Source organism: Benincasa hispida, chromosome 4 (genome assembly GCF_027475165.1).
Source record: "Benincasa hispida cultivar pf3 chromosome 4, pf3_genome.v1.1, whole genome shotgun sequence".
NCBI classification, from domain to species: domain Eukaryota; kingdom Viridiplantae; phylum Streptophyta; class Magnoliopsida; order Cucurbitales; family Cucurbitaceae; genus Benincasa; species Benincasa hispida.
The window spans coordinates 19612447-19684535 of record NC_143481.1 but is presented as its reverse complement, the minus strand read 5'-3'; the positions used below and the strand labels follow the sequence as shown (position 1 = coordinate 19684535).

The 72089-nt window shown below is 34.8% G+C and overlaps 3 protein-coding genes across 3 annotated transcripts; all 3 read right to left on the bottom strand.

Moving 5' to 3' along the window:
- Positions 1-5776: 5776 nt before the first annotated feature.
- Positions 5777-6313, bottom strand: LOC150036564 (secreted RxLR effector protein 161-like). The gene is made up of 2 exons (XM_090313165.1): positions 6198-6313; positions 5777-6062 (listed from the first exon to the last, which is right to left on the bottom strand). The coding sequence occupies exons 1-2, from the start codon at positions 6311-6313 to the stop codon at positions 5777-5779; spliced, it is 402 nt and encodes a 133-aa protein (XP_090169291.1).
- Positions 6314-28467: 22154 nt separating this feature from the next.
- Positions 28468-30064, bottom strand: LOC120074972 (putative clathrin assembly protein At4g40080). The gene has a single exon (XM_039028094.2). It carries the CDS (start codon positions 29776-29778, stop codon positions 28714-28716), a length of 1065 nt encoding a protein of 354 aa, XP_038884022.1. The 5' UTR covers positions 29779-30064; the 3' UTR covers positions 28468-28713.
- A 3890-nt stretch (positions 30065-33954) lies between these two features.
- LOC120075160 (RING-H2 finger protein ATL34-like) lies at positions 33955-35893 on the bottom strand. The gene has a single exon (XM_039028342.2). It carries the CDS (start codon positions 35473-35475, stop codon positions 34363-34365), a length of 1113 nt encoding a protein of 370 aa, XP_038884270.1. The 5' UTR covers positions 35476-35893; the 3' UTR covers positions 33955-34362.
- Between the last annotated feature and the right edge of the window lie 36196 nt (positions 35894-72089).

The window sequence follows — 72089 nt, the reverse complement described above, 5'->3', positions numbered from 1 at the left end:
TTAGAACGCATAATCAAGAGATAGGAGCTTAGGAATAAGCACTATTTGTTATCAACGCATCGCATGCATCCTAGAGATAGGATATGATTGTATACGGTCACTGTGCCTTTATGTATTTTGCATCATCGTATAGGAAAAGAGTAGAGACTTAGGGATAAGCTCTATAGACACTTTTGCATTCAACACATGTGTTCTAGACTTAGAAGCATCACATTTGCATTGGAAAATGATTTGCTGTGCATGGTTCTAGCATGATCGCATAGTTTGACGCATTCCCAAGTAACGCTAGCTAAAGATCTTCTCAACCCGTTCATTCGCATACTCAGTGCATCTATCACATAACTAACTTTTCTTAAATCTACCACATTTGTTTATTTTTCATTAACGCAATCAACAACACACCCATTAATTGAGTTATCGGTTACCGCAAGGTTTTCATAAAAATTACCATCGCAATCTATTTTCACAAGTCCCTGAGTTCGACCCTGGACTTACCAGGAAACTCAGTGGAATTTACACTTGGATTTCTCTGAGGAAACTTGAGTGCACAACGCAATATCACCATCGCATATCATCCATAATTCACTTCATAAAATCGAGCATCAAGTTTTTGGCGCCGTTACTGGGGACTTGGGCAAAATAGTATGCTAACGGACATTTTTTATTTCTTTGCAGACTCTCAATCTCTGGCGAATTTCGACCTGGAGATTGAGAGGACATTCAGATGCAAACTAAGAGACAACCGCCAACAACAAGAGAGAACACCAAGAATGGCGGAGTAACCGAAAGCAAGGGCTGCTAACACAAATAATATTATGGCCAACCCCATCCTTCCGGCGAATGACCGCAATAGACCCATCCGGGACTATGCATCGCCTAACCTCTATGATTTCTCCCTAGGAATCATGAGGCTGACGTTAGATGGATCGAGGTTTAAAATGAAGCCGGTAATGTTGCAGATGATCCAGGCTACTAGGCAGTTTGGAGGAAGGCGTGGCGAAGACACGCACGCCAACCTCCGGAGCTTCATAGAAATCTGCAACACTTTTTTGTTCCCGAATATCTCTACCGAGGAAGTTCGACTCACTCTGTTCCCATTTTTCTTATGCGATTAAGCAAGAAAATGGGCATACTCTCTCGAACCGGGGGAGATAACTTCGTGGGAATAGGTGGTGGAAAAGTTTATGAAGTAGTATTTCCCACCAACCGAGAATGCTAGGAAACGAAAATTAATAAAAAATTTTGAACAAGAAGATGACGAATCGCTCAGTGATGCTTGGGCAAGGTTCAAGCGGCTGGTAAGAGACTGTCCACACAATGGCTTACCAGACTTTCTGCAAATGGAGATTTTCTACCAAGGATTGAATCCCTCTTTTTAGACCACTGCCAATGCGGCAACCGCTGGTGGTCTACCAAAGAGTATACTTGATCACATTTCCAAAAAATCACGAGGATTGGCGGGAAAGCGATCAGAGATTAAGAATAAAAGATAATGACGCAAACAACGGGGCCATCGCATCCCTACAAAATCAAATGACTGCGATGATGAGTTTGATACAAGGCATCACAATTAATAATACGGGAGCAAAGAAAGGGTAGGTCAGCGCAATTACTCAAACGACCGCAAGTTGTGTCATTTGCGGAGATGCTCACCCGATGGAAGAATGCCCAAAAAACCCGCAGTTGGTATGCTTCATGAGAAATAATCCCTATTCCGATACATATAACCCCGGGTGGCGAAACCACCTAAATTTTGCGTGGAAAAATCAACAACAAAGCTTTCAACCCGTGGCACAAAAAGGAGGGCCACCTGAATTTTTCCCGCAAAACAACAGTCCAGCGCATAGCCAAGCTAGCAGTTCGCAACCACTACAATCCTCATCCTTAGAGAGCTTGTTGAAGCAGTACATTGAGAAAAACGAATCAATGCTTTAGAATTAAGCTACATCCATTAGAAATCTCGAAATTCAAATGGGACAAATTGCGGGCGAGCTGAAAAATAGACTGCAAGAAGCGTTGCCGAGCTCAACTGAGCTCCCTCGCAATGCTGTGAGTAACGGGAAGGAACAATGCTTAGCAGTCTCCTTGCTAATCAACAATATGACTGTGGAAGTAAGGGAGAAGCCCATTGCAACCAACTTAAATGCGGTGATAACCAAAGACACGTTGACCTATAGTTTGGAGAAGCCCAAGAAAATAGATCCTGAAGTTGCGTCCACCCTTAAGCCTCTAGATCTTGAGACAAAAGAAGTTCAACCACCAGTAACTCCCCAAAGATTGAAAGAGGAACAAAATGAGGACGAAAAGATCGCGATATTGGCTGTAGCGCAAAATGCTATGATCCCACCTAAAATGGGCGACCCAGGAATCTTCATGATACCATGCTCCATCGGAGGGACCTACAGTGGCCAAGCACTATGCGATCTTGGGGCAAGTATAAACATAATGTTGCTATCAATATTCAAACAATTGAATGTCGGCACACTTACGCCCACAAAGGAAACTCTCCTGTTCGCGAACAGATCCTGAATACACCCTGAAGAAGAGTTGAAAAATGCTGCAATTTCAATCGATAAATTCAGCCTACCGGCAGACTTCCTCATTTTGGATTATAAAGCGGACGACGATGTGCCCATCATAATGGGACGACCATTCCTTTCAACCGATCGTGCTCAAATTGATGTGCGCAAGGGGAAAATTGTAATGAGCATTTATGGGGAAAAACTCCAGATTAAGGCAGTAAAGATCCTAGAGGACAAAGAAAAGAGAGAAAAGTCACCATAGACGTGAACAAACTAGCCTGGAATAAATGGTCCCTGAGTATTATATGATTCAACCTCATCAGGGATGCAGTCCTTTTGAATATCCTTTTCCTGCATCAATTACTTCATGAACTTTTATCATCTCGTTATTTATTATCGCAATTACCTTTTTGTTACCAGCATCGTTCTTACATTTGACCCTCACTCTATTTGTTTACAACGATTAAGGCACAAGATTATGGAGATGTTACATGAAGCAGCAAATTATCTCACTCCGCACGCACTACTTGATGAAATGGGGAGGGAAGTGGGTCAAATGGATGCGTCAATACACAATGCGGGCGACAGCGCAAATTTGGGAGTGTATTCTTCCTTATCTTTATTTCAAATTTTGCACTATCGCATCGTATGTTAGTTTTAAAAGTCTTATCAATGCATCCTCTTTGATTACCGCAATCATTTGACATAGATAAATTTAGTAAGTTACCGCATGTTGTTTCTTTGCCAAGTATGATTTCAATTATGAAAAATATGCTTTTATGTCTTTCATATATACTAGAGTCAACTTAACTTTAATATAGTCACCTCATAAAATATTTCTAGAAGTTAGGAGTTTACTAACTTTCTTTCAAACTCTCTTTACGAAGCTTTCTAAGAACATCGCATGAATTATATCAATCTTTTGGCAATGAGGACATTGCCGCATTTTAAATTTAGGGGTGAGGTATTTATTTTCGACCTTGCTATTTTAAATATATATATATATAGGAATAATAACTCCACTGTCAATGCAATGAGAAACCCATGTTGATAAGAATTAAGTTGTGAAAGGTGCTTACCCGTAATTGGATGTCCGCATGACACGCGTGGGGGCAAGCCAAAACGAAAGTAAGTCACCAGGATTAACGCATAAATAAATAATCGCAATTCCACTGCCAAGTAAGCATGAGTTTTGTCTGAGAAAAAGTGCATTGCTCGTAGTTGGATGTCCGTATGACACACGTGGGGGCAAGGCAAAATGAAGGCAAGGCACTTGGATCAGCGCAAGGTCAGAAAAAAATAACAATGTTAAGAAATATGCAAAGATAAAATCATTTGACACCCCAGTGGAAACTTTTCTTTTTGAAATAAATCATGCGATGTTCCAGAAATTAGTAAAGTTCTTTTGAAGGTTAAGCTTGCAGTCCCTAGGTCTTAGAAATATTTTAAGAAGAGACTTGAATAAGGCTTAAGGAAACTTTGGTATATAGGATTTGAACGAAGTATCCTTGAGAAATCTAGGAAAAGGACATTGCGGTTGACTTGCTAAAAGAAGTCTTTAGCTTATGCTTGAGGACAAGCATTGTTTAAATTTGGAGGTGTGATAACGGGCAGAAATGCACGTTATCATAGTGCTAAGGTCTTAAACAATGCCGACTTGTGTTGATAAAACATATAAAATTGCGTCCATTAAGCATCAATTTCATTATATTGTGGTCGCATACGTTCGTCGCATTAGAATAGTTGATTTTTGTATTTTTTGTGCAGAATATGCGATAACGCAAGGCGAAAATTGTGATAATAGGAAATCATTGGTTGAGTGCAACATCACCGCAAGGCTTTGCGGTGATCGTGTTCGCAAATATTCGCCCGAGAAGGATTGCCGCAACTTGGTCAGTGCAACATGGTGGGCGCATCTGGGTGAAAGGCTAATCAATCGTGATGGGACAGAAAGTTGATGACAGTCGAATCCGAATTAAGTTGACAGTTAATAATGATCATAAGTACATTCAGCTTTTCGGTGACAAATATTCGACACATCAGTCAGGAAATAAAGCAGTCTCATATGTACAATCATGAGAGAGAAGCCGACTTTCACCTTGGATGTTCTATAAATACCAAGGGCATCCTTCAGAAAAGGGGTTGATCAATTAATCAGTTCACACATCCTTATTTATAGTTTTCTTTCATTTTAAGGCGAACGCGAGAGAGGAGGTTGTGCCGACAGATCGTTCCGGTAAGCTTGAGAGAGCACCGGAAGCTTCAAGGATAGAGAGAGGGCCGACGCCTGCGGAAGCGGGAACATCTTTGGTACCGAATAGAGATTTACAGTGTAAAAGCCTCAGTCAGCAAGGAATTCCTACTAGGCTCTCTACCTTTAACTTCCATTGTTATTTTGTACTCCGCTCATTTATAAAAATGGAATTTCCTTCTCTATATCTGTTCACTCTCCGTTATTTACGCATGAGTAGCTAAATATGTTGAATAGGTTGAGAAGCATTTAGCTAGCACAACTAGGGAATCTTCATTCTATGCGATTATATTGTATTATGTATGCTTCATTTATCCATTAGAGATACTCGGGAGGGTAGTCTAAGGACAGGATTTAGGCTTGGGAAGGTCAGGTTAGAATCTAGGCTCGAAAGAGTTAGATTAGAACGCATAATCAAGAGATAGGAGCTTAGGAATAAGCACTATTTGTTATCAACGCATCACATGCATCCTAGAGATAGGATATGATTGTATGCGGTCACCGTGCCTTTATGCATTTTGCATCATCACATAGGAAAAGAGTAGAGACTTAGGGATAAGCTCTATGGACACTTTTGCATTCAACACATGCGTCTTAGACTTAGGAGCATCGCATTTGCATTGGAAAATGATTTGTTGTGCATGGTTGTAGCATGATCACATAGTTTGACGCATTCCCAAGTAACGCTAGCTAAAGATCTTCTCAACCCGTTCATCCGCATACTCAGCGCATCTATCACACAACTGACTTTTCTCAAATCCGCCGCATTTGTTTATTTTTCATTATCACAATCAACAACACACCCATTAATTGAGTTACCGGTTACCGCAAGGTTTTCATAAAAATTACCATCGCAATCTATTTTCACAAATCCCTGAGTTCGACCCTGGACTTACCAGGAAACTCAGTGGAATTTACACTTGGATTCTGCTGAGGAAACTTAAGTGCACAATGAAATTTCACCATCACATATCATCCATAATTCACTTCATAAAATCAAGCATCAATTATCCAGAAACACCTTCACACACTTTTCCTGCTTCAGATGCAAGTCATGCATCAGTTTCTTCAACCAAACAGCTTGGTTGACTGTTGCAATTGCTACAATGAACTCAGCTTCTATAGTTGACTGAGCCACTATATCTTGCTTTTTTGAACGCCATGAGAAACACCCTGAGTGAAAAGTGAAACAATAGCCAGAGGTGCTCTTCATATCATCTAATGACCCAACCCAATCACTATCTGAGTAGCCTTGCAACTCAAAAATTTCAACTTTACTAAATTTGATCCTAAAAGACAGTGTGCCTTTCAGATATCTCATAACCCTTTTTCCAGAAACCATATGATTCTTGCTTGGACAGTGAAGAAATCAAGATAAGATACTTATAGTGTACATAATGTCAAGCCTAGTGGATGTGAGATACATGAGGCATCCAACTAGACTTCTGTACACATTCTCATCGACAGGTTCCTCTCCATCATCCTTTTGCAACTTCTCCTTTTGAATCATTGAAGTGTTCACACTCTTACACTCCTCCATATTTAACCTCTTCAATATCTCTCTTACATACTTCTTCTGACAGAGGAGCATTTCATTCTACCTTGCTGAATCTCCATACCTGGGAAGTAATGCATCAGACCTAGATCAGTCATCTCAAACACTTTCATCATTTCTTGCTTGAATATCTCTATCTGAACATCATCACTTCCTGTCACTAGCAAGTCATCTACATCGAGAGATACAATCACAATAGCAGTACTTGATTATACAATCACAATAGCAGTACTTGATTATACAATCACAATAGCAGTACTTGATTTCTTCACATAAAGTGTGGATTCACTTAAACTCTTCACAAAATTGAGGTTCAGCAAGTGATCATCCATCTTGCTGTACCGTGCCCTAAGAGCTTGCTTTAACCCATAGAGAGCCTTCTTCAACAAATTAACCTTCTGCTTTTGTCCTGGTATGATGAATTCGTCTAGTTGCTCAACATAGATCTCTTCTTCTAACACTTCATTTAGGAATGTTGACTTCACATCTAGCTGATACACCTTCTATCCTTGTTAGGCTAACACAGCCAGTAGCAACCTGATTGTGTCCATTCTTGCAACTGGTTCAAAAGTCTCAAAAAAATCAATTTTCTAGACTTGTGCATACCTTTTTACCACTAACCTGGCCTTGAGCTTGTTCACAGAGCCATCTGACTTCAATTTGGTTTTGAAAACCCATTTGACTTCAATCACTTTCCTGTCAACAGGCTTCTCAACCAGCTCCCATGTATTGTTTTTCTCTATCATACTCAACTCTTCCTTCATTACCTCCATCCACTTCATATCCTGTAGGCTCTAATGCAGCTACACTACTTCTTTCATACAACTCCCTCAATAGTCTAGCCCCTTTAACTGGTGCATCATCAACTAATTCATCAGGATCAAGAGAGACTTCTTGTTGCTTCACCTTTGCTTCTTCTGTTCAGTCTCACTCCTCATCCTCCAAAAACTGAACATCTCTGCTAATTACCAACTTCTCTGTGTGAGGTTGATAGATCTTGTAGGCTTTGAACACCATGCTATAGCCTACAAAGATTCCTGGTTCGGCCTTCTCACTCAATTTGTCTCTTTTCACCTGTGGAACATAAGAAAAACATAAGCAGCAACACCTTCAAATTTTTCAATTTTGGTTTAGTATCAAACCAAGCTTTATAAGGTGTCTTCTTCTCCAATACCCTCATAGGTAGTCTATTCAATAGAAAAACTATTGTGTTTGTTGTTTCAGCCCAAAAGTACTTTGGCAAGTTTTTCTCATGCAATAAGCATCTTGTCATTTCCATAATACTCCTGTTCTTCCTCTCACTGACTCCATTTTGCTGTAGAGAATATGGAGCAGTGAGCTAATGCTCTATCCCAGCTTCTTCACAGAAGGAATTGAACCTTTGCGATGTATATTCAGTCTCATTATCAGTTCTCACCACCTGAATCTTACAGCCACTTTGATTTCCAATCTATCTCTTAATCTTCAAAAACACTTCAACTACTTCAGACTTATGCTTCATGAAATATATCCAACAAATTCTGGTATAATCATCAATAAAGATAATGAAATACCTGCTACCATTTAGTTAGAGAGTTGGTTGAGGTCCACACAAGTCAGTTTGGGTGAGCTGCAACTTCTCAGTTACTTTCCCTTGTGACTTCTTGAAAGGCAGCCTTGTTTGCTTCCCTGTTAAACAAGCTCTGCAGTTTATTTTCAGCTCCTCCAGAACTAGCACTCCTACTACCATCTCATTCTTCTGCAGATACTGCAACCCTTTCTGATGAAAATTCCCCAACCTCTTGTGCCATAACTCAATGTCATTCACTTGACACTTGAAAGCCATCTACTTCTTCTCGAGTGGATCCAACGAGAAGTTCTTGTGCTGTATCTTTATTTTGAACAACTCATTCCCATTGGAATCAGAAATGAGGAATTTTCCTTCTTCAAACAACACTTTGAATGCCTTCTTTACTAATTGACCAACGCTTAACAAGTTTTGATCAATTTCAAGGACAAACAACACTTCAGTAATCAACTTGGTTCCTGCACAGCTCTCTATTGACACTGTGCCCTTCCCCTTTACTTCTAGATACTCACTATTTCCTATCTTCACACTTAACTTGAATGACTTGTCAAGGTCCTTGAACAACTCTTTGTCACTTATCATGTGATTAGTACACCCACTATCAACCAACCAACCATCACATTGAGTGACTGATGAGAAACAAGTAGCCACAAAGAGTTGATCTTCTTCTTGTTGTACTACAACATGTGCTCCTCCTTGTTGTTAAGTTTTTGCTTCCTTACAGAATCGTTCAATGTGCCCCAATAAATGACATCTTCTACACTTCACATCTGGCCTTCTCCAGCATCTGAAATATGGATGATTCTTCTTCCCACAGTGCTTGCATGTACTACCAGCATCCTTTGCAACAGACTCTGAGCTACTGTTGCCACTTCCTTTCTTCCTTTTCCCATTCTTCTCTCTTCCCCTCAATGCTTCCTTCTTGTCTCATCAACCTCCTCTGCTCTTGTGCTTGCAAAGCACTAACTACTTCTATCGCCTTACATTTTAAGAGGTCTTTAGTATTTTCTAAGGAAGCAATGGTTGCTTCATATCTCTCAGATACTGAAACTAGAATCTTCTGAACCAATCTATTGTTAGATAAATTTGTTCCTAATGCTCTTGCCTTGTTAGAAATCCCAATTAACTTATCTGAGTACTCTTTAATGGACTAAGAATCCTTCATTTGCATTCTCTCGAATTCTCGAACCAAGTTCAACATTTTCATGCCTTTAATTCTCTCATCACCTTCATACTCACTTTTGAGGAACTTCCAGATCTCCTTTGCCAACTTCAAGTCCATAATTCTGTTGAATATGGTGGGAGACACAACTGCATATAGGCAAGCTCGAGCTTTTGCCTTCTCGGTGACCCTCTCCTTGTGAGTCTTGATCTGATGTATTGTTGGGTTATCAGGAAGTGGAGCAATCTCATAGTCTTGCTCAATTGCTTCCCAATAATCACAACCCTCTCTGTAGGTTTGCATTCTGATAACCCATGCCTGGTAGTTTTCACCATCAAACACAGGTGGAGCCAATGAAGAAAGACTATTTGATTCTAATTCCATCTCTAACAACTCTCACAGATGTATCACTCAGTTTCTCTCAAATATATTTCACTGATTCTCACTCACAGATTCCTTAAGAATTGAGGGCTCTGATACCACTATTGTTCTAACTAATGAGAGGGAAATGAAAAAAATGGGAAGTGTGTAAATTTCATTCTAGAAAACTCCATATAAATACATATCTTAAATCTAAAAATAGATTCCACAATGTTAGCAACTAATCTCACTAACTTCACAAGAATAGATACTTAGACTTGACTACAACTAAAAATAACTTCAACTATTTCCTAGAAACTAGGAATTGACTAGACCAAACTCAAAAACTAATTTACAGTTCTGAGTTTCTAACAAAATTCATTTGGGCATCTTATGTTTGGCCCTTTTTGCAATTCTTCCCTATATCTCATTGATAACAGAGTGGATTGTGAGGGGAGTTTGTTGTGTTTTCGTTCAGTTTTGCTTTCTTCATTGTGTTGTTCAGTTTTTCTTCGATATTTTGAGTTTTGACCTATTAATTTAGGGCTTTCATTCTTCAATTTTTTCTTTGATTATTTTGAGGTTTACGTTCTTGACTCTTCTTTTTTTATATTCTTCTTTTAAATTGTATAATATTTCTAGAAACATATCTATTTTGATGTTTGATATTTTTAGGTTTGATATTACGACTTCCTTGTCTTTTTGTTTGTCATTTATGATTTTTTGCAAATTTTCACTGTATTAACTTGGGGTTTAAAAGCTACTGTCGTCAATTGGAAGATATCAGTTGGCTATCATTGATAGAATATATGTGACTGTTATAATTTTTTATGTGTTTATGGTTTCTTATTGATATTCCTTGAAAGACATGCCTAGTTATAGACTGGTATGAGTGATAGTGATAGGTTTATATTTGCTTTTGCTAGATATTACAACCTATTGACATTGTTATTCAAGAGCTTTTGTTTTACTTTCACAGGAATTTTAAAACATGATTATTCCAATAGTTGTTTTTCATAGTGGAATATGGAATGAAAAACATTGTTATGTGAATTACAAATCTGTTAGAATTTTAGCAAATGATATAATAGTTTTTGAAGATTTTGTGGGTTTAATAGTGAAGGAGATTTGTTTGAATGCATCTACTTCTCCTATAAAACTTTCAACTTTATTTAGATTTTCCTGTGAATGAGGTTCAAAATGTAGTTCAAATTTATGAAGATAAGGATGGAGCTTGGTTTTTTGCTTTAGTTAGAGAACACAATACAAGACATTCTTTGGTTGCTCATGTCACTAGTTCATGTTTGGAAATGTCTTCTAATATTTTTTCTAGTAGAGCTAAGAATTATTTGTCAATTGTTCCTTCTTCTATGCCTATGATTGATGATGACAATTTCTAAGTTATTCTGGATGATGTGTTTGCTAGTAAAGAGATTTTTATCAAATTCGCAGTAGTCAAGAAGAATTTTGAATTTAAGACTATAACATCAAATTCAGGAGCTACTGTATTCCAAGGTGTTCAAGATGGTTGTCAATGGTATGTGAAGGCATCCCGTTACAAGTGCAATATTTTATGGATACTTAGGAAGTTTATTGATATTCATGATTGTTCTATAAAAAGTATTCAAACTTCTTATAGGCAAGCTTCCTCGTCCTTAATAGTTGAATGTTTGAAAAATGATTTTAGATTTAGTTCTTCTCATACCTCAACTCCTAGTGATATTGTAAATAAAGTCCATGAGGAATTTGGAGTAAATATTAGCTACTATAAAGCACGGAGGGCAAAAGAGCAAATAATGAAGCTTTTTAAGGTGATGCACGTGAATCCTATACTTTGATTCCAAAGTTTTTGATGAAGATAGAAGAAAATAATCTAGGTTTATTTTCTTGTTTCAAACTTATTAACAGGTTGTATGATGTATCGGTGATATCTTCTATCACTGATAGCTTCCATTAGGGGTGGCCATTCAAACCCAAAAATTGAACCGTTTCTAAAAATCAAACCGAACTAAATAAAAAATTCAGTGAAATCGAAAAATTCGGTTCTGTCTGATTTGAAGAAATTTTGAAACCGAATTAATTCGGTTCGGTTTTGTTTCAATTTTGAAAATTGAATTTGAAACTAAACCGAACCGTTTTTAACTTATATATATATATATATATATATATATATATATTTGTTTATATATTTTAAAAAAATAGTAAAACTGAATTTAAAACCAAACCATTTTTAATTTAAAGAACAAACCAAATTTAAAACTAAACCAAACTGAACCGTTTTTTAATTAAAAAATAAAACATAGATTTTTTTAAAATGCCAAAACCAAATTTTAAAATGTGGTTCGGTTCAATTTGACCACCAAATCGAACCGAACCAAACCGTTCCATTCCACTCCTAGCTTCCATCACTGATAACATGAAAATGATGGAAGCTATTGGTGATAGATTCCAACAAGTGATAGAAGCTATCGTTGATAGGCATCAATCAATTATATACGTTTTATAATCTTATTTGTTTATTTTCATGTTTATCTTATTTTAGGCACATTCATTCCTTATGAAGCTAACATAAATGGGTATTTTAAGTATTGTTATATTGCTATTGGAGCGTCAATTGAGGGTTGGAAGCATTGTAAACCTAATATATCGGTTGATGACATGTTTTTGAAATGTAAAAATGTTGGGACTCTTTTGACTCAACAATTAACGGTAACAATCAGATTTTTCCTCTTGCTTTTAGTATTGTTGACTCTGAAAATGATGCATCATGGAGATGGATTTTTTAGAATCTAAAGAAAAGTTTTGGTAAATGGGACGGATTAGTCATTATTTTCTATCAACATTTTAGCATTCCAAAAGGTGTTATGAATGTTTTTCCAAATGTTGAGTATTGTGTTTGTCTATGACACCTTTTGCAAAATATGAAGTTGACTTATAAAAATTCTTTAATTGATGACATATATTATAGTTGTGCAAAAGCTTATACAATTGATGAGTTCGAGTTTTATATGAAATAAATGGAATCGATATATCCTACTATTCGGGAATATCTCAGTAAAGTTGGTTTTGAGAAGTGGACACGTGCACATTCTAGGAGAAGAAGGTATAATATGATGACTACAAATATTTCAGAGTGCTTGAATAATATTTTGAAAGAGCCTAGGGAGTTTCATGTCGAATCATTACTTGATTCCATTAAAGAAATAATTTAAAATTGATTTTATGAAAAAGATCAATCAACATTATCCATGAAGACCGTTTTGACTAGTTGGGCGAAGTCTGAGTTGCGAGAGCAACACAGTTAGTCAAGAAGCTTCAAGGTACAAATACCTTAGTCAATAGAAGATATTAGTAATTTTAATTTATCAGTGATAGCTTCTATCATTGATAATATTTTATCAGTGATAACTTCTGTCATTGATAACATGTTATCAGTGATAGAAGCAATCACTGATAGCTTGAAATCACTGATATTTTTTGTTTTCACTGATAGTTTGAAGACATTTTATCAGGCAAGAATAGTATCACTTACATTTTCATTTATATGTTAGTTTTTAGTGACATGTCATTAGTTCACCCAGTTGATTACATTTTGTTGATTATTTTGTTTTTAAGATTGATTCTATTAACAATAAAGAATATAAAGTAGTTGATGGAGACAATCATTTTGTGGTAAATTTGGCCTCTAAATCGTGCAGTTGTCGTGTTTGGGATTTGATGAAGATTCCATGTGCTCATGCTTGTGCTATTATTTGTGGGCTAAATTTAGATAAATATGCTTTTGTGTCGGACTATTATTTTTCCAGTACACTGTTATCAACCTATAAAGGATCAATTTATCCTATTGGAAAACATTCTGACTGGAGACCTGTTGATGTTGGTGTGAATGTATTACCTCCAATAGTTAAATATTCAACTGAACGACCACGAAAACAAAGAATATTGTCAATTGATGAAAAGAAAAGCAGCTCAAAGTGCATTCGATGCCATCATCGTGGCCATAGTTGTAGGACATGCAAATTGTCACCAGTTGTTTAATGAAGAAGCTTGTTTTATTACTGATGCTTGTCATCAATTTATCCATTAGATAGTAGTTGATGTTTTTCATCAATTTATTCATTAGATAGTGAGACAGCTTATTATTGATGTTTGTCATCAATTTATCCATTAGATAGTGAGACAACTTGTTAATGATATTTGTCATCAATTTATCCATAGCTTGTCATTGATGTTTGTCAATTTATCTATTAGATGATGAGACAGCTTATTTATTACTAATGAATAGACTTTGTTGTTGATATATCTATATTCTTTAGGCAATATGATGCTTTTGTTTATGATGCTTTCGTTTTGCTTTAGCCACAGGAAAGAAAGAAACTTGTGATATCATTGATAGCTTCTATCACTGATATCAAGCTATCGGTGATAGCTTCTATCAATAATATCATGTTGTGAGTGATACCTTCTATCACTAATCTCGAGTGTTTAATTTTTGAAGTAGAGAATTTATTTCATCCACTTTAACTATCTGAATATCTAAATAAAATGTATTCTCTTGCAAAGAAATTATTTCAAAAAAAGTAACTATACTAAAAGATAAGCATTTTGACATTAATAATAAAGAAAAGCTATTAGTGATAGCTTCTATTACTGATAGCATGTCTATTACTGATACCATACTATCAGTGATATGAGTTGTGGTTGTGTTTAAAGTTTGAACAATCAAACAACCTGTTGAAGAACATTGAACAACCTGTTGAAAAATACTGAAATAAATTGAAAGTTGTAACTATATCAATCTCGTTTATGAAAGATTCATATGCATTTTGAAACAAAGATATCTTGTGGAATAACACTTTAATTTCCAAGAAAATCATAAGCATAACAATCACTATCAAACAAAAGTCTATCTATTGTCAAAATAACAACCATCATTCTCAAACAAAAGTCTATTTATTGTAACAAAAAAAAAAAAACAAGTCTATCTATTGTCAAAGAAACAAGAATTAGAGTTGTGATATTTTGAGATCAAAGCTTGGGCGTCATCCTTCCACCGTGAAGAATGCCTTGTAGCTTTGTTTGGAGACACCTTGGAAGAAACATTTGGAGAGACCTTATTTTTGTCCTTTTTCTTTTTTTTTTGTTAGATTTTTTGCATTCTTCAAAATTTTCTTGGTTGGTTTTGCTTGTCTCTTCGGTCTCTTCTCCATAACAAGCTCGTCCATATTTTCAACTGCAATCTTTGATCTATATTTTCTTAGACTCTTTTTAAGAGTATTTTCAACAACCTGAAATCATGGAATAAAAAATAACATGACATTTGTCAATATGCTATCAGTAAAGTAAATCATTGATAGATGCTATCATCGATAGTATGTTATCAATGATAATATATTATCAGTGATGTTAGATATCACTGATAGCAGGCTAATTCTACACTTAAAAACATCAATTGATCAATACTTACCTTCTTTTTGGTCATATGTTCTTTATCTACATTCTCTTCCTCTTTTTTATGTTTATCCTTTTTTTCTTCTTGATCTTTCTCTTTACCTTCAAGATCTTTCTCTTCATCTTGCAATTGTTTCTACTGGCTGTTCTCTTCAGCCTCATTTTCCTTAATTTCTTGAGCACCCTTTTCTAAAGCCTCCTTCTCCTTAGCAATTTTAGCTTCAGTTTGCACGCGTATATCATTTATGTTATTGTACTTCTTTATACAAAAAAAAAAAACATATATATCTCTTTGCCTCCAACATCTATAAGTTCCAAACTTGCATCTAAAAGTTCTAAACTAGATGATGACGCTTTGTTCTTCTCAAGAGATTCTTGAGATTGTTTTTCACCACCTTCCTCTTTTTGTGGAAGTTTATTACTGATAGCTTTTTTTTATGTGGCCAATATATCAAGGATCTCCTTGTGTTTTTCATGCATGTCCTTCTTAATGTCTTCTTGTCCTTTTTAGTTCTTCAATTTCTTCTTGTAGTGATGCTATTTTTCTTCCAATTGATATTTGTTTCCTTCTTTTTCCTTTTCCTTTCCAATCTCCATCTCCTTTCTTGCCAGCTCCACAAAATACCCATAGTAGTTTGATTGTAATTCTTATTCAATTGGAACCAATGAAGCAATAGTAAACTAAAATTCTAATAAAGTGTTAGTGATACTATCACTATCTGACAACATATTTATAGAAACAATCACTTGTTGGCTTTTAGGCCCTTAATCTTAAATTAATTAATTAATGTTTTGATGATAATAAATTTGATTTTATTTACTAACAATTTTATTATTTTGAATAATTCATAGCGTAGAGCTCAGAACAACAATTCTAATGCCAAGATCACCCAAATCGGAGTTTGGATGAAAAAGATATGGCCAAAAGAAATGTAATGGAAAAATACCTGAGACGGTGACGTGGCATATTAATCATCAAATTGGACCAATTAGAGAGTGTCACTTTGAACTATATGGTGAGTGACACATGGGGCTTAAAATTGGAATTGGTGGATTTTAATTTTATTAAAAGAACAGAGATTTGAAAGAAATTGTTTTGGTTAAAAATTTTTAAAAAAATTAAATATATATATATATAAAATGACCAACGTCACTTTAAGAAAAAAAATAAATTAAAAAAAAAAGAAAATATAAAAAGTGACCATTGGTCACTTTAAGTGCTTTAAAATATATATATATTTATTTTATATTTTTAATTTTTCACTTTCAATCTCCACCTTCCATTTTACTTTTTGATCAATCTAATGGTCCAAATCAAAATCTGACTTTTACACCATTTTCCTCTCTTTTTATACTTCATCTTCACCAAAATTATTTCAACTTTTCACATTTTACAATCCTCAAAATTAGCCAAGAAAAAAAAAGCCACCATTGTTACTCTCTCAATGAACTTCCAATTTTCTTTCTTTTCATCTTATTCTTGAGAGAAATTTTTATTATATTGTAAGGATTAGAGTGTTGAGCTCAAACTTGTATACTCACACTTTATAAAGAGTTTTATTGTGTGATTTAAGGCTTCAAAACATTGTAACGGTAGAATCCTAGCCCGTGGAAAGGATCGGGTTTGCTCTTGTACCCGTAAAAAGAGCAAGGTAGCGGTTCAACTCTCATCCATGGAAAGAGTCAAAGAAGATTTTTTTAATCAAAGTCTCAAAATGAACCAATGAGTGATTTCATGGGCCGTGAATGATACTATTCTTAAAAAACTCTACAGTCAATTCAAAGGATACCCTACACCATGGATAAGATCTAAACTTTTCTTCATCATCCAACATTTTTAAATGCTTTCAACTTACTTTGTTATGTCCTTATGTAGGAATTAGGAAACTTTTTTTATAAAAAAAATACAAGTGTGCAAGTTTAACCTTTACATCAATGAGTGTATTAGCATCAGAACCTAACAAAATAAAAGTTGGTTGGCGCTCTCTCCTTATAATTTTCATATTTGTCTTGGAAAAAAAAGTTCCTAATTGTGTTGTCCATTGATTCTTTTTCACTATAGATAGCATCTATAGGGTAATCATCACAATTTAAACTTGTTACTAAACAAAAATCCTTGAGACCAAATTTTGAAATATGTCTTTCTAGATTAAAGGCCAAGATATTTTGTTTTATAGTCGTGCATTGCCTTCTAATTAGGTATGATATGAGTTAGATGAGTACCCTTTTCAATTTTCATTTTTATATCTAAGAAGTGCACAAAATGACCTTCCCTAAATTGTTCGAGTGATAGCTCATCTAATATTCCTGTGTTGGATAGTACTTCTAAGGTTATGAATGAGCTAATTTTCATGGTTTATCCATTCACTTTCTAGAACAATTAATACATTTTCTTGTTTATATAACAACAATATAAATATAAGAAAAAGGCAACCACAAATGTATATAAATTTATATAATATCATTAGATTGTGGACGTTAAGCTTCTTGTGCTTTTTTATAGATGATGTTGATCCTTCTAATAATTTTCTCTTTCCTTTCTCCATTTATACTAAAAACAAACAACAACAATATCACTTTATGGAAATATTACATTCATGTCATTGATAGTAGCCTATTAAAGATATCACTTAAAGATGTTATCAATGATATCCTTCTAATGTTATATACTCTTGGAGATACTATTAGTGAAAGATACTATTAGTGATAGTAATAAAAGAGTATCACCAATATGTTGGGAATGTCCTAAAACTCATAGCTCGTAATCATGGAAACATATTTTATTTATCAATAAAAGTATTATTGAAGGATTTATTCAATAAAGATATTATTGAAATTGAAATTGTATTATGTTATAAAATCCAATAAACGAATCCACAACTATAATATGAATACTGTGACTTTATGTAGAGACAAAAGAGGATCAAGTTATAGTATATAGCCAAAATGGTTTATAAGCATATGGATGAGATTGGGTACCTCATCCTAGGAACACTATGGATGCGGCCTACTTTGTATACTGATATGAATGACATGATCCCGAAATCGTTCATGTGGAGACATGCGAGTGGGGGCATCCTATGCAAAAGAGTTTTGCATAAGACTGGACCATGTAATAGTCACTTTTCTTCATAATGACCGTTTACTATTAAAATTGACTATTTCAATTCGATGACCTATGGTAACTCAATCTTAATCTTGAGCTAAGTATGAACTCCTGTTTATTTGGGATTATCCTTTGATCTAGATAGGTGAGAGTAGTTCAACAGCACTGTTCAACAAGCCTTCCATTTTGGGGATAAAGACTGGATAGATAGTTGGGGACATAGTCGTGCAAGATGAAACTCACTCCTACCCGTTTTAGGGTTAGCAGATAGGTTGTTCCCTTAAGTATTAATTCTTGGTCTTGAACAAAGGGGTCCCACCCTCTCATGGCCGAGAGGGACATGGTTTATTAGTTGGACTACAAATCAAATGTTCGATAGAGGATCAATGGGAGCTTAAGAAGCAAGAAGTATTTACGAGGGTAAAACAATAATTTTGACCTAGCTGTAAATATGAATGACCTGAGAAGGATCGACTTATTGATCATGGTTAAATCAAGTGGATAGAAATATATCTACAGTAAGGAGAGTGCAACCATTGAACTATAGTGGTATGTCTCGATGGTTAACGAATATTGATTAACACGGGTTAAAGAGTTTAGCCGATTAATCTCAAATCGTTGGAGCTCATGATTTGTACGTCCATAAAGTCCCTTTACTAGCTCGTAAAACATTACACCTTGGATTAGTAACTTGAGCGAATTTAAAGTGTTCAAAATCGAAATTAGGGTTTTGAATTTGAAATGTTCAAATTCAATTTAGGGTTTGGATAATTATATTTGATATAATTAACGTTTAAATTTATCGAAATTAAATATACCTAGAGAGTTTAAAATATTTAAATATTAATTACATGAATAGGAATTCATGTTTGGATTATGTGTTTTATTAATTTAATATTTTATATTAAATTATTAATTAATTAATTAATTAATTATATTAATTATTTAAATTTGTTTAATTAATTATTTAAATTTATTTAATTAACTATTTAAATTAATTCATTTCAATTTTCAGAATATTAATTTTTGGTTTAATTTACTTTAAGTTAAAAATTGAATTAAATTAAAATTTTGAAATTTGATTGAAAGTTGAATTATACAAGATTTGATCTTCTTAGTAGGTTTTTCCCTAATTCAACACCTAGACTACTAAGTTAATGCTTCTTGAATTCTTGAAGTGTCAATTTGCTTATTAAATATCATAACTATTGTCTTTTCTCACTTATATGATCTTCAAACCATTCTACAAACTTCTTATCATGTTCATTAGAAAAATTTATTTAAAAAAAAATTTATCAATAAGAGAACTTTTCAATGCCTAATATATAGGAGGACACCATCATAGTTCATTAAAATATAGAGATGAGCTTGTCTCTGCTCATGTATTGTTGGCCTTCTTGTTTGTTTGACTGGTCCCATAGGACGGCAAACTGCCAACTGGTTTAAGGATAGATATTCCTTCATAAGGATTATGATCATTATCTTCATTTCTTCTCTTTTGGTTGAACTTAGATTCTATGGTATGAAAATATCTTGTGTAAAACATTACACATTCATTGTTGATATAACCTTTTGCAATAGAACATTCAGAATGAATTCGATTGCATATATAAACTTTTGACTTACTTAAATCCCTTTCAAAGGGGTACATCCACCTATACTGAATTAGTCCACCAACTCTAACCTCATTTGGTAAATAGATTAATAAATGCAACATTATATCAAAAACCAATGGAAGAAACATCATTTCCATTTTACAAAGAAGTTTTGCTATGTCAACTTCAAGAAGATTTATATCGTCCACTTTAACCACTTTTGAGCATAAGATCTTTAAAAAGTTGGCTTAATTTAATCAATACATCTCGAACTTCCTTTCTCATCAACCATTGAAGTGCACATGGAAGCAAATATTCCATAATAATATGATAGTCATGACTTTTAAGACCAAATAATTTTCCCCATCGACACACTTTCCAACAATAGAACAGAATCCATCTAGAACTTTTAATTTCTTCAAATACTCACAAAATGCATTTCTCTCATCTAATGACAATGTACAACATGAAGCTGGTAAGTATAATTTGTTTTCTTCTCATATTGGATGCAATTCCTTTCTTATATCCATTTCTTCAAGATCAAAATGAGACTTCAAATTATCTTTAGTCCTCCCTTTAATATTCAACAATGTACTGATTACGTTTTCACAAGCATTTTTTTTCAATATGCATGACATCTAAATTGTGTCGCAATAATAAAGTATTCCAATAAGGTAACTCAAAGATTATGCTTTTCTTTAGCCAATCTTTAGAATATTTTCTCTTTTTCACATCCTTGCCAAATACATATTCTCCAAATTGGTTCACTTGTTCAAGTATATCACTTCCAGACAAATTCTTAGGAGGTAGGTTTTCTTCAATAAACCAATCAAACAACTCTCGTTGTAGTCTCCATTCATGTTCTAGGGTAAGAAACGAAGATGATCCATGTAACACATCTTTCCACTTTTTTTTTAAATAAAGTGATCGAATATCAAAATTACATGAAGGACAAGCTAAAGTACATCTTGTGTTCCTACCAGATAAGTTTTCATATGCTGGAAAATCATTAACTGTCCATAATAATGCAGCACGCATGTTAAAATTTTGTTTTAGTGAAGCATCATAAATTTCAACCCCTACATCCCATAAGAACTTCAAGTTCATCAACTAACGGTTGTAAAAAGATGTCAATATCATTACCAAGGCCTTTAGGTCCAGGAATGAGTAATGATAACATGAAATAAGGCTCTTTCATACACATTCATGGTGGTAAATTATATGAGATAAGAATGACAGGCCAGAAGCTATAAGACAAACTCATATTTCCAGATAGATTAAATCCATCACTAGCCAATCCAAGTCGAACATTTCGAAACTCTGAAGCAAATAAACTGTATGATTCATCAAGTGTTTTCCAAGCAATAGCGTCAGCAGGATGTCTAAGAACTTCATCATCTACTCGTCCATTCAAATGCTAAGTCATACTTGATGCAGTCTTTCTTGACATGTATAATCTTTTTAATCTTGAAGTTAGAGGAAAATAATGTCAAACAAATAAAGTAGCCCTATGTTCGAATCTGACAATACCTCGCAAAACTTTTTTTGGAATCTTCTTTTTATTTATTTCATTTGGCTTCCACCTAGATTCCCCACAAACTGAACATTCATCAGCATTCACATTTTCCTTTCAATATAGTTGGCAATTATTAGAGCATGCATGCATTTTCGAGTAATGAAGCCCTAAATCTTGAAGGATTTTCCTTGTCTCATAGTAATTATTAAGTAGATCAGTACCTTCTGGAAATGCATCTTTTAATAACTAGTAAAGCAAATGATTTATTACTTCAACTTCCAAAAGACTTTAGATGAAACAACTTCATAATGAAAGACAACCTAGTATATTTTTGACACCTAGGATAAAACTCTTTTTCTGCATCATTCAACAATCTATAAAACTTAGAAGCATTCTCATTAGGTTCTTCATCATAACCATGCTCATTTGATTCTCTTTTACCTATCCAGTTATCTGTGTTAAAAGCACTAAAATGATCCTCTAGTATTTCAAAAGAATCTCCATCATCAGTGTCATTATCATTTTCTCCTACTTCATAAGTAAAACTTTCTTCACCATGCATTGTCCATCTAGTGTAACTTGGAACTATTCCAAACATTAACAAATCTGCTTTCACATTATCTCGAGTCTTAAGTACTGTATTATTGCATCTTTTACATAGACAAGATATTTGACTAGATGTTGCTTGCATTTAAATTTCTAACTTCATTTCTTTATTCTTGCAATACTCGATTTCTAATTTGCATCCAACTTCTATCCATGTTATACACTTCTTTGTAAAAAGTAAGAGATTACCTGAACCAAATTAGTACTTTAAGCTAATTTATAATTCAAAGAATAAAAGGGAGATAATAACAATAAAAGAAAAGTAAATAATGTATTTAAAAGTAGTTTATGTACTCAACATAATATAAGTAAAGAATCATTCATTCTATTCTCTTTTTTTACACTTTGAATTTATGTTGGCAAAAGAGTGTTACTCTGAATTATACAATTTTATGCACTTCAAAATATGAAATAGCTATAGAATAAAAATGTGAAAGAAAAAAAAATCAGAAACCTACTTGTTTAAAGGTATGTGCTCAAATGGTCCACTGGTTGGTATTGTTCCACACAAGTCATTATTTGAGACATCCTTAAAACAAAAGAGACACAATCCATCGTTATAAAATGCATTAAATTGTATTTTAATTTAAATTTTGTGACAATAAATTTCAAAATGTATTACAAACTAAGGGCCATTGTGATCCTTTTTCCAGAACGGTAAGGCATGAATACTTCTACAATTTGCTTTATAACATGGACCTAACATTGATCACTAACACTGAAGAGCCAGACAAACAAAAAGCAAACAAAACAGGTTTAAAAGAAAATACATCTGTTTATTCATCAAATCTTCGCAAGCTCTGATACTTGTCTTCCATTATGAACTGCAATGAACAATAACATTTTAAGTTTTATATTGAGCAGTTGCATTTCATAAGGAAAAGATAAAAATTCCTCTTAAATGAATTGTAATATTTTAAGTGAAGAGCCATTTTCCTTGCCTTTTTATGCTACCAAAACCATAGAGATGATAAACACATTGTAGAAATAGAAACATAGTGGAGGAATTAGAAAAACTCTGTCGAAGATCAACACATTGTAGAAAGATCACCTTCTCATTCAAATCTTTATTTTTGTTTCTATATTATACCAAAACCATAGAGATGATAATCTTTATTTTTGTTTCCCTTTTTGTTCAAAAGCAAAGCTAAATATTAGACAACTTTTTGTTTCTATAGATAAATTTTTGTTTTCATAGACAACTTTTTATTTTTCTTTTCAAAACAGTTTACAAGAACGTTGTAGGATATTTAACACCAAATCAAGATATTATATCCATGGGGCTTGTTTGAAATGACAATTATTCAAGTACTTAAAAAAAAAGTTATAAGTACTAAAATGGGATTTTAGGTACTTGATAAGTCATTTCAAACAGGTTCCTAATTACTATTCTACACGTCTACAATTTCAGTCCGAAGAATAACTTAACTTGTCATAATCTTACATGTAAGTTATCTAAGAAAAAAAATTAAAAAGAAAAGAAGACTAGAAATTTTAACAAATACTCATTCAAACGTGATTATACTCGCCAACATTTCAATATCAGTATCATAATTCTATAGGTGTAATTTGTCTAATCCAACCGAAGAACAATGAAATCAATAACTAATGCAAACTTAGACTAGTCAAGTGATCTCAATGTTGCGAGAGATTAAGAGATTCTTGGAGTAGAAGTTTTATTGACAAACAAACAAGATGCAAAAAAGTGAAAGGAGATGCAAAATAGACAATTGATTAGGGAAATTCAAAGTTTTCTCACCAAATAATTTTCACAAAGGAAAAGGCTTGCCTTTAATTTTTGTTGGATGAAAATGGTATTCTTAATAATTATAAATGTTTATAATTTAAAACCCTGTTTGGAAAAATAAATATTTCCTAGGTAATTTTATTTATTTATTTATTATTTGTTTGAACAAAAAAACGTAATTTTTCATTGAAAATAAAAGGAGACTAGTGTCCAAGCTCTAAAAAGGAGCGAAACAATGTAGAAAAAATACACAATAACATATTTGGGCTAGCACTACATAAATAATTTTGTGGAAGGTTTGGGAAGAGAGAAACACAAGAATATTCCAAGACAAAGGTCTCCAAAGAAAAAAGAATATTCCAAGACAAAGCCAAGTCATCCAAAGACACCTTCGAGTTTGCTATTTTCAACACTTCCTTTTGGTGTAAAAATACACAGCCATTAAGAGCCATGGTTTCTCTTTTTCTATTATAAATTAGAAATATGTTTTGTATTCTCTTTAAAAGAGCCCCGTTTGGATATTTCACTTGATCAATGAAATCTTTTCTTATAAAAAATAAGTATGCCTTGTAAAAAAAAAAAAAAGAAAAAGCTTATAAAAAGAATACCCATAAGAAAATACGAGAGCAATAGGGACAATGCATAGTAGCCAAGAGATAATAAGACTTCAAATTTATCTGAGAATGGGACACCGCTTTAGACAATAAAATCCCATTAACAGATAAACTTCATAAATGTTGTGAAAGGAACTGCAAAGTGAGGGAGAAAAACTTCCAATGAAGGCCAAACTTGCAACTCAAAGGATTTTGAGCTTTAACTGCGAATAAAGCTTGAAACTAAACCATCCGAGATCAACTAAGTTCTAATTACTCTCTAAACTCAGACACTAGGGTGAGTAAATTTATCTTAATGAGACAATATAAAGTCGTTGGGCTTAGATAGTTTCTTATATATGAAAGTTGTGATTTTTACGATTTCATGTGCTTTTGCTTCTATAACAATATTGTCCTCTTCAATTCCAAGACGAACCACAAGTTCTTCAAGCTTTATCTCCTTGCGTTTATGTTTAAGATAGTTTTTAATTATTGTTGCTACCTGAAATGATCCACTCAAAAGCATATTTTAAGAATGTAAATCATGAAGAATTACTTGGAGTTTTTGGACCTGACTTATCACTGTTTTTTAATCCACCATTTTATAATCCAAAAACTCGTCAACAATGAATTTCTTCGAACCGAAAATTTCTATTTTATACTTTTTCTCTAGTGAATTCTACAGATTCTTTGTTGAATCAACACTATTATATACATTGTAAAGTGTGTTATCCAGTCCATTCAAAATATAATTCTTGCATAGGTATTCGGCATATTTCCATGCATCATAAACAAGTAGTTTTTGTTCGTCAAATTCTCTTTCATATAAAACAGGAGCATCCTCTTTGAGAAATTTTAACAAGTTTAGAGTGGTGAGATGGACAAACTGAATAAATTATGAAATAACTGAATTAAAAAAAGAAAAAACCAAACACGTACACAGAACAATATAAACACACACTAGATAAAGAAGAATCAACAAAGGATTAGTGTTGACATTAAATATGTAAATCAAACAGAATTGATTAGATTTGAACGACAATTGCAATCTCTCTAACAAATTTCAAGTTTTAGTCTAGGGCGCCACTGACATATGTATATTAACAAAAATTAAAGAAAAGTAAATATTATCTCAACAAACACACAAATGATGCACCAAAAAGAAACTTATGTATACCATCTTACGGCCTTATGGAGAACACTAAAACCAAAAAAAAAGAATCTTAGTGCATACATTTCAATATTTAAACCAGCAAATACACATAAAATCTTATAGCATCATTAGAAATACCGAGAAGATTCACCCACTGTATTAAAACTTAGACTATATCAATATAGTTATTGAAGCAATACAGAATCTTTAAGATAATTGGTTAAATGAAAACCAATTATAAAAAATACCAGAAATATGAGATTTATACCAATCTTAATACAAAAGTCGCAAAACGCCAGAATTGTTAAACTGTTCATATGATTCAATAAAAACCTTCATTTGTCAGCTTGTAGAATTTCAATATCAGATTATACGACTTGAAATTTAACACAAAATTTGTCTCAAGATTGTTATAGAAGCAAAAGCATAAACAATACAAATCACAACTTTTATATGCAAGAAACTACGTGAGTTGAGAGAGTAATTGTCTTCCAAAATAGAACAGATTACATTTCTTATGGATGTAGCACCCCATCCACAAGATCAACGAAGTAAACTATGTGGATATTTCAAACTTCTTTAGCAGATTTTGAAAATGGAGAGAAATTTTTAAATGAGGAAATGCTATTGGAAAACATTGAGAAAACAAAATGAAGAAATGACATATTTATGCACTAATTCGTGGTCATTCGAATAGTCATGTTTATTTATGAAGTGATGCAATCATTCATGAAGCAACACAAATTATAGAATAAAAAAGATACAATCCTACTTGAAGAATTACATACCTTTATTCCAATAAAGATTTAGGATGATTAAGAGCTTTCTGTATTTCTTTGCATTTATTATTTACTTTTCACTATATTTGTCTTTTTTATCCACAACCATTGCATATGATTGAAGGATCAAATCTCAGACATCAAGAAGCATGACAATTACTAGATTTAAATATTCTTCAATTAAAAATTGTAACAGTAATTACTAATTAGTAAATCAATTATTTACCGCTTCTCTTTCAACCTCACTTTACGACGAATGCATAAATAAAACTAAGCTAAAAATACAGTTTTTGTTCTCTTTATTTAGGGAGTAGGTATCGTTTGTTCTCTAAATTTTAAAATCTTACAATTTTGCTCTTAAATTTTTTAATTTAATTTGTATTTAGTCTCTACTGTTTAAAATGTTAAATTTTTTCTCTTATTTTTATTTGGTTCGTAAAGTTCACGATTTATCTTTTTAGTTTTGATTTCTTACAAAATACTCGTCATGTTCGGTGCTAATATCTTGCTTTGAAAGAATGAAATTAATCCTACTTAAATTAGTTTTCACTTCGGTCATGTTTGTCTCAGGTGAAATGTATTTCATCAATGGTAATTTAAAAAGTAGATCCTAGTTTATTATGTTTGTTATTGTTTATCTGCTTCGAAATCCTAATGAATTGCAAGGTCCACCTCCAAATTTGTAATCAAAACTCATAATCTGATTAAAAAATAGAAGATGTTCAATCTAATTGTAGTTGAAAATTACGTAGGACACTGCTACCTTAATCATTACAAATATGATTACTGTAACAATATGAAAATTATGAATATACATGTCACATTTACTATTACCTTTATCATTATCGTTACCATTACTATTTAGGTCAAATGGTAACGTTATCAATAAATATGAAAAATTCATAATTTTAAGTGAATGCGATCAAAACCAGTCCAATTATATTTGTGATTTATAATCGTTATGATTGATCCATCAATAGAATCTCATTCTGATTACATCTATTTTCATTATAAATCGGCAAATGTGATCTAATTTCAAAATACTACTAAAGTTAATTTTAAAAAATTCACATCTCAATATTTTTAAATTAATTATTTGAATTTAACGACAATATCAAAGTGAATATTAGTAAAACTCAAAGAAAAATTGTAAAATTTTACCTAAAGGCCAAATAAAAATTAAACTATGCACGATAGAAATTGGATATACTATAATACCAATTAAAAAGGTTCTTTTCAAAGGCAGAAAAATGGAAAGAAATGTCAAATCAAGAAATATGAATGATACTTTTATACGTAATTTAATAAATCAGAGTAAGAAACTCATTTTTTTTTTAAAAAAAAAAAATCTGAATAAAATTGGACACGCATCTTGTAGTACTAAGTTTCAAATATTTAATATAGGAAATCTCTTAACTATCCCATCAAATAAAATGAATACTTATTAAACCGTGAAACGCTATCCCCAAATTTTTACTTATCACTTTGTTACTTAAATTGTGATTATGCTTAGTCACTTGGACTAACCTCATATTCTCTAATAATTATTAGATAGATATTTCCCCAATGTTAAATTACTTTTTTATCTAACAAAAACTCTTTTTAAATAGTATAAAAAAATATTGTACCAAAATGAGAAGATTGTATTTTTAGTACGATAAAAAGAAACAACAAAATCCTAAAAGAAATATAAATTAAAAAGGAGATCAAATTCTACTCATCGGGCAGTCTTCAATCAAAATCTACAAACATAGAAACTAACTCATATGCAACAAAACTAGAAGATTCTAATTCTTTAATTTAAACACGTAATTAAATATGAAAATCAAGACTTAGAATAATTAATATTAACATAATTTGAAATTTTCTTCATTGACATTTTCCTCCGCCCTTAAATTAACCCGATAATGTCTCCAATTTTTTTTAGTACAAGATGTTGACTTCCTAACTAACTATGGAGTCTTAGCATTCTTTTATTATATTAATATTAATTTTTAGTTCAAAATTCCAAATGATTCCTTCCGAGAATCCAACTCGATTTTATTTTATCTTTTCGTTCGTATTTTAGGATCCGTTTGAATTGACTCGAGAAAAAATATTTTTAAAAAAATTCATTTTTATTTAAACACTTTTGACTTATTGTAAATTTTTTGTTTCAAAATGACTTATTTTCTAAATTAAATATTTGAAAATGAATTTCAGACACTTCCTTAATCTTATTGATTACTCAAGACATTTTCATATTTTGAAAAAGTATTCAAATATAATTTTTTAGGCAAGTCATAAGATTTTTTTCAAAGAATGTCATCAACTAAATTTATAGAAAAATCTATAGAAAATATTTCAATTGACGCTCATATGATAATAACTGTTAACTACTTCAGCCATTAACGTTTTTCTGTTTGCTTTATAGTCCACTTTTTTAAAAATAAAATATTACCCTTTTTTTTTTTGGTAATATGAAACTTAATAAAAAAAAAATGAATTTGGCCAAAGCAATTATATGATCAAAGAAGGGGAAAATACCCCTTTTCATGTCATTTATGCACAAACCTTCGTGAATAATCACAACAATCCAGTCAAATTTCTACTTTACAACGAAATTCAAAACTCAATAGAACATATTGAAAGAATAAAATTGGAAAAAGGAAAAAAAAAACAAAACTCAGGTAACTTTTTCACGTTCTTTTTAAAAAAGAAAAAACTTTTTAGCGGATTACAAGTTCAAACGTAACAGACAAAGCTCGGAACTATCCTACCGTTGAAACGGTCAGTGGAAGCAGAGCCGGGCCCATGGGTCCATCACCCGCTGGGACCCACAGCAATTGACCCGGTTCAACAAATGGATTCCACAACCGAGTCGACTCGCCCGAGTTCGCTTTCATCTCCACCATTATCATCCTCTTCTCCTCTTTCATCCTCTTCTTTTCCGCCAGTTTCCCTTTCGTAATTTTCACCAATTCCCAAAATTCCTCGTTCTTCCCTCTGTTCACAAACAACACACTCAGTTTCCTTCTGCAATTTTCCAACCGTGTCATAATACCCACCAACTCGGTCAACTCGTCCAGACTCAAGCTCTCGACTCTGTCTCCGATTTCCTTAACTCGGACCCAAATCTCCCTCTGAACCAATCTGTAATTCTCAAGAACCAATCTCACCACCTCGTAAACCAAGTCCTTCTTCTGAAGATACAGCGATTCCGGAACTTCGCAAATTCGTTCCACAAAACCCACAAGAACTTCCAATTCCTCCGGTACATCAATCTTCCTCTTCCTCTGTTCTTCGACAATTTCGCAATTTCTTGAACGGAAATACAGAATTCGGTCCAATTTCCTGTCGACAATCACGTTAGACTCCACAACCCCGGCATACCATCTCACCCAAGACGACAAGTCGTTCATCTCCGAGTCCGATACGTCGCGAAACGTGGACAAGTTGAGAAAATTTCGCCCTCCGTAACAGGGGAAATACGCTACCTGATCCCTCAGATTGAACGGACCTCGAATTACAATTATATGCAGAGTGAAAAGCGATTTCATAGCCACGGCGGCGCTGGAGGTCGTATGAAGCCGCTCCATCAGGGCTTCGATGCAGGCGAATGCAGTGGAGGAACGGAAGTCATTCCCAAGGGCTAGAACGGCGGCGACTCGGGCGTCGGAAGGTGGGTTTCGTGAACCATGGGTGGTGGCTCGGACGACGGCGACCTTGATGGAAGATGAACGGCGAGGAATCGATAAAGTAGCTTTGATTATTGAGGCCTTGTCTTTGAGAGCGTGCGTGAGATTCTTGAGCTTCTTGTTTTGGTCTATGGCCATCGCATATTTTTCATACGAAGTCACACAGACGGAGGCTAAATTGATATAAATCACAAACTTGACTAATTTTATTATAATCTGGAAGGCAAAAAAGTTAAAAGGGAATTAAAAAGAAAAAAGAATTTAATCAATCATTCACACTAATGAATGATTGCAAAAAAGAAACGCGGTAACCAATGTTGTATTTTTTTAAAAATGCTTTTCTTCGTTGGGTCATTCTTCTCTATGTTGAGAAGTTTAATAGTAATTTCCAGAATTATTGGTCAATTTGTCGGCAACACAATTACGATTACTTTTATAGCTTCTCTATTTTCTTTAATTAGATACTATAATACTAATAATTGAAATACATAAGTAGTAATTGGATTCTTTTCTCACATACATATTAATCCGAAACTATAGCCATACCCATTGGGTATTCAATAGTTTCATATTGTGGTTTTTGTATTACACAATTATTGTGTTCTTCTTTTCTATAAACTCCAAGTGGTGCAGCAACTTTAAATTTCATAAACATGGGATCTAAATTCACTTATCTCGGTTTGTTACTTTATTTAATCAAATTGGTGTCAATTTCATATTTATCACTCAAGTTTCTCTTTAAGATTGAATTAGATTAGATAACATTTTTTAGATTTCACTCAATTGTTTGGATTGTAAATTTTTTGAAAATAAGTCGTCAAATAATGAATCCAACTCGACCCAATCATGAAACATTTGAGTTCCTGGTCATTTATTTAAATTTGTATTCTAAAAATAAGAAAATATTAATATATAAAAATTTTATTTAATTGGGTTCATATATTGAATTATGACTAGCAACTTAATTTTAATTTATATCATGAAACTTTTCTTTTCTAACTGCTAAAAAATTTGTTTTTGGGAGTTTGTTGAGAACAAATTAACTTAAAAAATTCATCAAATTAAGTACAATAATTGGTAAAAATAACATACTTTTTAAAATTAATAATAAGTTCGGGTTCATTGAAATTCGTTCGAGTTATTTTAGCTGAACTAGTGAACCAACCCAATTCAAATGAATTGATAATCTAACTAAAACCATATCGATTGAGTTGAGTTGGTCTTGTTTTTTAGTCACATCCAATTTTTTAAACGCCCCAAATTATTATTTTGAAACAACATGATAGAACAATAAACTAGCACGAAAACAAAAAATGTTAGATAAAATAGCATCCAAAAGAGTTATAAAATAAGACTCTAAGGGGGCGTTTAGTGCGTAGGTTTGGAATGCTAAACATGTGGGTTAAAGCTTGAGAATGAAAGACATATTTATAAATTTTGAGTTTGTGAAATATTTTCTTGTATTTAATTAGTTGTTAGATTTTAGATTAGTTCCAACTTGTCATCTTAATTATTTTAACATAGTCAAGTTTAAAATAATCTAAAAAATTTAGAAGAATTTTTTTTTTTTGAATTTTGAAATATAGATTTGACTAAGATTATATTTATTTAATTTATTGTTTTATAATTTAATATTTTGATTTTATTAGGTTTTGAAATAAAAATGTTATACAAACATTTGTCTCTTTTACCCATTTAAATTGGGTTCTCTACCCATATAATTTAAATAAATATACTTAATTACGCAACAAATCGAGTTCAACTTACTTTTTACCCCTCCTTACTATTAAATTTTTATTAAAAATGTGTATATAATAATAAGAAGAAAAAAACATATAAGAGATGCTTCTTCTAGTGATCAATTTATAGTTAGGAGAAGTAGAAAAAAAAATAATAAAGTAAATCTCCTAAAATAAAGGAAACATATAAACAAAGGTAAGAGAGCGAATTAAAAAAGATAATCTAATAAATAATAATAATTAAAAAGAAAAAACTCCAAATGAAAAAAAAATAGAAGAATGAGAGTTTGTTTAAAAAAATTTATTATCATTAAACTAAGGTCTTGTTTGGAATTAATTAGAAAAATTTTTATTTAAAGACTATTGATTTAAAACAAAAATACATGTGTTTGACAATTCTTTCTTAGAAGTATTTTTATATAAGTTTGTTTGGTTTGTTATATACTAAAAATATTTTTATTAATGTTTTCCAAAGTTGATCGATGGTAGTCAAAGTTTGGCCAGAGTCAGTGGTCGGAAGTTTGCCGCCAGGGGTCACCAAACGTGTGGTCAAAAATGACCGATGGTGGTCAAAGTTTGGCTACAGTCGGTGGCTGGAAGTCCATCGATAGGAGCCAAAAGTCCATCAATAGGGTCGCCGAAAGTCCGCTGGTAGGGTTGCCGGAAGTGGTGATCGAAGGTGGCCGGCATTGGTCGTCGGAGGTGGTGGTCAGTGCTAGCTTATAGTAGCCGCTAAGGTGGTGTCTGGAAGTTGGCCGACAAACTTCCTAAATTAAATTAGGAAAAAAAAAGTGTAACTCGTAAGTTTAAATAATGTTTACTATTCAAACCCATGAAAAAAGAGTAGGAAGCCTTGACTTCCTAAACCACCCTTGTTTCAAATAAGGGTTGGACTTAAGATGTCTAATCGATCTCAAGTCTAATCCTTGAAAGAAACATCCTCTAATGGATTAGCAAACGCTTGTTGAGCAAGACATTTCGTTACTTTCACGATGACAAAATTGAAACTCTTAAAAGATGCTCTAAATCATGTGCAGAAGGTTGAAAAACACGATAAAGAGGTCTGCTTCTAAAACCAAGTGAAACTGGAATTTGGACATTGATTCAATTCCTATCTTTACCAAATTGATTGATTTTGTTTAATTCTCAGCGTTGGTTGGGCCAAAAATCGAAGAAACCAAATGAACTGACGGAACTGGTTGTACCTCTAATCAAGAACCAAAACATTGAATAGAGAAGAAATTAACAAGTTAATGTAAATTTTATACATATGCTAACCTCTACCCGCATATTTATCCTACTTTACATAATGTTAACTTATTTTTGTTTGACTACAATGTTACATAACTTAAACTTATGACATACCTTTTTATAAAATAATAAGCTCACGAACATAATGTTTACGTCCGTTCAAAATACCGAATTCTTAATTTTACGAAAATGTTGATGAAAATATAGATGTCAATGAATATTTTTTAAAAAAATTATAAAGATAAATATTTTTTAAAAAATTAATCATGTTAACAAATCTGTTATTTATATTATATTTATATTGATAATATTTTATTGCTTCTTTTTTATGTTTCATGAACTCTTTTAGGATAAATAAAGAAATATTAATTCTCCTCTTATGTTGATGTCGAATTCATGAAAATATGATAATATGGATAGAAATATTGACATGAAAAATAGAACATTGGTCCGGCATTCATCCTTGTCTTGTGTTGATTGCACTAAAATGCCTTCTAAAAGACGTGTCTAAAACCATACAAAACTTTTAAAATTTGTCGCTCTATTTCTTTCTATTAGTTATTGCCAAAGAAGCATTGAAGATTTGTGATTCTATCCCTAAAAGACGAAGAAGAAAAAAAAAAACCGTAAAGAAAAAAGAAAGAAAGATTCTATCCGTTATATTAGTACCTGAAATTTTACATTCCTAAAGTTGGGCCGATTTGCATGAAAAGATCCAACTCATCATTGTTTTGGAATATAGAATTTAATTTACTTTTTCCAAACAAAATTTTCTAACCTTTTATTTCCGTCACCGATTCTTTTTCTACGTAAACTTTCATTCATAGTTATCGTCTATTGCATGATGTTGAAAGAAGAAGAAAACAACTTTGTTTTTCTTATTGTTGTTATTTTCGAAGGCGAAATCTAAAAGAAGAAGATAGATAGAGCTTTAAAGAGAAAAAAAGAACGAGTAAGATGAAAATGAAATATTAAAACAAAGTTTTAAAATACATATAAAACCTTATTTTAAAAAACCAAGTCAAATAATATATTAGCTCACTTTTTAAGTTAATCTATCAAATTAACCACATATAACATCTTAGAGGAAAATGGAAAGAAATTTTAGACGTCTTCTATAGGCCACAAATTTAAAACTAGATTTTACTAAGTTTATAATAGAGTAAAATAAAAATATAAGTAGACATGAACATAATTCAACTAATTAAAATATATACCAATTTCAAAATTTAAATATCCATACACATTATACTCGAACAAAATCCAAAATAACCTAAAGTTTTAGGTAAATTAGTTTTATATCTACCATTCTGCTTACATCTAATTTTCAACTAATAACCATTCATTTGTACATTATGTAAATACTTTGTCCTAATTTATTAACAAAATATCACACTTTCCAACCCCCACCCCCAAAAAAATAACAAAAAAATAAAAATAAAAATAAAAACAAAAACAAAAACAAAAGTGAATGCTTCCTCTATACATTGTCTGCGCCATGCGCCAATCAAATGGGATCGATCATCAATCAATCAACCAACGGCTTTTGACCATTTTACCCTTTTTCCCAATAAAAAATTGACCTTCAATCATTTACGGTTTTTTTTTTTTTTTTTTTTTTTTTTTTAAATATTTCTTTACAAAATAATTTTAAAAAAAACACAGACACACACAAAAGCCCAAAACGGCCCAAGTGTTCAGAAACCCAACCCACAGCCGTGAGCCGCCTACGTTATTGTTGACTTTGACCATCCCCATCAGGCCGCAACCGTGCGAACGGCCGTCCACCGCCGTCTCCATTCACATCCTTTCTCGAACCCTCCCTTCTGAACAACGGCGTCGCCGCCGGTAACAATGTCCGCCACTCCGACCGCCCACTTCGGCTCCGATTTCCCACAAACCCAGTCTTCCCCAACTCACTTCGGTACCCCTGTCTCGAACTCTGCACCCTCGGAAACGCCACGCAGCTCCTCGCCCGATTCAAATTCGAATTCAACAGCTCACTTCTCACCTCCTCCGGCAATCTCAACGTATACCTCTCGTAATCCTCTCCCCGTTGAGTCAGCGAGTGACCCGTCGAGTGGGACCGTGGAAACAATCCGCTCAATCTCCATCCCGACGATCGCGACCGAATTGGACCGTTCCGATTCAATCCCTGATTTGGGGTTATCAAACTCACATCCTGACCTTGATTCCCCTCCGGAATTCGAACAACCACCTGACTAATTTCGGATCCAGTCACTCGATTCCCTTCATCGCGTCCAACCCCGTCGATTACCGAATCGGAATTGAGCAGAGCAGCGAAGGATATATCGCCGGGTTTGGGGACAAGGCTGGCACGGCAAACAGGGCAAGTGGAGTGAGAAACCAACCAAGCGTCGATGCAATCGGAGTGGAAGACATGGCTGCATTTCGGCAATAAACGCAGCGTATCATCATCTTCGAATTCAGATAAACAAATGGCGCACTCCAACGAGCCTTTCCCAATTTTCAGATCTTTGACGTTGGAGTACACAAAAGTGGGGAAAGTAGCTATAACAGCCGCGTCGAGACCACGCGCCGCCCTTCTGGATCGGGCGTTGGTTCCATCTTGGGTAGTAGAGAGGAGGAGACGGCCGCCGAAGCGTTGGTCGGTGCACTGGCGGGTGTAGACAGAGAGGACGGCGAGGACGATGAAAAAACAAACGAGAACAATCAAAACGACAGCCATTCGTTTGCTGATGGTCTGTTTGAAAGGGTACATATCTGGGGGTGCGCCGGATTGGGCGGCGGATAGAGAGATTTGGGAGAGGAGAATGAAATGGATGAGGACATGATTGAGGAAGGAGAAGGATGGAGAGGTCATGGGGAAAAAGCAAGAAGAAGAACAGAGGAGGAGGAAGAAAAAAACAGAGAGATGGAAGTGGAAGGTATATAATGAAATAGAGAAAAAGGGGATTAAGTTAAAAAAATGGTGAATAGGTGAAGTGAAGAATGAAGAAGAGGAAAATGTTGTTCCGTTGGTGAAAATAAAAGAGGGAAAAAGGAGGAAGAAATGAAGGTTTTGGATTTGTGTTTTATGTGTTGACTGAGAGAGATAAGATACCGAATCCCGGCCAAGTCCAAGTCAATGGCGGCATATATTTATATGTTAAGGATTAAAATTACACACAACGTGTTTATGTGTAATATATATTTAAATGTAAGTTTGGGGATTTGGTGAGGGAGGAGGACGCATCATCGCTGGAGGAAAAGGAATTTGGTCGCTAAGTTTGTTTATTTCAATGTCACATCGGACTCCTCTCAACAACAATTTCATTCCCCTAATCTTGCTTGCACAAAAAAAAAAAAAAAAAAAAAGTACATAATCGAAAACAAAAGGGGCATATCCATAATATAACGAAATTCGGGCCAAATTTAATCTAGAGAAGAGGGTGACTTGAGCCTTTATCCAACCCGATGTGAAGTGATTTAGGCATTAGAGACATTATAGCTCTAAGGAACCTATTTACTTCTTGCACGGATCACTCTTTGATTTAAGCATTAGAGATATCGGTGCATAAATCTTAGATCTTATCTTCCCTTTATCAAATAAGTTTACCTTTCCTCCGCCTCAATTTTGATATCAATAATAGTTATTATTGTTTAATGCTTACAACTCCAATATAGAGACGAGAGGAACCAAAACTCGCTTGACATAAAATATATACTTCCAATCAAAAGGAAGGTTCATATCTCTGTTTTCGAGATCAATAGTACAAGTTTTATGTTAGTTCAACTATATTTATTTTTTACACCTTCACTTATTGTTGAACATTAAAGAAATAATTGTCATTATAATAATAATAGAGATAAGAGGGAGGGACCATAAGGTCCATTGTTAATCATATCATTGAATTTTAGTTCGACACATAAATCAATATATGACTAAAGACAACATATATATTCCTATGTATGTCTATTATATATATAGACATTAAGACATGGAAAATTATTTTAAATGATATAATTGTTGAAAATATTTATAAATAATAGTAAAATATCAAAATTTATCTACGATAGACCACGATATATTACTATTTTTCTTTATCAAATAGATACAAATAGCAATCTATTGCGATCTATCACCATCTATCGCAAACAGTGAAATTTTATTATATTTATAAATATTTTGGTTCATTTTCCTTTATTTTAAAACAATCATTAAAACTTTTTTATTTTTTTTTCAAAAGAAAAGTCATGATTTTTTTATTTTTTATTTTTTTTAAATGGAGTAGGAGTCATATGTTTTAAAAAAAGTTAATAATATGTTACAAGCGTATTATATAAAATCAATTCACTATTATTATGGCTAGGGTTGTTTACAACTTGAAATTAGAACAACCAACGTTCTAGATTCGATCTTAATTATTAGGTTTCAAAATTATCAAATTTAATCCTTACCTTAATTTTATTTATTTATTTTTGAGAACACGTAATCAAAAATTTAAATCTTAATTGGGTTGGCTTGGAAATTCAAGGCATATGTTTGAAATTTTGCAGAGTAAATAGTGACCACATGAGATATCCAATCTATTTATTTATTTTCAAATACAAATTGAAAATGATTTGCACAATATTAAATTCTATTTTATGAGTTTTTTATATCAGGCCTTACTAAATTATTTTCTCAATTTTATTATAGAAACATTTTAAACTAGCATGAACATCTAACTTTTTCATCAAAATTAAAATGTCTATTAATTAATTAAATTATATTTTGGCTGATATCAAGATCTAAGATAGTTGTTGGAAATAGAATTGTAATAGATGTTACCGAAGAATTATAATAGATATTAAAATGTGCATCTATCTTATTTAAATAACCTTCTAAAAAAAAATATTTAAATAACATAAAACTTTTTTTTATGATAAATTATACATTTGGTCTCTATATGATTTAATAAAAGTAAGAATTTAGTAAATATAGATTATAATTAAAATTTAGTTTTTATGGTTTGATAAAACTTTCAAAAGTAGTCCCCACCGAAGGGATAATTTATGATGATTTTATCAAACTAGATTATTTATAATGTTTTATCAAACTAAAATGATTAAATTTCAATTTTCTATCTTGACCACAGAGACCAATTTCTAATCTAACATTTTTTTTTCTTTGGGAGATGAAAAATCAAATGTCTGACCTCAAGTCAATAGTATGAACTTTATACTAGTTGAATGATTGTTTTGGCAAATTCTTGTTTAATGTTGTTTGGATTCTTAAAATTTTCCATAATACTAAATATATTTTATAAATTTGTGAGAATATTAATTTTTAAAATTTTAATTACAAAATTTTTAACCTTTCAAGGCCATTCAGAAAATATTTGTGTGGGTTTATTAGTAATTTTTTTTTTGGTTATTTTCGTTTTCTTAATGTATATTTATATATTTATATTGGTATATTCATGTCCATTTGAATGTATACTTAATGGACAAACACCGATTATTGTCAATAGGTAAATTTTCTACGTTAAAGTGATATTAGGATTTTCTTAAAAAAAAATTATGAATTTATTCAATAGTTGATTTGTGTATTGAGTTTATTTTTATTTAAAGATTTGTATACTATTTCATGCTAAATTAGTGAACGCATATATTGAACCAAATTTATTTAAGAATAAGGTATAGGAAAAACAATAGGAAGATTTATGAAGATCTATTCATTCCATTTATTTTCCTTATTTGATTGTTTTGTTTATAATTAGTTTTTTGATTATGGTTAGGCTTGGTTAGGCATCCTTATTCTTTTGTTATGTTTAGGATAGTAGTTTATTCTGTTCCTTAGGTTTCCTATTGTTATTTTATAAGGAACCATCCTTTTAACTTATAATAATCTATTATGAAAATATGCTTTGATTGAAACCCTAACCCAATGTTCTTCTTGGTATAGAGCGATATGCTCTAAAATCAGTTCTTTCTGAACACTCTTTAACCAATCATGATTGATACTGCAAAAATGGAAGAAATACACTAAACACAAACCAAACATAAACCAACATATCCATTGTCAACAATGTGTTCAATGGAAATAATTTCATCCATTTTCAACAATGTGTTCAATGGAAATAACTTCTTAATATGGAAGAGAGCAATGAAAATTGCTTTAGAAGCTAGCAATAAACTCGATTTTATTAATGGTAAAAAGTAAAAACCTGATGAAGATGATGTAGATTTTGATTCATGGCAAAAGAAGATTGCATGGTCATGGCCTGGATCTTTAGATCCATTTCAAAGGACATATCAGACAGCTTTCTTTAATACCCACAGCTCAAAGGAACTATGGAAAGAGTTTGAGGAGAGATATGTGATGCTCAAATTTTATGAAGTGGAAATATGGATGATATGTGTTGATGAATTGCATTGTGCACTCAAGTTTTCCTAGCAGAATTCAAGTGTAAATTCCTCTAAGTTTCCTGGTAAGTCCAGGGTCGAACAAGGGACTGATGAAAATAGTTGCGTTGATAATGTTTATGAAAACTTTGTGGTAACCAAGTAAATAAATAAAGTGTGGATGTGTTTGTGCGTTGATAAAAAAAGAGTAAATAAAGGTGGCGGATTTGAGAAAGAGAGTTGCGTTGATAGATGCAATGAGTATACGATGAACGAGTTGAGAAGATTTTTAGCTAACGCTAATCGGGAATGCGTCAAACTTTGCGATCATGTTACAACCATGCACAACAAGTTATTTCCTAATGTAAATGCGATGCTCCTAAGTCTAAGACGCATGTGTTGAATGCAAAATGTCCATAGAGCTTATCCCTAAGTCTCTACTCTTGTCCTATGCGTTGATGCAAAATGCATGAAAGCAAGGTGACCGCATACAATCATATCTTATTGCTAAGATGCATACAATGCGTTAAAAACAAATAGTGCTCATTCCTAAGCGCCTATCTCTCGTTTATATGTTCTAATTTGGTTCTTCCAAACCTAGATTCTGACCTGACCTTCCCAAGTCTAGATCCTGTCCTTAGACTACCCTCCCGAGTATCTCTAATAGACGAATGAAGCATACATAAACAAGATAATCACAAAGAATTAAGATTCCCTAGTTATGCTAGCTAAATGCTTCTCAACCCATTCAATTGTTTAGCTACTCATGCGTGAATTACAAAGAGCGAACAGATATAGAGGAAGACGTTCCATTCTTATAGCTGAATTGAGTACAAAATGATAATGGAAATTAAAGGTAGAGAGCCTAGTAGCAATTCCTTGCTGACCGAGGCTTTTTACACTGAATCTCTATTCTGATCTACAAATATTCCCGCTTCTGCAGGCATCGATCCTTTCTCTATCTTGGATCTTCCGGTGCTTTCCTAAGCTTGCCGGAACGATCTATCGGCACACCTTCTTCCTCACGTCCACTTTAAAATGAAAGCGTCTTGTAAAATGATGAAATAATCGACTGCTTAACTCTTTCTCTGAAGAATGCACTTGGTATTTATAGGGCATCAAAGGTGAAAGGTGACTTCTCTCTCCTGGTTGTACAGATGGGACAGCTTTAATTCCTAACTGATACGCCAGATAATTGTTACTGATAAAGTTGGATGTACTTTATGACCATTATCGGCTGTCAACTTAATTTGGATCCGACTGCTGTCAGCTTTCTGTCCCATTGATCTTAATTGTCCTTTCGTCCGGATGCACCCACCATGTTGTGGTGATTCTTTTTGGGTGAATGTTTGCGAGTACAATCAACGCAAAGTCTTGCGATGAAGTTGTGCTCGACCAATGTATTCCTATGATCACATTCTTTGCATTGCGTTAACTTATTATTCTGCACAAAATATAAAGATCATCTGCTCTAATGCTTTGGATGCATACGACCACAATATTATAGAATTTATACTTAATGGACGCAATTTAATATATTTCATCAACGCAATCCGACATTGTTTAAGGATTCAATACTATGATAACGTGCATTTCTACCCGTTATCACACCCCCAAATTTAAACGATGCTTGTCCTCAAGCATAAGCTAAAGATTCCTTTAGCAAGTTAGCCACAAAGTTCTTTCCCTAGATTTCTCAAGGATACTTCGTTCAAATCCTATATGCTGGAATTTCCTTAAGTCTTATTCAAATCTCTTCCTAAAATACTTCTAAGACTTAGGGATTGCAAGCTTAACTTTCAAAAGGACTCTACTGAATTCCAGAACATCGCATGATTTATTTCAAAAAGAAAATTTTCCACCAGGGTGTCAAATGATATCTCCTTGCACAAAAATTTTCTTCATTGCTATTTTTTTCTGACCTTGTGCCGATCCGAGTGCCTTGCCTTCGTTTTGGCTTGCCCCCACGGGTGTCATGCGGACATCCAACTAAGAGCAATGCACTCTTTCTCAGACTAAACTCATACCAACTTGGTAGTGGAGTTGCGGTCATTTATTTATGCGTTGATCCTGGTGACTTACTTTCGTTTTGGCTTGCACCCATGTGTGTCATGTGGACATCCAACTACATGTAAGTACCTTTCACAACTCAACTCTTATCAACATGAGTTCCCCATTGCGTTGACAGTGGAGTGGTTATTTTCAAAATTTTTTTTATAGCAAAGTCGAAAATAAATACCATAAATACCTCACCCCCAAATTTAAAATATGGCAATGTCCTCATTGCCAAAATAAATTAAAATAAGTCATGCGATGGTCATAGAATGTGTTGTAAGGAGAGTTTGAAAGAAAGCTAGTAAACCCCTAACTTTTAGAAATATTTCATGAGGTGACTACCTTAAGATTTAAGTTGGCTCTAGTATAGACGAAAGAGATAAAAGCATATTTTTCATCATTGAAATCATACTTGGAGAAGAAACAACATGCGGTAAACCACTAAATTTATCTACTCAGCAAGTGATTGCGGTAATCGGGGAGGATGCGGGGATAAAACTTTAAAAAATTATATGCAATGTGATAGCGCAAAATTTGAAATAAAGATAAGGAAGAGTACACCCTCAAATTTTGCGCTGTCGCCCACATTGAGTATTGATGCATCCATCCTTGCGACGATCTTTGCTTTGTGGATTGCGGTGGTGGAATTAGAATATTTGTTTTGTCTTGTAGTATCTCCACAATCCTGTGCCTTAATCCTTGTAAATAGACAAAGAGAGGGTCAAATAATTTCAAAACAAAACAACAATTTTTTTTAAGAGGGAAAAATAACTAAAATACAACTAGTAGTAGCGTGACGAAGAGTTAAATGTTCAAGAGTTGAGTAAGGGATAGTCTGGGGTTTTCAACTTTGCGGAGGTTGTTTCTGGCTGAAAATCTCCTCCACAATATGCTTTAATCCATTGTCCATTAACTTTAAATATTCGACTGCCATCCTCGGTGATTAGTTCCACTGCACCATGTGGAAATACTTCTTTGATGATAAAGGGACCGGACCAGCATGATTTTAATTTTCCTGGGAAGAGCAGCAATCTTGAATTGAAGAGTAAGACCTTCTGCCCGATTTGGAGGTTTCTAGCGCATATGCGTTTATCATGCCAACGTTTGGTGCACTCTTTATAGATCTTCACATTCTTATATGCGTTGATCCTCCATTCTTCTAGCTCGACCAGCTGTAGTTTCCACGCTTCTCCTACTTTCTTTAAATCGAAATTCAGTTTCTTGATCGCCCACAATGCTTTATACTCCAATTCCAAAGGCAGATGACACGCCTTGCCAAATACCAATGCATAGGGAGACATACCTATTGGTGTTTTAAATGCGGTTCGTTATGCCCACAATGCATCATTAAGCTTCATTGCCCAATCCTTCCGCGAAGGTTTTACTACCTACTCAAGTATCAATTTAATTTCACGATTGGACACTTCAGCTTGGCCATTTATTTGCGGATGGTATGCGGTGGCCACCTTGTGGAGGATATTGTACTCGCGCAACAGCTTCTTTATATTATGGTTAACAAAGTGTGATCCTTCATCACTTATGATGGCATGGGGAGTGCCAAAACGCGTGAAAATATTTTTCTTCAGGAACTGGGAGACTACTTGCCGCAAACTGGGAGACTACTACCGCATCACTTGCGGCGCATGCAATTGCCTCTACCCACTTGGAGACATAGTCAACAGCTAATAGAATATAGTGCTTACCATTTGAATGAGGGAATGGTCCCATGAAATCAATCCCCCATACGTCAAATAGTTCCAGCTCCAAGATAGTATTCATTGGCATTGCGTTCTTCCATGAAATGTTGCTGGTGCGTTGACACCGATCACATTTCATTGTGTAGCTAGCAGCATCCTTAAATAATGAAGGCCAGAAGAATCCACTTTGTAAAACTTTGGTTGTAGCACGTTGTCCTCCAAAATGCCCTCCATATGGAGAATCATGGCACTGCGATAATATGTGTTGTTGAGCAGCATCTGGGATGCATAATCGAATGATTTGGTCTGCATCTCTTTTGTACAGATTTGGCTCATCCCAATAATAGTGTTTGCATTCATTCTTGAACTTCTTTTGTTGATGGTAGGTGTAATCTTCAGGAAATTGTTCACAAACCAAATAATTAACGATGTCTGCATACCAAGGTAGTTCTTCTATGCGAAATACCTGCTTGTCCGGGAACACGACACTCACTTCAGATTCATTGCGGTCAACCTCAGGATTTTCTAATATGGACAAGTGATCTGCAACTTGATTCTCTATCCCCTTTCGATCAATTATCTCGATATCAAATTCTTAAAGGAGGAGAACCCATCTGATCAGCCTCGACTTTGTGTCCTTCTTTGTCATCAAATATTTGATTACCAAGTGATTAGTGTGAATAAGTACCTTGGTTCCCAATAGATATACCCAGAACTTTTCCAACGCAAAAATCACAACCAGGAGCTCTTTTTCAGTGGTGGTATAATTAAGTTGAGTAGGGTTCAGAGTTTTACTCGCATATGCGATGGGTGCAAAATAGTTTTTTTCTTTTGTGCTAATGCGACTCCCATCGCATACTCGTTTGTATCGCACATGATCTCGAATGGCAGTGTCCAATCCGATACAATCAAGACGAGTGCGGTAATCAGCACATCTTTTAAAACTCGGAATGCATTGAGGCAATTGTTGTCAAATTCAAACTTCCTTTTTGCCTCTAACAACGCACTCAGTGGTCGTGCTATTTTAGAAAAGTCCTTGACGAATCGTCTGTAAAATCTAGCGTGCCCCAAGAAGCTCCGCACAGCCTTCACGCTGGTTGGAGGTGGAAGCTTTTTAATTCGTCGATCTTTGCTTTGTCCACCTCTAACCCTTCTCGGGAGACTTTGTGTCCCAACACTATATCCTCTTTCACGATGAAGTGACATTTTTCCCAGTTGAGCACCAGGTTCGTCTCTTCACATCTTTTCAGAATTTTCTCCAAATTGGCCAAGCAGATTTCATAAGTATTCCCATAAACGGAGAAGTCATCCATAAATATTTCTACTAAGTCCTCGAGATAATCTGAAAAGATCGCCATCATTCACCTTTGGAACGTGCTTGGCGCATTGCAGAGGCCAAACGGCATGCGACGGAAATCGAATGTCCCATATGGGCAGGTGAATATGGTCTTATCTTGGTCTTTAGAAGCTATCATGATTTGATTGTACCCGACATATCCATCCAAAAAGCAATAAAAGTCATTCCCTGCTAGTCTATCTAGCATTTAATTAATGAATGGCAGAGGAAAGTGATCTTTCTTTGTGGCTGCATTCAATTCGCGGTAGTCTATGTAGATGCGCCATCCAGTGATGGTCCTTTGCGGTATTAATTTATTGTTCTCATTAGGGACTACCGTCATTCCTCCCTTCTTCGGCACACATTGCACGGGGTTGACCTACGTACTATCTGCAATGGGATAGATAATGCCCGCATCCAGTCACTTGATAATCTTCTTTTTGACGACCTTCTTCATCGCAGGGTTAAGTCTGCGTTGATTTTCAATGGTTGCTTTGTGGTCGTCCTCAAGACGAATGTGGTGCATGCAGTACGCGGGGCTAATTCCCCTAATATCAGCGAGCGTCCAGCCGATTGCTCGCACATGATTCTTGAGAATGCTCATCAATACATTATCTTGATCTTCGTTAAGTGTGGAGGAAATTATCACTGGCAGCTTCTCATTCTGCCCCAGGAATGCGTACTTCAAATGTGTTGGTAGGGTTTTCAATTCAAGGGTTGGTGGTTCCACGAGAAAAGGTTGCGTTATTTTTCTTTCTTCTTTTGGCTCTTCTTCATGTGTTGCGATCGATCCTTCTTCTTTGTTTATTTTTGTTACGATCGCATTGCAAGCAGCTACGGATGCGTTGGCATCCTTTTCTTCACAATCTTCATCAGACTTTTCTTCTTCAATCAAATTCAGGTCATCATTAGAATCTTACAGGTCTTCCTCATCAGGAAATTTCATGGCACGAATTATATTAAACTTGAGCTTCTGTCTGTTTATGCTCAAAGTGATTTCTCCCTTGTGTACATCAATTTGAGCATGGCCCGTTGATAGGAAAGGTCGCCCCAAAATGATGGGCACATCTTTTTCGGTCTCATAGTCTAGGATGATAAAGTTAACTGGCAAAATAAATTTATTAATCGTGATCAGCACATCCTTCACTTTACCTTCTGGATGAACTCGAGATCTATCTGCCAATTGAAGAGTCACGGAGGTGGGCACAAATTGCCCCACATTTAATTGTCGAAAGATTGACAGCGACATCAAATTTATGTTGGCCCCCAAGTCACACAGGGCTTTCCCAATATAGAGTCCTCCTATGGAGCAAGGAATTGTGAAGCTCCCAGGATCGCTCATCTTCGGTGGGATAATAGATTTGGAACTTTGCGTTAGTGCCACCGTGGCAAATTTTCTAGTGCCTCTCTTCTTAGTTACCATGTTCTTCAGAAACTAGGCATAGGAAGGCATTTCCTCAACCGCTTCACTGAAAGGAATATTAACATGTAATTGTTTTAGCATAGACAGGAAGCGTTGGTACTGTACCTCTTCGGTTTTCTTCTTCTTTAGCCTCTAAGGGAAGGGTGGTAACTGAATTTTCACGGTTCTCGTTTCATTTTACTTTAAGGTTGACGCAATCTCAGGTTTTACCGCTTCATTTTCCTTTTCTTCTTTTTGCATTGGCGCAATCTCAGGCTCAACTACGATGGAAGTTGTTCTACTCTGGTCCTTTCTTCCTCCCTCCACGGTCTTTCCACTGCGCAATGTCACAACTTGACATTGCTCCTCCTGATCCCCCTGGGTTGCATGGAAGCTCGGTTGAACTTGGCAACGCCCCTTGCGGTCTACTTTTGAGCTCATTCGCAATCTGGCCCATTTGCAATTCAAGCTTGCGGATAGACGTAGCCTTGCTTTGCAGCACTGTCTCGTTTTTCTCTATGTATTGCTTCAATAAGCTTTCTAGAGAAGAAGATTGCGGTGGTTATTGTGAGCTACTTACTTGGTTGATCTGTTGACCGTTACTGTGTTGAAAGAACCCTGGTGGCCCTTCTTTTGCGCCACAGATTGAAAATTGTGTTGTTGATTCTTCTAAGCAAAATTGGGGTGGTTTTTCCACCTGGAGTTGTAAGTGTTTGAAAAAGGGTTGTTCTTTATAAAATATACAGATTGTGGATTTTGCGGGCAATCTTCCATTACATGCCCATCACCGTAAGTCGCACACCTTACGGTGTTTTAACTTATTGCGTTAATCTACCCACCTTGCAATGTTGGGCTGTTGATCGTCATTCCTTGAATCAAATTCATCATTGTAGTCATTTGGTTTTGCAATGAGACAATAACACCATTATTTGAGTCAGAATCCTTGAGTCTTAACCTCTCGTCACTCTCCCTCCAATCTTCATGATTCTTGGAGATGTGGTCCAGGATATTCTTCGCCTCATCATAAGTCTTGTCAAGCAGACCACCTACTGCTGTCGCATTGGCAGTGGTCTGCGAAGCAGGATTCAAACTATGATAGAAAATTTCCATTTGAAGGCAATCTGGTAGCCCATTATGCGGACAATCTCGGACCAACCTTTTAAACCTCGCCTAAGCATCACTGAGCGATTCGTCCATATCTTGTTCAAAATTAGTAATAATATTCCTTCATCTTGCGTTTTCAGTAGGTGGGAAATACTTCTTCATAAACTTCTCCACCACCTGCTCCCAAGAAGTGATCTCTCCTGGTTCGAGCGAATAAACCCATTTCCTAGTCTAATCACAGAGAGAAAATGGGAACAACGTTAGTCGAACTTCTTCAGCAGAGATGTTCGGGAACACAAAAGTATTGCAGATTTCAATAAACTTCGAAGATGGGCGTGCGGATCCTCGCCACGCCTTCCTCCGAATTGACCTACAGCCTGGATCATCTGCAACATCACTAGTTTCCTTTTAAATCTACTTCCGTCTAAGGCAGGCCTCATGATTCCCGGAGAGAAATCATAGAGGTTTGGTGATGCATAGTCTCTAATGGGCCTATTGCAGTCGTTTGCCAACAGAATCGGATTTGCTATGACATTGTTGTTTGGTGCTTCGTTCCTAGGCTGTTCCACCATCTCTTCTTTATCAGATTGTGGTTGTTGTTGGCGATCTCTTAGTCTCCTTCAAAATGTTCTCTCAATCTCCGGGTCGTAATTCGCCAGAGATTGAGAGTTCTGCAAAGAAATCACAAAAATTATCATTAACAAGTATTTTGCCAAAGTCCCTGGCAATAGTGCCAAAAACTTGATGCTCGAATTTTATGAAGTGGAAATATGGATGAATTGCGTTGATGAATTGCGTTGTGCACTCAAGTTTCCCCAACGAAATTCAAATGTAAATTCCTCTGAGTTTCCTGGTATGTCCAGGGTCGAACACAGGGACTTGTGAAAATAGTTGCATTGATAATGTTTACGAAAACTTTGTGGTAACCAAGTAAATAAATAAAGTGTGGGTGTGTTGTTGCGTTGATAAAAAAAAGTAAATAAAGGCGGCGGATTTGAGAAAGAGAGTTGCGTTGATAGATATAATGAGTATGCGATGAACGGGTTGAGAAGATCTTTAGCTAGCGTTATTTGGGAATGCGTCAAACTTTGCGATCATGTTACAACCATGCACAACAAGTCATTTTCTAATGTAAATGCGATGCTCCTAAGTCTAGCACGCATGTGTTGAATGCAAAATGTCTATAGAGCTTATCTCTAAGTCTCTACTCTTGTTTTATTCATTGATGCAAAATGCATGAAAGCAAGGTGACCGCATACAATCATATCTTATTGCTAAGATGCATGCGATGCGTTAATAACAAATAGTGCTCATTCCTAAGCGCCTATCTCTCGTTTATGTGTTCTAATATGGTTTTTCCAAACCTAGATTCTGACCTGACCTTCCCAAGTCTAGTTCCTGTCCTTAGACTACCCTCTCGAGTATCTCTAATAGAAGAATGAAGCATACATAAACAAGATAATCACAAAGAATGAAGATTCCCTAGTTGTGCTAGCTAAATGCTTCTCAACCTATTCAACTGTTTAGCTACTCATGCGTGAATTACAGAGAATGAATAGATATAGAGGAAGACGTTCCATTCTTATAACTGAATTGAGTACAAAATTATAATGGAAATTAAAGGTAGAGAGCCTGGTAGCACTTCCTTGCTGACCGAAGCTTTTTACACTGAATCTCTATTCTGATCTACAAATATTCCCGCTTCCACGGGCGTCGCCCCTCTCTCTGTCTTGGAGCTTCTGGTGCTTTCCCAAGCTTGTCGGAACGATCTATCGGCACATCTTCTTCCTTCCGCCTCAAAATGAAAGAAGACTATGGACAAAGATGCAAACTTGTAAAATGATGAAATAATCGACTGCTTAACCCCTTCTCTGAAGAATGCACGTGGTATTTATAGGGCATCAAAGGTGAAAGACGACTTCTCTCTCTTGGTTGTACAGATGAGACAACTTTAATTCCTGACTGATGCGCCAGATAATTGTCACCGATAAAGATGGATGTACTTTGTGACCGTTATCGACTGTCAACTTTAATTGGATCTGACTGCCGTTAGCTTTCTGTCCCATCGATCTTAATTGTCCTTTCATCCGGATGCGCCCACCATGTTGCTGTGATTCTTCTTGGGTGAATGTTTATGAGTACAATCAATGCAAAGTCTTGCGGTGAAGTTGCGCTCGACCAATGTATTCCTATGATTGCATTCTTTGCATTGCGTTAACGCATATTCTACACAAAAATACAAAAATCAATAGTTCTAATGCACTGAACCCTGCGACCACAATATTATAGAATTTATGCTTAATGGACGCAATTTAACATATTTCATCAACGTAATCCAACATTGTTTAAAAATTTAGCACTATGATAACGTGCATTTCTGCCCGTTATCACTAATCAAAGGACCACCCTCAAAGGCAAGAGTTCCCAAAACACTTAGGATTGAGGTCATGTCACCTATGGTCGTTTAGGTGAGATGTAAGTCTCCAGTATCAAAGACGTTATAAGCCTTCAGTATCAAAGGCGTTATATACAGAGATAAATCATCTCTTGGTTCGGTCTTATACAAAATCTTTGTATAGGACACCCCTCTTGCATGTCTCCACATGAATGTCAGGATCTATCATCTATAGTGGTTTACAAAACTTGCAAACCTCTACAAAGCGGGCCGTATCCGTAGTGTCACTAGGATCAGGAATCCCTCCTTAATCCTTATACTACAGACCTATTTAGGTTGTCACTTAAGGCAAGATCCACTTGTATATCTCATATACATGCTTAAGTTTACATATAAATAACCATGAAGCTTTGTTTATTGGATATGAGTAAACACCAGAATGAAATAACTCTTATTTAATTCATAAACAATGTGTATAATTACAAACAACGAGACTCCGGGAGAATTAAGACACCAATCTCAACAGCACAAAACTGAACATATAACTCATTAAATTACAAAGAACACTCAATCCAAGAACTAATCGAAAATTACCTCATTGATTCATAGACAAACCAATGGGATACAATCCAATACAGATCCATAATCCAGAAAAGTAAATCTGACCTATGATACTGAAAACATAGGGGAAAAGGAGAAATCAAGACCTCTCCTCGGCCTCTGTGAAGAGTGTCGGCGTTTTTTAGGGCCTTTCTCAATACAATTCAACATATTTTCAACATAGCAAAAGGAGATATTTATAGAAAATCTCAGGGTGGCGTTGCAATGCTAGGGTTGAGCGTTGTAATGCTCACTTGCGCGTGTACCTCTCCTCCGTCCATCAAATGTCGGAGCATTGCAACGTTACGCTACTATCTTACAGCGTTGGGCTTGAGCGTTACGCGGCTTTGTGACGCTGACATTAGGGGTATTTTGGTCATTTCACGTCCCTTGAAGCCTGGTACTCAAATCTACTCTAAATTGCTTCAAATTAGCCCCGATCAGCTTCAAATCTATGATTCTACCTCTTCAAATATGTGTTTCTACCTCTTGGTTGCTCGTTACCTACAAAATAGAGAAGTAAACACGTAAAATCCACTAACGAGTTCAAATTAAACTAGGGATAATAGCTCTTTTTTAGAGCTAACAAACACCTCCAACTTAATTCTTGCTCGTCTCAAGCAAGATAGAGACAAACAATCAAACATCATATAAAACACTCAAAGACATACTAGCTTAATTCGCAAAGTTGTTACTCCAGTTTCAATAGTCAGATTGAATGAAAATTGTAATCAAGAACAAAATTAAATTATGACCAATCAATGAAGTACAAGTTTAAGAATGTTCTTTATCTAAACATGCAGAAGTGAGCTAAGAGTTTTACTGGTTAAGCTTACACAGCCAGGAAAATTTTTAAAGGGTCCTTATCTCGTTTTCCCCCTAATCTGGTTTGGTTATCGACCTCGAACATACCACACTTACAAAAAAAAGGGCAAAACTAAGACAAGGGTGCCTAAACTCAAACACACAAAACATAAAGGGTATTTCTTTTACCTAGAGGGCTAGCTTTCACACTCCACCACCGAGAACCTATCATTCTTTTCTTGCGCGGCCTAACAGAACACGACGGAGGTAGCTCTTTTCACCTCTATCCATGCACACACACACAATTTTTTTGTAGGCACACCGATTATGCCTCATTTTTTTTCTACACACATAGGCCACTTTTTTATCCGCTTTGTCTAGTTTTTCTTTAAAACAAGGATAGTTACTCCTCAGCCAAAGGTGGACCTTTCGGTGTGACAACAAAAATAAAAACTAGATAACCCAATTCTAAGCATGCAAGGCTTTAATTTCACAAAACAATGACTTAAAGATGTAAGTGACTAGAAGATTTTTAAAAATGGGCTAAAAATCATGATCATGCAATCCTAATATTCTTTCATGCAAATTTCATCACAGAAGGAGTGCATCGTAGACTATCATGATAACAATAGAGCAAACAGGCTAGCAAGGCAATAAAACCACACAACATAGTCTGAGCACAACACTCAAGGACCCTAAGCTAATATATAGAAAAACTACCCAATGGGTACCCCACTTCCAACTTAAAAATATACATTGTCCCCAATGTATCCAAGTAAAGCTCAAGAAGAATAAAAACAAGGGAACAAAAAACCTCCCCTGATAACAATGTCGCGCACTATATGGTGGTGGTCAGGAATCTTCTCCTCGCTCAGCATAGATAAGGCTCTGGAGAGGCTTATAGAAAGGGAAGACATATGAAAAACTACAAAAAAAAACCTACAAAACAAAGAAATTAGAAAAACTAAAATGATAAAAGGAAAAAGGAAAGAACAGAAAAGAAAAAACTGAGGGTACACAAAAAGAAATAAAATAGAGTAGGAAAGAAGAAGAAACAAGCCTCAGTCAGAATCGGGAGAGATGGGGTCTCTCTGAAGGCCAATCTGGAAACTGATGCTGGCATAGTAGAGACAGTTCTCTTCAGCGATGAAGTTCATCATTCTCTCTATACGCCTAGCCCGATGAGCAGTCTCTTGACTCACTCGTAGTGACTTGGTTGCCACTCTGAGCGCTTCAGCAGATAGGGAAATAACTCCCCACTATTTGAAAAATAACTCCTTATGAGATATCTAATTAGATTCCAAAAAATTCAAATTTGATTTAATTATATTGATAAACTAATATAATTAAACCTTATATTATATCTTATATAATATATAACGTGTAGTTTATTATATCTTATATAATATAACTTATAGATTAAATTCTCTTATATAACTTATAGTTTTTTTTATATGAATCATATTAATATAAATAATATTTGAATCATATTCAAATATTTATTTCTCTCATGTAAACTTTATATTATAATGTATCACATACATTATATTAATTGTAGCAAATACAATTAATTTCCTTAAATTAATTTGAACAATTCAAAATAATCCCAAATTAATTTGATTCTCATTCATTCTTATTGAGCTAACAAGAGGACCTTATGAACCTACATATTGAAGCTCTAATAATATGAGATTAATTAATTAAACTCTTTAATTAAATTAATCTTCATTCATTAATTACCAATGAGTCCACTAAAGACTGACAACTGTACCAATGACTCCACTAAAGACTGACAACCACACTCTTTTCACTATAAATATATTTATGTGTTTATTAGATAGAACCAATCAACAGTGCGTTGACCCTTCACAGATTGCTCGTAAGTACAACTAGGTTAAAATTACTATTTTATCCTTATAGTTATATCTAACTTATTTAGTACCACTAATCCCTCTGATGAACAATCAGTCATAGTCCAACTATAATTGAACCCTTCTTGGATTAGGAGAGGGTGTGATGCCACATTTTTCAAGATCCGAAATCAGCCCTTAAGAGAGCAATTTATCTATTATCCTAACAATGAGAATGAGTGATTTCTTCTTGTGTAGTTGTGTTCTCAGCTCCCCAATTAGACGAACCTTAAAATGGTAGGCTTATTGAGGCAGAAAATCTCGCCACTCTCACCCATGCAAATCAAATGACCGCCCTTATAGGCAAGAGTTCACAACTCACTTAGGATTAAGGTCAAGCACCTATGGTCATCCAAGACACCTATGGTCATCCTGGTGAAATGTAAGTCTCTTTTAGTAACAGTGTTATAAAGAGAGACTTAACATTTCGTGATCTGGTCTTATACAAATTCTGTGTATAGGATCCCTCTGCTCATATGTCTATACATGAACGATCAGGATCAGATCATTTGTAACACTTTAAAACAATTGTCACACTTTACAATAATATGATTCACCTATATGTCACCACATATATGTTAAGCTACATCGAATAATCTTAGATCCTAGTTTATTGGTTTTGGGTTAATGCAACTCAATGTCAAATAAAAAAACACTTATTCCATTAAATAAATAATTTGTTTGTACAAATAGACCAAGGGATTTAGAGCATCAACCCAACAATCTCCCACTTGTCCTAAACCTAGTGAGGTGTACAAATACAAAGTACAAAAGTTAAGTACAGTACATAAAACAATAAACTAGGTCATACACTACGCGTTCAGTAATTCCTCCAATTTGTCCTAGACTAGATGATAGATGCCTCATAGACCCAGACTTTCCAAGTGACCCTTAATCATTTTAGTCATGAGAGCCTTTATAAATGGATAAAAAACATTGTGCTACGAAGTGATTTTCGTGACAATCACATCCCCTTGATGCACAATTTCCCGTATGAGATGATATTTGTGCTCTATATGCTTTCCTTGCATGTGGCTCCTAGGCTCCTTAGAATTAACCACAATTCCACTATTATCACAATAAAGGGTGATAGGCCTTAACATGTTTGGACCAAATTCCATATTAGTAAAAAATTTCCTCAGCCATACAACCTCCTTGGCAGTTTCACAAGCTGCTACAAACTCTGCCTCCATGGTAGAGTCAGCAATGTAACATTGGTTTGTACTTTGCCAGACTATAGCTCTTCTGTTAAGAGTGAACACTAATCCTGATGTAGATTTCCTAGAATCCCTATCAGTCTGAAAATCAGAGTTAGGATATCCTGTAAGAATCAAATCCTTAGACCCGTACACAAACGTATAGTCCCTCATTCTTCAAAGATACTTAAGGATGTTTTTAACTACTGACCATGTTAGGGTTGATGCCCTAAATCTCGTGGGTTTTGTAGTTTGTAATTGTAATGTACAGACATTTTATTCATTTAATAAAATATGAGATGTTTTATTCGAAATTTAGTAGCATTAACCCACTAACCAATAAATTAACATCCGAGGTTATCCTTTATAACTTAAACATGTATGTAGAGACATTTAGGTGGATCATGTTTAAGTGGCAACCTAAATGGTCTGTAGTAGATGTTACAATTGTTATAAAGTGCTACAAATGATCTGATCTTGATCATTCATGTAGAGACATGTGAATGAGGGTGTTCTATACAAAGGAGTTTGTATAAGACCGGACCACAAAATGACTAGTCTCATTATATAATACCGTTAATGATAGAGACTTACATTTCACCAAGATGACCATAGGTGACATGACTTGAATCCTGAGTGAGTTATGGAGCTGGGAACACAGCTACACAAGATGGAATTCACTTCTTCCCTAACGTCTTGGTACGTAGATAAATTTTTCCCTTAAGGGTTGCTTCCGGGGCTTGAACAATGTGGCGCCACACCCTCTCTTAGCCCAAGAAGAGTTTGATCATAATTGGACTATGACTTATTGTTCATTAGAGGGATCGGTGGTATTTAAGGAGTTAGATGTAACTATAGGGGCAAATCGATAATTTTGGCCTAGCTGTACTTACAAATAATGTATGAAGGTTCATCGCACTGTTGATTGGTTATATCCGATGAACACATAAATATATCTGTAGTGTAAATAGTGTAGCTTTAGGTCTTTAGTGGAGTGACTAGCAGTTAATGAATGTTGAATAATTTAATTAAAGAAGCTTAATTAATTATTCAAGTACCATTTGAGCTTCAATCTACAAGTCCATAAGGTCCCATTTGTAGCTCAATAGGGATTATTGAGAATCAACTTTGGATTAATTTGAATTGTTCAAATTAATTGAGGGAATTAATTATATGTGATATAATTAATTTAAATTAATTATATGTGAATAGTTACTATAATATATTTGATAGATTATAATATAATGTTTATTTTGAGAAGAATTAAATATTTGAATATAGTTCAAATACTAATTATATGGATGAGATTCATATAATTAAATTTAGTATAAATGAGATTTATATTAAATACCATGCATTAATGAGAGAATTAAGACTATAGGTTATATTGTATTTGATACAAATTAAACTATAGGTAATGTGTTATATATGATATAACATATAGTTATATATATATATAATAAATTAGTTATTATACATACATACATACATACATACATACATACATACATACATACATATATATAAACACACACACACACACATACATACATATATATATGTAATATTTGTTTAAATTAAAATTAAATAATTAATTCAATTTAATTTTCATTTTAATTTAAAAGGGAGAGAAAAAACTTTCCTCCCTATAATTCTCTCTTAAACTCACGTAGCGAATGAGGGACAGTTATAGGGGTAACCATCATCTTCTGCACAGAAGATTTATAGATTTTTTTTTTTTGTACGCTCTCTCTGGATTTCCATGAATTATCATAGATAACTCATCCTCTCTATTTCTTTTCTCTTTCCCTCACCCAAAACATAGAGCTTACACAGTCTTGATGGTTCTCTACCCAAAAGAGAATACAGACGTTTGGTGGTATCATCATTGAGTGTTCGTGATTCCTTTTGTTCGGGACAGATTGAGGAGGGATTTTGTGAAGAAATTGGTTTCTTCAAGGGTAAGCCTTTTTCTAATCTATTTTCCTTCTCCTTTCGCATGTTGTAAAATTGTTCATTAATGCATGATTGTGTTTGGGATGATACCCTAAAGTCTCGTGTTCTGTAGTTTGTAAATAGTTTGTACGAACGCTTATGATGTATAATATATGATATTTACTTCACTTCTTGACTTTGTACATTGGATGTTTTATTCGCTTTACCACAAACCAATAAACTAAAATTCCTGGTTGTTATTATGGTCTGTAGTTTTCTCCGTAACCATGCGGTAGTGGGACTATTTGATAGAACATGGAATCGTTTCCCAACTCTCAACTGTGTTCCTTCCAAGAGTGTTGCGAGAACACCTATGGAGTTGTGGAATGGGCATAAAACTAGTTTACATCACTTTCGAATATGGGGTTGCCCGACACATGTGCTTGAGGCAAATCCCAAGAAGTTGGAACCACAGTCGAGGTTGTGCCTCTTTGTAGGCTACCCCAAAGGTACACGAGGGGGTATTTTATGATCCATCGAAAAATAGGGTGTTTGTTTCCACGAATGTTACTTTTCTGGATCATATTAAAGAGCACCGTCCACGTAGTAAAATCGTGTTACGTGAGCTTTCCAACGAAACTACTGAACTTCAACAAAAGTTGTTGAATAACCTGCTTCACCAACAAGAGTTGTTGGTGATAGTTCATCTAGTAGGTTGGTTCCACCTCAAGAGTTGAGGGAACCTCGACACAGTGGGAGGGTTGTAAACCCACCGTTCGCTATCTGGGTTTCATGGAAATCCTAGCTATGGTAGAAGATGGCAACATTGAGGATCCATTGTCTTATCAGAAGGCAACGGAGGATATAGACTAGAATGAATGGGTCAAAGCTATGGATCTTGAGATGGAGTCAATGTACTTCAACTTAGTATGGGATCTTGTAGATTAGCCTGATGGGGTAAGACCTATAGGTTGTAAATGGATCTACAAGAGGAAATGGGGTGCTGATAGGAAGGTGCAAGCCTTCAAGGCTCAACTTGTGGCAAAGGGTTATACCTAGGTGGAGAGAGTTGACTATGAGGAGACTTTCTCGCTTGTTGCCATGTTAAAGTCGATTTGAATCCTCCTGTCCATTGCAGCTTATTATAATTATGAGATCTAGCAAATGGACGTGAAGACGGCCTTTCTGAATGACAGTTTTGAGAAGACCATTTACATGGTGCAACATGAGGGATTCATTGCCTAAGGTCAAGAGCAAAAAGTTTGCAAATTGAATCGGTCCATTTATAGGTTGAAACATGCGTCTCGATCTTGGAACATACGGTTTGATATTGCGATCAAATTGTATGGCTTTGACCAAAACATTGATGAACCTTGTGTCTACAAGAAGATCGTCAACGGCTCAATAGTTTTCCTAGTGTTGTATGTAGACGATATCTTACTCATTGGAAATGATGTATGTCTACTGACTACAGTTAAGAACTGGCTAGCGACCTAATTCCAAATGAAAGATTTGGGAGAGCCTCAGTTTGTTCTGGGTATACAGATCTTTCGGGATCGTAAGAACAAAGTGTTAACGTTGTCTCAGGCATTGTACATTTACAAGATGTTGCTTAAGTACTCGATGCAAGACTCCAAAAGGGGCCTACTACCGTTCAAGCATGGAGTCACTTTGTCTAAGGACATGTATCCTAAGGTGCCTCAAAAGGTTTAGGAGATGAGACAGGTCCCATATGTATCTGCTGTTGGTAGTTTGATGTACACGATGCTCTGTACTAGGCCAGACATCTGCTATGTTGTGGGAATACTCAGTAGGTATTAGTCTCACCTAGGCTAGGGTCACTGGATCGTAGTTAAGAATATCCTCAAGTATCTTCGGAGAATGAGGGACTACATGCTCGTGTATGGATCTAGGGATCTGATCCTTATTAGATACACAGATTATGACTTTCAAACTAATACGGACTCTCGCAAGTCCACATCGAGCTCAGTTTTTACTCTTCACGGAGGAGCTGTAGCGTGGTGAAGCACTAAGTAGGGGTGCATCGCAGACTCCACTATAGAGGTTGAGTACGTAGCGGCTTGCGAAGCTGCTAAGGAGGCTGTCTGGCTTAAGAAGTTCCTGACAGAGCTAGAAGTTATTCCAGATATGTCTAGGCCCATCACTCTCTATTGTGACAATAGTCATGCTGTGGCGAACTCCAATGAGCCCAGGAGTCACAGGCACGGTAAACACATAGAGAGGAAGTATCACCTGATCCGCGAGATAGTTCATTGAGGGGACGTGATCGTCAGAAAGATTGCTTCGGAGCACAACGTTGTTGACCCGTTTACAAAGGCTCTCACGGCTACGGTGTTTGAGGGTCACCTTCAGAGCATGGGTCTACGGGACCGCCCGCGGTTGGACTAATGCAAGTGGGAGATTTTTTTGTACTGGGCCTTTATTCCCTAGTTTATTATTTTGTATTAGTTTTTTGTACATCCCACTCAGTTTAAGACAAGTGGGAGATTGTTGAGATGATGCCCTAAAGTATCATGTCCTGTAGTTTGTAAATAATTTGTACGGACGTTTGTGATGTTCACTTCTTGACTTTGCACATTGGATGTTTTATTTGCTTTATCACAAACCAATAAACTAAAATCCTTGGTTGTCATTATGTAACTTAAGCATGTATGTGATGATATACAAGTGGATCATGTCTTAAGTGATAACCAAAATGGTCTGTAATATATGGATATAGGAGGGAAAGCTTATCCTGGTAATGCTATGGATGCAACCCACATTGTGGAATAGTTACAAGTGTTGTGACTTGCCATAGATGGTTTGATCCTAATCATTCGTTTGGGGACATGCGAGCAGGGGCATCCTATACAAAGAGTTTGTATAAGGCCTAGCCACGAAGTATTAACGTCTTGTTATATAATGTTGTTCATGACATAGACTTCATTTCACTAGGATGACCATAGGTAACATGACCTCAATCCTGAGTGAGTTGGGAACTCCTACCATTGAAGGCGGTCCTTTGATTTTCATGGGTGCGAGTGACCAGGCTGCCGACTCAAACCTACCACATTGGGGATTCATCTGATTTGGGAGATGGGAACTCAGCTACACAAGATGGAATTCATTCCTTCCCTGAAGCAGGGGTAAGTAGATAGATTGCTCCCTTAAGAACCGATCTCGAGGCTTGAACGATGTGGTGCCACATACCTTCTCATGGCCGGAGAGGTGTTCACACATAGTAGGACTATGTTGTATTGTTCATTAGAGGGATTAGTGGTACTTAAGGAGTAAGATTTAACTACAGGGGCAAACTGATAAATTGGCCCGGCTGTACTTATGAGAATCTGTGAAGGCTTATCATACTCATGATTGGTTATATCTGATGGACACAAAAATATATATGTGGTAAGAAGAGTTCAACTGTCGGTCTTTAGTGGAATGCCTGGTAGTTAACAGATGGTGGATCTCGTGACTAAAGAGTTTAGTCAACTATTCACATACCATTGGAGCTTCGAGCCATAGGTCCATAAGGTCTCTTTGGTAGCTTGGTTACAAGTTGAGAATAAGTTTTTGGGTCAGTTTAAAATGTTCAAATTGACAAGAGGGAGTTCGATTATATATGATATAATTGAACTGGTTAATTATATATGATATGATTGACTAAATGTATGAGATACATTAATTTAGAGGAAATTGGATATAAATATGATTTATATCTAGTGAAGGAGAAAACACTATGGTTGATATATGATATCAAACTATAGGTTATGAATATAATATGATTATATTTATTATTTTATTATTTGAACAGTTATGGGATAATTGCCCGGAGTTTTCTTCGTGACCATGCATTAGTGGGAAGTTCAATTCGGTTTTCGTAACTAAAGAATAAAATGAAAATTATTTTTCATTTTGCAAAGAACACACTAAATTGCTCACGGAGTGTTTTGCATTCGATCGCTTAGTAATTCAGAGCCTATACGATAGCGCTAGCTTACTAGACGACCACTTACACCCGCACACACTTATACTAAACGATCACTTAGCGCCCAAGCTTTACTAAACGATCGTATAGACGATCACCTAACTTTTCTTACACGATCGTGTACCTCGACTAAATGATTAAGCATCTTTACTATACGATAGTCGTTGCCTTCTCCCACTTGCTTCATCGTTGTATATGATCTGTTTGCCTCTTCCCCTCTACCAAATCCAAACAAAGTCCACTCTTTGGAATCTCATTTCGAGAATACTAAGGGCTCCAAGTGGTGTCGTTGTCCCCATCTTTCTGTTGTTCGTGTGAAGCTGTTCCTGGTAGATGACCAGGGTGTTGCTGAATGATAGCCTGCTATTTTAGCAAGAGCGTAAAGAGGCCGTTCGTGGAGAGAGCGAGATTTCAAATGAAGAGAGACTTCAACTGGTAAGTATACTCGTTCTCATGTTTTTTTTTTTGTTTTTTTATCTCTAAGCATGCCGATAATTTAGTAGTGTTAATGCATATCTGTATGTGTGAATGTATATGTGGAAATTTTGTCACAATGTTTTGGAAAGATCTGCTTCCGCTCAGAGGTACTCTTGTATAAGAGTTCCTTCAGATTTTATGTACTGTAATTTTTTATTTTGTGAAGATAAAATTTAGGACGATCCCTGCTTCTGGTGTGGAACATCACTGTTTCTTCAATCCAATGATCTAATCCTGGATTAGATTGATATCTATTGACTATCTCCACTGCATAGCAAATGTCAGGTCTAGTACATAACATTGCATACAATAGGCTACCAACCATCGATGCATTGGGGATCTGTCTCATTCATCAACCTCATGAAGTGTCTGAGGATATTGTTCCTTAAATAGGACAATCCATGCCTGAAAGGTAATAAACCACTCTTGGAATTCTGTATCGAATTTTTGACAAGCATCTTGTCAAAATACGATACCTGAGACAAGGCTAGCATTTTGTTCTCACAATCCTTGGAGATCTGGATCCCTAGAACAAACTACGCCCGTCCCAAACCTGTGGGATACCACCATGAGGACTTTGTTGTTATACTCAAGGAAGAGAATCGATGCGAAGTTTTGGGCTTGCTATCGATTAGTTTTTGGAAAAGGGAATAACAGATCTCGTAAGAGAATTCAGAAAACAAAAAAAATTCAGAGAACTTCTAGAGAGTAGGGCTTGCGTGAAGCCTGAGTAGGAAGTAGAGATGTCCAATTTCTCCGCGGGGAATGGGCCCCGCCCCGAATGGGACGAGAATTCTCCAATTAGGCGGGGAATGGGAGAAAAAAATTTCCCCATGAGCTAAACAAGAACGGGGATAGAGAATGCATTCCCCACCCCCACCCCCGCTCCGTTTAGCTTCTACATATTTATTAAGTATAGTTATCTAATGTTATGTTATTATTATTAATTATATAAATATTATATTTAAATTTCAAATTTGATTATTTATTGGAAAAGATAATGAATATGTTTAAATTGAGTATTTAAATTTAGATTATATATGTGAATAATTTGATTTATATTTATTTCTTTCTACTAAAAACAATTAATTAGCTTTTTTAAGCCAAAATTTGAGTAATTTATCTTTTAATTAAAATTTTCATATAAAACTAACATTATAAACAAATTTACTGATAAAATTAATTATTTAATTAAAATTTATTCACATTGGTGATTTAAATTAATTGGCTTTTTACAAAAAAAGAAAGGGTAACGGGGAAAAACTTCCCACGAATTCCCCTCCCCGATCCCCGTGAAAAATTTCATTGGGATGGAAAATGACATCCTCTGTCCCGCACCGCCCTGAGGACATCTCTAACCACATTTTTTGTGAAAACCCAAGGAACTCTCTACATGTACCGAGAGATGATGAGAGATGGGGGGGGGGGGGGGGGGGAGGGGGGGAGTTACCAAATTAACTTCCTCCCTTATTATTTAATATTTAAATTAAATAAAAATAATTATTAATAAAACCAATTTCAGTAATAAAACTATATGTTTTATCACATATAACATATAACCTATAGTTTATATTATATCACATATAATATAACCTATAGTTTATAAATCTCTCATATAACCTATAGAATTAATATGAATCAAATTCATACTAATTTTAACCTATAGTTTTTATATATTATATCACATATAAAAACTATAGGTTATGTAAGAATTAATATGAATCAAACTATATGTTATATCATATATAACATATAACCTATAGTTTATATTGTGTCACATATAGTATAACCTATAGTTTATAAATCTCTCACATAACATATAGAATTGAATCAAATTCATACTAACTTTAACGTATAGTTTTTATATGAATCATATTCATATAATTAATATTTGAGTCATATTCAAATATTTATTTCTCCCATAAAACTTTATATTATAATATATCACATACATTATATTAATTATATCTCATATAATTAATTATAATTAATTCCTTTTGATTAATTTGAGCAACTCAAATTAATTAAAAATTAATTTGATCCCCATTAATCTATTTGAGCTAACGAGGGGATCTTATGGACCTATAGATTAAAGCTCCAATGGTACTTGATTAATTAATTAAACTCTTTAATTAAATTAATCAACTTCGATTAACTGTCAATTATTCTACTAAAGACCGATAGTTGCACTCTTCACATTGCATATATATTTTTGTGTCCATTGGATATAACCAATCAATAGTGCGTTAATCCTTCATAAATTATCCATAAGTACGACTAGCTTAAAAAAACTGTTTTGCCCCTGTAGTTATCTCTAACTCCTTAAGTACCATTAATCCCTCTAATGAACAATAAGTTATAGTCTAACTACAACTGAACCCCTCTTTGATCAAGAGAAGGTGAGGTACCTCATTATTTGATCCCCAGAATAAGCCCTTAAGGGAGCAATTCTCTGCATACCCTAACAATATGGAAGGAGTGGATTTCTTCTTGTGTAACTGTGTTCCCAATTCCTCAATCAGACGAATCCTCAAAATGGTAGGCATATTGAGTTGATGAATCTGGCCACTCTGACTCATGGAAATCAAAGGGTCATCTTCATAAGCAGGAGTTCACAACTCACGTAGGATTCAGGTCAAGTAACTTATGGTTATCCTGGTGAAATGTGATTCTCTTCTAGTAACGGTGTTAGAAAGAGAGAATATTCATTTCTTGGTCTAGTCTTATACAAACCCTTTGTATAGAATCCCTCGTTCACATGTCTCCACATGAATGATTAAGGCTAGATCATTTGTAGCACTTTACAACACTTGTAAGAACTACAAACAGGGTCGTATCCATAGTGTCACTAGGATAAGGTACCCAGTCTTATCCATTTACTATAGACTGTTCAGGTTATCATTTAAACATGATCCACCTGTTTGTCTCTACATACATGTTCAAAATTCATAAAATAACATAGAATCTTAATTTATTGGATTCAATGTATGCTCATAAAATAATAATTATTTTATTTATAATAATTTGTTTACAAAGTTTACAAATTACGAGAATACAAGAGAGATTTAGGACACTAATCCCAAAAATCTCCCACTTGTGCTAAATTTAATGGATAGTAGAGTACAGTACAAAATACAATAAACTAGAGCATACACTATACCTAACAACATCTCCCACTTGGCCTAAACAACATGTCACATATCCGTAGACACCGACTTTCTAGATGACCCTTGAACCCTTTAGCCATGAGAGCCTTCGTAAACAGGATCAACAATGTTGTGCTTTGGAGTAATCTTCATGAAAATCACATCACCTCGTTGCACAATCTCTTGAATTAATTGATATTTTCGCTCATGTGTTTGCCTCTAGTATGACTCCTAGGTGCCTTAGAATTTGCCACAGCACCACTATTATCACAATAAAGTGTAATAGACAAAGAAATATTTAGAACAACTTCCAAATCAATAAGGAACTTCTTTAGTCAAACAACCTCTTTAGCTTCTTCACAAGAAACTACATATTTAGCTTCCATAGGGGAGTTCACAATTCATCCTTGCTTGATGCTTCGCCACACTATAGCTGCTCCGTTCAGAGTAAACACTGACCCTAATGTGGATTTCCTAGAATCCCTATCAGTCTGAAAGTCAGAGTCCGTGTATCCTGTAAGGATCAAATCCTTAGCTCCATACACAAGCACATAGTCCCTCATTCTCCGTAGATATTTGAGGATTGTTTTGACCATTGTCCAGTGACTAATCTTGGATTGGATTGATATCTACTAGCAATCCTTATTGCATAAAAAATGTTAGGTCTGGTACATAACATTGCATACATAAGGCTGCCAACATAAGGAATTCGTCTAATTTTATCAACCTTTTGAGAAGTCTTAGGATACTATTCCCTAGATAAAATAATTCTGTGCCTGTAGGGTAATAAATCCTTCTTGGAATTTTGCATCGAATATCTGGCAAACATTTTATCAATATACGATGCCTGAGACAAGGTTAGTGTTTTGTTCCTATGATCCCCGATGATCTGGATCCCTAGAACAAACTGCATTTCATTTGGAATTAGGTAGCTAACCATTCCTTTACATATGTCAGTAAGCCTACATCATTCCCAATGAGTAGGATATCATCCACATATAGCATGAGGAAAACTACTAAGTTGTTGATGATTTTCTTGTAAACACAATGCTCATCAATATTCTGATCAAAGCCATAAGATTTGATTTCATTATAAAATCTTATATTCCAAGATCAAGATGCTTGTTTCAATTCATAAATGGATATATTAAGCTTGCAAACATTTTGCTTTTAACCTTGCTCAATGAATCCCTCTGGTTGATTCATGTAGATGGTTTCTTCAAGATTATCATTCAAAAAGGCATTATTGATGTCCATTTTCCATATCTCATAGTTGTAATACGTGGCTATGGACAAGAGAATCTGTAGACTTTAACATGACAACAGGTGATAAAGTTTCTTCATAGTCCACTCCCTCAACCTGGGTATATCCCTTTGCCACTAGTTCTTCTTTAAAGGTCCGTACCTTTCCATTTAGGCCCCTTGTTCTCTTGTAGATCTATTTGCAACCTATAGGTTTTACCCCATTAGGTTGATGTACAAGCTCCCAGACAGAATTGAAATACATAGACTCCATTTCTTGATCCATGGCTTTAATTCATTCATCTTTGTCAACATTTTCCATTGCTTGCTTGTAAGACAATAGATCCTCAACCCCATCATTAAATATGATGTTTTGAGCTTATATTAAATCCATGTACTATACAAGTGGATTCATAACCCTCCCACTACGTCGAGGAAATCTCAATTCTTGAGATGGACATGCTTGATTAGATGAACCAACATCAACAACCCTTGTTGATATGCTAGTCTCTTCAACAACCCTTATTGAAGTCTTAGTAGTATCATTAGAAATCTCACTTAAAACTATTTTGCTTCGTGGTTTGTGGTTCCTTATGTGGTTTTCTTTAAAAAAGGTAGCATTTGATGATATAAATATTTTGTTTTCATTTGGATCAAAGAAATACCCACCTCTCATTTCTTTGGGGTAGCCTACAAATAAGGCATACTTTTGAACAAGGTTCCAACTTTTTGGGATTTTTCATGAACATATGAACTGGACATCCTCATATCCTAAAGTGACATAAACTACATTTATGAACTCTTCACAACTCAAAAGGTGTTTCAGAAATGCTCTTTAAGGAAACGTTGTTCAAGATATAAACAACAGTCTCTGCTTCAAATCCCTAAAACGAGTTAGGAAGTTGAGCGTAGCTCATCATAGATTGAACCATGTCCAATAGGGTTCTATTTCTCCTTTCTGATACAACATTCTGCTGAGGTGTACCAGGGGCCAAGAGTTGGGATTTTAATTTCATGTTCTACCAAATAGTTTTGGGATCTAAAATCCATGTACTCTCCACCGTGATCATATCTTAATGTTTTTATCCTTTTTATCTTAATAACCCCCCCCCCCCCCCCCCCCCCCCCCCCCCCCCCCCCCCCCCAAAATTGTTTTTATCCTTTTACATAACAAGTTGTCAACCTCTATCTTATACTCCTTGAACTTTTCAAGTGCTTCAGACTTGTGTTGCATTAGGTAAAGATACCTATATCTTGAATAATCATCTATGAAAGAGATGAAATATCCATATCCTTCTCTTGATTTTACATTCATCGGACTACAAAGATCTGAATGTATAAGCTCCAAGAACTCTTTAGCTCTATAATCTTTTCTAGTAAAAGGTCGTTTTGTCATCTTGCCTTCAAGGCATGACTCACATACTAGTAAAGAATTTTCTTCTAAACCATTTAGAAGTCCACTTTTAACCAATCTTTCAATCCTATTGAGATTAATGTGACCTAACCTTGGATGCCAAAGGTGGGCATTTTCTTTAGGAGAAATTCTTGGTCTCTTAGTAGTTGTCGCCATTTTGAACATTTCAATATTGAAGGCAACCTTTGTAACCGACGACCTTAGTACATATAAGTTATTTTCTATTGAAGCAAAGCCCATCTCCATTGCATTCTAAAAAAAAAATAGTTTATTTTCAGAGAGGGAGAGAACATACTTTTTCTCAAGTAAACAAGAAACAGGGATTAAGTTCCTCTTAATATTAGGAACAACATATACGTCATCTAATAACATATAGTGTTTCTTGTCCAAAAAATAACTTAAGCCAACCTATAGTAACAGCTTAAACGGCCTCACTAGTACCAACTCTAAGAGTCATCTCTCCAGCTTCCAATTGTCTCCAGGAATTAAATCCCTGATAGGAAGAAGAAATGTGATTAGTAGCCCCTGAATCAATTATCCAGGCAGAATCATCATTCTCTACTAAGAAAATCCCTCTTGAATCAATTATCTAGGCAGATTCATCATTCGCTACTCAGCAAGTCTCCAAGACAAGTAAATCAGATTTACTGTCATTAAAATTCTTCCTTTTCTGGAGAGTAGTGGGATTAGTTTGAAACCCCTTATTATAAACTCCAAGTTTTATCTTAGAGGACGAACCTCTGATAAATTTCACCAAAGTTGGCATTCAATATGGATCAGAGTTTATTTAGGGAGTTGACGTTACTGGTTTCATCGATATCAACCCTATCTTGCTTGAATATAAAGGACACTCGCTCAAACAATTCTTGCATTGATTGCTGATTTGAAGTGCAGTGATCATGCTCTCAAATATTTTGGCTAAGACATTAGGTATGCTCGCCAAGATGTGAACTTGAGCTTTATTATTGGCATTCGTCCACCTTTCGTATGCATCACAAACACTTTGTGTTGCATTGAGGGTTGGGAGAAAAGGACATTCCTCAGTCAAGGCAAAGTTAAGGTCGTTAACCATGAAAATAGTTCTAATCAAATCTTTCTAAATTGTATAATTAATTTCAGTAAAAAAGGTAGAGGCAACAAAAAAAATAAAATTTGACATTTTGTTTAAATGAAACAAATTGATCTACATTAAATTTTAGCATAACTCTAACAAATCCAATCAATTTTAGCAAAAATTTAAAGAACCCCATTTAACATCTAATTTTGCATTGATTCTTAAGTGATTTAGGACAAAGCTACCGAAGGGTGGTCAATCACCCCTTCACTAAACTGAGACACTTACAACCAATCATTATACAAGAATGGCTCTTATTCCTATAACAATTAGTCACCATTGATTTAGTTAAGAAATCATTAACTTGCTTAACAATTTCTTGTAAGTGTGGCCCTCCATTTTAGACCCTAGAGTTTCGTCCCAATGAGCTGACTGAAGGGAAAAATCAACTGGGGGAAAAAACTAAAGCGTTTCTATCCATTTCTAGAGTTCATCCTGATATTGACCTAATGCATAAACCATCCGAAGGGGACACTCCCAGGGCACCTGAGGCCGTAGAAGAAGGTCTTGCGAAGCAAACTAATGAAAAAGACTGTAGGACATGTTGATAAACATCCCTCTCTCACTTACTATATGTAAACCCCGAACTCTAGGTTTCCTAGATAAGCATGTTTAGCCAAAGGAATGTTATATTATATATTTATTAAGTAGCAATTCATGTTTATTTATAGGAATTATGATGGAAGGGAAGGAAAAACATATTAAATGAGGAGTGACGTGGCAGTTAACCTTTGAACTCTAGAGGAGGCGGGAAGTTTTTAGAAGAGGAACTTCAAAAGCATGGTTTCGACAATTAACATGAGTAAATTTAATGAAATCAGTGCCATTCAAAAATTGAGAGAATCTAGTTTGCGAGGTTGTCTTGCTGGAGGAATATTGCACTAAGAGAAGAATAAGAAGTTAAGAAAATACAGAGGAGGCAAAATCTTAGGTTAATCAGGGCTCGAGGTTAAGATTGGATGTTCCAGGCCAAACTATAAGGAATTCTTGGCTGAAATTTTAAGATAAGAAATTTAACTCAATTTTAAACAAGTTTGTAGAAGGAAGTTTCTTGAAAAGAGCTTTGGATTTTGAGTTATGAATTTTTTAAATTATAATAGGGAATCGGTGCATAAGCAGACAGCTGCTTGGGAAGAACAAACAAACAGTTCACCGTGAGAGTTATAGCGAGATATGGGGATGAGGATCTCACTTATAAAGGAAATCTCGCTGATTTCGCTCTAGAAGGAAATCTCGCTAGGAATTGGGCTGAGTATCGCTGGTAAGGTGAGTATCGCTAAGATGAAAGTTTGCCAGGAAAAGCTTGATCTCGCTCTAGAGGATCTCATTGATCTCGCTCTAGAGGATCTCGCTAACCTCGCTCATGGGGATCTCGCCAGTAAAGCTGTCTTTGTTGATGAAAGTTCCTTTAATGAATGAATTAATTGAGGTATTTTACTAAGAATTCCAAGTAGTTTAATAAGGAATTATGTCATTTCAGGCCAAGAAGAGCTAGGAGGGGCGTATAAACCATTAAGATCTTGACGAGCGGTGAGTGACTAAGTGAATTAATGTCTCCAGTACTTATGCATATAAGATCAAGTTACAGTGACATAAATGATGAATTTATACTCCTTCAAGCAACAAATGGTTGGAGAATAACTTAACGCATGCTTCTCGGCTTGTATATGTGTAGCATAGGCCAAGGTATGTCATGTAGTCATTAAAAAAGTTAAGTTCTAATGTTAAAATATGCTTCCTAGAGGAAGGCTATGAGAAAATGAGTTCTTGTGTAGATGGTAGGCAATGAAACTTAACTTGATGCTATAAAATAGCCCGGTACCGAAGGACATTTGAGAAGGTACCTGACCAACTTGATACCGAAGGACATTTGAGAAGGTATCTTAGTAGCTTGATACTGAAGGACAGGTTTGAGAAGGTATCTGAGCAGAAGTACCTAAGGTATAACGGTACTTAGTATGGCCAAGTGCACGTAGGCAGTTTTGAATGAGAGGCAAAGTATGGGTCTCTTGGTCGGTAATAAATGTTGGAAGCTAGAGCATTTAGGCTCGTTCTTAACTAGGGAATAATGATGTTTGATGATATCTAAGAATGATTTAATGCTACATTTAGAGACAATTGCTTGAGATATTAGTATATTTACATGTTTATAGTAATGTAATGCATAATGTTTATGATTTTATAGTCGCTCACTGGGCTTTTAGTTCACGGAATTTTTGTGTTTTCCCTTCTCAGGTAGCGGTCAGATTCCTCAGGGTTGATCCTGCTGCTGCTTGCCATTGAAAGACTCGGCTTATTAAGAGGACTTAGGTTGGTGTTCTGTTTATGTACACATGTTTTGAGAGGGACTAGGGCTCTGTTAGAGATGTTTGGGCCCATCCGTGAATGTTTCTCTCCTTAGATGTTATATTATAGCTGTATGCATGTGTTTATATAATATTTTATTGAACTTTTAGGGAGGCGTACCATATTCATACATTATTAATGTTTAGCAGTTTGGCATTTAGATTAGAGGGCTAAAGTGGTGGGATCTGGCAGCAGGGCTAGTAACTATGCGGTCATATCCTCTTTTAGATTAAGAGGGTAATCTGGAAAGGGGTGTGACACTATAAATACTCTCTCCATTCATCTTGATATTGACCCATGCAAACATCATCCGAAGGGGGATACTCCCAGGACACCTCAAGGCCAAGTATGAGTCTCACAATGTGAATATTAAGGGATAACATGAGTGGAAAATTTGAGAATCACATACATCTATTTCCTCCGACTGAGTATTTTAAAAACTAAAGTTTCTTACTAAAATAAATTCGACTAATTACTTTATCTAAGTGATTTTTAACTTTGCCCAATGTAACATTTACGTTGGATAGTTTAACAACTATGATTATAGTTCATTAAACACTTTAACAAATTTTAATAATTCATTCTATGCTTGTAACAAATCTATCTGTCACTTTCTAGGTCAGTTTCTAGGTAAGGGTATTACCTTTTTGTCAACTTAAATACTCCAGCCCAGGCAGAACCGTCCTTAGACGAAGGTCCCTTATAGATACATTTGTTACAAATCTAATCTTTTATGATTATCTAATTTAATCCTATTAAATTTAATTAAAAAATTAAATCTATTTCTAATCTTATTAGAAATATTGTGATTATAGGTCTAATGTGAATCGAATTTTAAACTATTTTAAAAAAAATTTGTAACCAATGTTAACATGCAACTCTTTATTATAGATTTTAATTTCTAATTTCATTTAACTTATAACTATTAGAAAGTATAAATGAAATAAATTAAAACCTAAGATTGCATCTAATGACATACCTTGGAAAAATTATAACATTTATAATTTACCTAAAGTGGTGTCATGCATCATGCAATCCATTTTTATTACAACGTACATAACAATAATATAACAAACTAATGAAAATTAAATAACATCCATCCATTCATCGAAACTATGTATTATAATATTTATAATATAAATGATGCATGAACGATTAACAAAACACAATATGAGAGAGATTTAAGGAATCCTCTTTCTGATGTTCTTGTATTGATTATGATTCAGGACAACTTATTTCACACCCCTAGAGTTCTCATATATATAGTTACAAGGGGCAGAAAGGAATGAAGAAAGAATACATGTGTAACAAAACATTAGGTTTAAAAATAATAAAATGATAACAAAAAATGATTCCAGAATAGATTTGAAACTTTCTTCCGCATTAGACTCCACATCACGGTCAGTAAGAGCATAGTCATCATTTGACAACCTCATTAGTCCTCTCAACACCCCCCCACAAATAGTCTATTGTTTGTTCACTAGTAGAGATAGCGAACCTCAAGGCAATTATTAAGAACTTGATCATGAATATAATGAACATCAATCTCTATGTGCTTCATTAGAGTGTGAAAGACCGAATTGGATGCAAGTTCTCAAGTGCCAATGTTGTCACACAAAATAGCAGGTTTAAGAGATAGTGAAAAACCAAGTTCGTTAAGAAATCAGCGTAACCAGATGATTACGGCTGAAGCATGAGAAAGACCACCGTATTCAGACTCCGTGCTAGATCAAGAAACTGCCATTTGCTTTTTGGAGGACCAAGAGACAAGAGTGGTGCCAAGAAAGACACACTATGTGACGACTGATTTTCGATCATCTACACTAGATGCCCAATCAACATCAGAAAAGGCTGTAATCGTGGGGGAATCACTCGATTGAATCAAGAGACCATAGGATGCGGTGCCCTTCAAATATCTCATTATCCTTTTTACTGCTTTCCAATTAATATCAGTGGGCGCCTTCAAAAATTAACTCAGCTGATTGACAATGTAGGTAAATTCTGGTCTGGTGTTGACTAGGTATTGGAGAGCACCAAGAATGCTGCAATAGGGAAGGGGACCCGGTAAAGGTGTGCCATCATGAAGGGAGAGAGATAGATTGGAGACGACTGATGTAAGGTAAGGTTTTACATTGGATAGGTTGCGATGAACCAATAAGTCATAAATATATTTGGATTGATTGAGGTGGAGCCCACAAAGTAAATAAGTGATCTGAATACCCAAAAAGTAACTTAACTTACCCAAGTCTTTGAGAGAAAACCTCAAGTCCAATGTGACAATTAGCCGAGATATAAAAGCAGGGTCATTGCTAGTGATAATAACATCATCAACATAGATGAGAAGATGAATAATCAGTGTAGTGTTGGGATTGATGTTCTAATTCTCCCAGTGGTCTCGTAGTTTCTAAAAATTTTGTACGCATTGTTATTAACAAAATTATTTTATATGCATTTACTCAAATCCAATAAACTAAGATTCATAGTTATTTCATGTAATTTAAGCATGTATGTGAGACATACAAGTGGATCATGTCTTATGTAATAACCTAAATGTTCTGTAGTAGATTGATAAATGAGGGATACCTTATCCTGGTGACACTACGGATACGGCTCACTTTGTAGATGTTACAAATATTGTAAAATGCTACAAATGGTTTGATCATGACCATTCATATGGAGACATGTGAGTTGGGGTATCCTATACAAAGAGTTTGTATAAGACCGGACCACGAGATGATTAGTCTCTTTATATAATGCTGTTGATAATTGAGACTTACATTTCACTAAAATGACCATAGGTGACATGACCTTAATCCTGAATGAGTTGGGAACTTCTGCGTATGAGGGCGGTTCTTTGATTTGTATGGGTAAGAGTGGCCAGATTGCCAACTCAACAAGCCTACTATTTCAAGGATTCGTCTGATTGGGAAGCTGGGAACTCAGCTAC

Coding starts and splice junctions, on each gene's coding strand:
- LOC150036564 (XM_090313165.1), bottom strand. CDS start 6,313: ATGGAGGAGTGTAAGAGTGTGAACACTTCAATGATTCAAAAGGAGAAG. Junction 6,063..6,197: donor AGTCTAGTTGGATGCCTCAT/GTATCTCACATC, acceptor ACTGTCTTTTAG/GATCAAATTTAGTAAAGTTG.
- LOC120074972 (XM_039028094.2), bottom strand. CDS start 29,778: ATGGCCATAGACCAAAACAAGAAGCTCAAGAATCTCACGCACGCTCTC.
- LOC120075160 (XM_039028342.2), bottom strand. CDS start 35,475: ATGACCTCTCCATCCTTCTCCTTCCTCAATCATGTCCTCATCCATTTC.